The following is a 72,089-nucleotide window of genomic DNA, read 5'->3' as shown; positions in this document are numbered from 1 at the left end:
AAAAGATTAGTACTTCTACTAGATTTCTGGGAATGATCTGAGCACCCAAGCACAGGAAGTACACAGAACTACTAATACATATTATCAGAAAAATCTTCCACCACAACACATTATTGCCAAACTTTCCAAAGTAAAACATAAAGCAAAGCTCCTAAAATGTACCTGAGAGAAATGCCAGCTTAGCTTAAAAAGATCTCCAATTAAATTATCAGCTGATATCTCATCAGAAACCCTACAAACTAGGAGACAATGCAGAGAAATGGTTCAAGTCCAAAAATAAAAATGAAAATCCCTTCAACCCAAAATATCATTCTCAGAAAAGCTCTCATTTGTAACTGAAGATGAAGACTTTCCAAACAAACAAATGGAAAGAATTTGTCACCACTCATCCACATTGACAAATTATATACCTAAGGATGTACTAAAGCACAGAATCAGAAAAAGATACTTAGCATCACAGAACCATATGAAGGCAGAAATCTAGTAGAAGTACTAATCTTTCAAAGGTTTGTTATTTTATTTGAAAGGCAGAATTACAGAGAGATGAGGGGAGAGAGAGAGAGATAGGGAGAGACAAATCTTCCATCTGCTAGTTTACTCTCCAATAGACCACAATGGCCAGGGCTGGACTAGACGAAAGCCAGAAGCCACGGACCTCTTCTATGTCTCCCACATGGGTGCAGGGGCCCAAGGGCTTGGGCCACTGTACACTGCTTTCCCAGGTGCACGAGCTGGGTTTGAATTAAAGCAGTTGGGACTTGAGCTGGTGCCCACATGGTATGCCAGCTCTTCAGTTGGTGGTTTAACCCACCACACCACAACATCAGCCCCAAAGGTACAATCTTAACTGACATAATAAGAACTAGGCCAAATGGTTACCTCTCATTTTTTGTCTTTGCCATATTTAAAACTAGTACACATGACTGCCCCTTGAAAATTCTTATCTGTTTGTTTCTCTCTTGACCTTATATTGATTTCTTGTATTTCTCCTGGAATTGTGTTTTTCTACTAGTAACACACATTCAATATTCCGTGTGGTCTCTGATTTATCCCATTATGCAATTCTCCTTGACATATCTGGTAGGCTGTGATCTGTTGCTCCTGTTTCCTTACAGCTTAAGCCTTAAATATAACTTTAGACCATATTTTCTACTCTACTGAGCGATTCTTTGTGACTTTGCAAATGGCATCTCAAGCCCAGCAAATCTGAAATGAAAACCATAGCATTCATTCTTCTTTTATGCTTGCATAAGGAATTACCACCAGCTAGCCTTGACCCACATTACCAAAATATGATTTTTTCCTTGGACTCCTTCCTCTTTCATGTAATGATTTCATCTGGTGTAAAATCCTGTTACTTCTATTTCCTCACTTTTAAATCTTTATTCTAAATTTTATTTACATGCAGAGTATAAAATGAGGAGGAGTGGCTGCTCATTAAGATTAATTTTTATATTAACAATGTCACTCTTTTAAAAAATTTGGAATAACGAAGTAACCCATTGATGAGTTGTGTTTCCTCCTGAGATGTGCTGGTACATAGCAGTCAGTAGGAAAAAGCATTCTGGAGTTAGAGCAATACATGTGAACCATTATGAAGAGAAAAGTCCGTAACAACACTGGGAACACATTTTTAATGCTTCTTACCTGTGTTAAGGGTTTGGTAAATAGCTCAGCTATATCTTCAGGTATTGGCCTTCAGCACAAAAACTTAACTTGCCACTTGGGATGTCAACATCCCATATCAAAGTACCTGATTTTGGTGCTTGATAATCTCCATATCACCCACCTTTTTGCTAATGTTCATCTTGGAAGGCAGCATATAATGAAATTGCTTTAGTCCCTGCCACCCACTTAGGAAACAAAATCAAGTTTGACTCCTGGATTTCTCCTGGATGAAGTGAACATTTGGCTAGTGAATCATAAAATGGAAGATCTTTTCTTCTCTCTCTGCCTTTCAATTAAAAATTAAATCAATAGTAAATTTGAGCTATTCTTCTTGCCTCATGTGAATCCATTTGGAGTGGGCTTCCAATCCCAGCTTACTGCTAATGAAAACACTAGGAGTTGGCAGGTGTTTCCTCAAGTGCTTGAGTTCCTGTCAACCATGTTAGAGACCTAGATTGAATTATAGACACCTGGCTTCATCCTGGGCCAGGACTGGTATTGCTGGTTGTGTGGAGAGTAAATAATCTGATAGTCCATCTGTCTCTGTCTCTGTCTCTGTTACTCCTGTCTCTTGTGCCTTTCAAATAAAATAAATAAGTAGACAGTTTTAAAACAATGGAGCCTGTATGGATGACAGTACTGGAGGGCTGCTTCTGGTGATGCAATTGTCATTGGCAAAGTCCAGAGGGAAGCACAGGGCTTCACATGGCAAGAGAAAGAGAGCATGAAAGTGTCTCTTTGATGTCTTTGAAAGTCACCAGTATTCAGCCAATCCTGAGAGATTCACCATGATGACCTCATCCAATCTTATTTTACCTCTTAACTCCCCCTAACCACAAGTCAAATTAACTTTCCAATTTCTTAATATCTCAAATTTGTAACTGTCCCCAATAAATGATATTCAAATCACAGACACACACAATGGAATATTACTGTGATCTAAAAAGAAAATTTTGATAATTTGATAAAATTTTGATAAACACTACAACATGGATGAATGTTGAAGACATAATGTTCCATGAAATAAGTAAGTAGGAAGAAGACAAATGTTTTGTATACATTCACACCAGCAGCAAATGATATGCTTCTCCAGCCTTGTCAACACATTTTTTCCATAATAGGCACTGTAATTGATGTAATGTGGTGCTTCATTGTGATTGTCATTTTCAGTTACTCCATAATGGAATTAATTCAGAAAAGTCTTCATGCTCATGTTCCAATTCATTACTATAAAATAATCCACTAAAATGCTCTCAGGAAGTAGATTCATAAGGTAAGGTCCATAATCCATCCAGCATGTACTGCCAGCTTTTCTCTTATTGTAGTCCGCTATTCATTACCTATTTCTCCCAATCACAAAATGTGACAATACCCACTAAACATGAAGAATCTCACCTGATCTTGTATGTAAAGTCTTTTTTCAAGTTTGGTCACATAGGCATGGTTGAGCAAGATTATCTTTGACCTTAGTCTCCAGCATATTCACAAATTGAGTTGATACCACATGATCCAAAATCTGACACTATAAATCCTGTTGCAAGGCTAGACTGTCCATGTGATCCAAAATCTAAGGCTAAATTAAGATATTCATGAGAAAAAGACCCATGATCTGGATAAATTCCAACTTTGGTTTGTGAAGTATTAATTCTTTCTTATACAGGTTATGATTTGCACCCCAAATTTTTTAATCAAGTTTGAAAGGTATGCTGTGCTTTCTTTGTCATTTATTTCAAGAATTTTTTTTTTTTTGATTTCTTCTGTGATCCACTCACCATTCAGGAATATGTTCTTTATTCTCTATTTGTGGTATATTTCCTAGAATTTCTTTGGTTGTTCAACTCCACCTTGATTCAATTATGGTCAGAAAAATTACACAATATGGTTCCACTTTTTAAAAAATTTGTTGAAACTTGCTTTAAGACCACAGTTCATTTTAGGGGATGCTCAGTTCATTGATGAAATGAATTTCTATGTTGCAGCTGTGGGATTGAATGTTGAATTTGGTTTATATTGTAGATGAGCTTTGTTTTGTACTTTGTATATTTTTATCTTGTTTACCTGTCCTTTAATGAAAATGATGTGTGGAAGTACCCCATAATTACTATGTTGAAGCCTAAGTCTCCTTCTACAACCATTAACATTTGTTTTGTAAAATTGAATGCCCTAGCATCGGTTGCAAATATACGTACCATCATCAAATCTTTAATTAAATTGATCCCTTGGTTTCCAGCAAGATGGCAGAATAGGAAGGGAGCACACTGATAGTCTGGGGAGAGATAGTTTAATAAAAGTGGAGATACTGCAGGTTCAAGGAAGATTAGGGGAGGAAACAGCAGAAGAAACTCTTCCGGAATGCGTGACTCACAGCGGACCTGCGTGGAGAGCGTGGGAGCCCACAGTTCGGGACACCCGCGGCAGACTCAACACACCAGCACTGGAACGCAAGGTGAGCCGAACCACAATAGCCCGAGACACCAGCAGGCAAGTGGAGAGAGGAGACTAGAGGGAACGACCACCAGGGGGGGAAGTTCACAAAGCTAACTGGAAGAGAGAGAGAGAGAGAAAAAAAAGGGTGACTAGTACGGACACGGGTTTCTCTCTCTCCGCTCACCTCTCAAGGGTGAGCAAGACAAAGAGCAGGCGCCATCTTGGACATACGTCATAAACAGAGCGACCTCAGGTCTGCACCGGCCCTGAGCCTAGCAGAAAAACCTGACTCTGGGCGGGGCGAATTAACAGGAGATTAGGACCTAGTAAATTTGTGGTGCTACTGAACTGAGACTGTGAAAAAAGAGACAGTGGGGGAGAGAACTCATGGAATTCACGTGAGCACTCTCCAGAGACGCTACAATTCCATAACTTTGGCAACCCAGTGGGAGACTGAAGGAGAATTTGAGCCCACTCTGAGGGCCAAACAGATTCCCTGTGGGGTTCTTGGGAAAGAGCTTCCTATCTCTGGCTCCTGTGGGTATATCATTTGCCTGCTAACTACCTCCAACTTCGTTCAGCTGTGCGGAATTACTTCCCTTTTGAATCAAAAAAAAAAAAAAAAGAGAGAGAGAGAGATTTACCATGCCTAACCTGGGAGTGTCACCTTTGGCACACCAAACAGAGCTCTCAGGCCACACCCATCTCAAGCCCTAAGGCTTCATCAAAAACAGATAGTCCACTTAATCTAGAGTCATAGTATAAGAAGAAAAAGCACCACAGTGAAGAAACCAAATATCTCCAATATGCCAAATAACAAACACAAAAACCAAGGTAATAAAAACAAGGAAGTCACCATGACGCCCTCAAATGAAAAAGACACCCCAATTCAAGATTATGAAGATGATGAGTTAGAAGAAATGCAAGAAGCAGATCTCAAAAAATTGATAAGAACATTAAGAAGTTCTCAAAAACAAATTCTTGAACTACAGAAATCCTTAATGGACAAGATAGAAAATCTCTCTCGTGAAAATGAAATATTAAGGAGGAATCAAAATGAAACGAAACAACTAGTACAACAGGAAACTGTGATAGTGACTGAAGTGAAGAATTCAATAGATCAAATGAAAAACACAATAGAGAGCCTTACAAACAGAATGGGTGAAGCAGAAGAGAGAATATCGGACTTAGAAGACAGAGAACAGGAAAGGATACAGTCAGACCAAAGAAAAGAAGAGGAAATTAGAAATCTAAAACATATTGTCAGGAATCTTCAGGATACTATTAAAAAACCCAACATTCGGGTTCTAGGAGTTCCTGAAGGCATGGAGAGGGAGAAAGGATTAGAAGGCCTTTTTAGTGAGATATTAGCAGAAAATTTCCCAGGTTTGGAGCAGGACAGAGACATCCTAGTACAGGAAGCTCACAGAACCCCTAATAAACACGACCAAAAGAGATCCTCACCATGACACGTTGTAATTAAACTCTCCACAGTGAAACATACAGAAAAGATCCTAAAATGTGCAAGAGAGAAACGTCAGATTACTCTCAGAGGATCTCCAATCAGACTCACAGCTGACTTCTCATCAGAAACTCTAAAAGCTAGGAGGGAATGGCGAGATATAGCCCAGGTACTAAGAGAGAACAACTGCCAGCCCAGAATATTATATCCTGCAAAGCTATCATTTGTGAATGAAGGTGAAATAAAGACTTTTCATTGCAAACAGAAATTGGAAGAATTTGTTGCCACTCGTCCAGCCCTGCAAAAGATGCTTAAAGATGTGTTACACAGAGAAACACAGAAACATGGTCATCAATATGAAAGAAGGTAAAGGAAGGAAACCAAGGAAGGAAAGCTCACAGCAAAAGATCACAGGGAATTCAAAGCATATATTAGAACTTATCTTTGGCAAATGGCAGGGCAAAGTTACCACTTATCATTAGTCACTTTGAACGTGAATGGCCTGAACTGTCCAGTTAAAAGACACAGATTGGCTGATTGGGTTAAGGAACAAAACCCATCTATTTGCTGCTTACAAGAAACACATCTTTCCAACAAAGATCCATACAGACTGAAAGTGAAAGGCTGGAAAAAGATATACCATGCCAACAGAAATGAAAAAAGAGTGGGCATAGCCATCTTAATATCGGACAACATAAACTTTACCACAAAAACTGTTAAGAGAGACAAAGAGGGACACTATATCATGATTAAGGGATCAATTCAACAGGAAGATATAACAATTATCAATGTATATGCACCTAACTACAGGGCACCAGTTTATCTAAAAGATTTGTTAAGGGACTTAAAGGGAGACTTAGACCCCAATACAGTAGTACTGGGGGACTTCAATACTCCACTCTCAGAAATAGACAGATCATCCGGTCAGAAGATCAACAAGGATACAGTAGATTTAAACGACACTATAGCCCAAATGGATCTAACAGATATCTACAGAACTTTCAATCCTACAGCTAAAGATTTTACATTCTTCTCAGCAGTACATGGAACCTTCTCTAGGATTGACCACATACTAAGCCATAAAGCAAGTCTCAGCAAATTCAAAAGAATTAGAATCATACCATGCAGCTTCTCAGACCATAAAGGAATGAAGTTGGAAATTAGCAACTCAGGAATCCCTAGAGCATACGCAAACACATGGAGATTGAACAACATGCTCGTGAATGAACAATGGGTCATAGAAGAAATCAAAAGAGAAATCAAAAACTTTCTGGAAGTAAATGAGGATAACAGCACAACATACCAAAACTTATGGGATGCAGCAAAAGCAGTGTTAAGAGGAAAGTTTATATCAATAGGTGCCTACATCAAGAAATTGGAAAGACACCAAATAGAAGAGTTTTCAATTCACCTCAAGGATCTAGAAAACCTACAGCAAACCAGACCCAAATCTAGTAGGAGAAGAGAAATAATTAAAATCAGAGAAGAAATCAACAGGATTGAATCAAGAAAAACATTACAAAAAATCAGCCAAACGAAGAGCTGGTTTTTTGAAAAAATAAACAAAATTGACACCCCATTGGCCCAACTAACTAAAAAAAGAAGAGAAAAGACCCAAATCAATAAAATCAGAGATGAAAAAGGAAATGTAGCAACAGACACCACAGAAATAAAAAGAATCATCAGAAATTACTACAAGGACTTGTATGCCAGCAAACAGGGAAACCTATCAGAAATGGATACATTCCTGGACACATGCAACCTGCCTAAATTGAACCAGGAAGACATCAAAAACCTAAACAGACCCATAACTGAGACAGAAATTGAAACAGTAATAAAGGCCCTCCCAACAAAAAAAGCCCAGGACCAGATGGATTCACTGCTGAATTCTACCAGACGTTTAAAGAAGAACTAACTCCAATTCTTCTCAAACTATTCAGAACAATCGAAGAAGAGGGAGTCCTCCCAAATTCTTTCTATGAAGCCAGCATCACCTTAATTCCTAAGCCAGAGAAAGATGCAGCACTGAAAGAGAATTACAGACCAATATCCCTGATGAACATAGATGCAAAAATCCTCAATAAAATTCTGGCCAATAGAATGCAACAACACATCAGAAAGATCATCCACCCAGAGCAAGTGGGATTTATCCCTGGTATGCAGGGATGGTTTAATGTGCGCAAGACAATTAATGTGATACACCACATTAACAGACTGCAGAAGAAAAACCATATGATTATCTCAATAGATGCCAAGAAAGCATTTGATAAAATACAACACCCGTTCATGAGGAAAACTCTAAGCAAACTGGGTTTGGAAGGAACATTCCTCAATACAATCAAAGCAATCTATGAAAACCCACAGCCAACATCCTATTGAATGGGGAAAAGTTGGAAGCATTTCCACTGAGATCTGGTACTAGACAGGGATGCCCACTCTCACCACTGCTATTCAATATAGTTCTGGAGGTTCTAGCCAGAGCTATTAGCCAAGAAAAAGAAATTAAAGGGATACAAATTGGGAAGGAAGAACTCACACTATCCCTCTTTGCAGATGACATGATTCTGTATTTAGAGGACCCAAAGAACTCTACTAAGAGACTATTGGAACTCATAGAAGAGTTTGGCAAAGTAGCAGGGTATAAAATCAATGCACAAAAATCAACAGCCTTTGTATACACAGACAATGCCATGGCTGAGGAAGAACTTCTAAGATCAATCCCATTCACAATAGCTACAAAAACAATCAAATACCTTGGAATAAACTTAACCAAAGACGTTAAAGATCTCTACGATGAAAATTACAAAACCTTAAAGAAAGAAATAGAAGAGGATACCAAGGCATGGAAAAATCTTCCATGCTCATGGTTTGGAAGAATCAATATCATCAAAATGTGCATTCTCCCAAAGCAATTTACAGATTCAATGCAATACCAATCAAGATACTGAAGACCTCCTTCTCAGATCTGGAAAAAATGGTGCTGAAATTTATATGGAGGAACAAGAGACCTCGAATAGCTAAAGCAATCTTGTACAACAAAAGCAAAGGCGGAGGCATCACAGTACCAGATTTCAGGATATACTACAGGGCAGTTGTAATCAAAACAGCATGGTACTGGTACAGAAACAGATGCATAGACCAATGGAACAGAATTGAAACACCAGAAATCAACCCAAACATCTACAGCCAACTTATACTTGATCAAGGATCTAAAACTAATTCCTGGAGCAAGGACAGTCTATTCAATAAATGGTGCTGGGAAAACTGGATTTCCACGTGCAGAATCATGAAGCAAGACCCCTACCTTACACCTTACACAAAAATCCACTCAACATGGATTAAAGACCTAAATCTATGACCTGACACCATCAAGTTACTAGAGAACATTGGAGAAACCCTTCAAGATATTGGCACAGGCAAAGAATTTCTGGAAAAGACCCGGGAGGCACAGGCAGTCAAAGCCAAAATCAACTATTGGGATTGCATCAAATTGAGAAGTTTCTGTACTGCAAAAGAAACAGTCAGGAGAGTGAAGAGACAACCGACAGAATGGGAAAAAATATTTGCAAACTATGCAACAGATAAAGGGTTAATAACCAGAATCTACAAAGAGATCAAGAAACTCCACAAAAACAAAACCAATAACCCACTTAAGAGATGGGCCAAGGACCTCAATAGACATTTTTCCAAAGAGGAAATCCAAATGGCCAACAGGCACATGAAAAAATGTTCAAGGTCATTAGCAATCAGGGAAATGCAAATCAAAACCACAATGAGGTTTCACCTCACCCTGGTTAGAATGGCTCACATGCAGAAATCTACCAACAACAGATGCTGGTGAGGATGTGGGGAAAAAGGGACACTAACCCACTGTTGGTGGGAATGCAAACTGGTAAAGCCACTATGGAAGTCAGTCTGGAGAGTCCTCAGAAACCTGAAGATAACCCTACCGTTCGACCCAGCCATCCCACTCCTTGGAATTTACCCAAAGGAATTTAAATTGGCAAACAAAAAAGCGGTCTGCAGCCTAATGTTTATTGCAGCTCAATTCACAATAGCTAAGACCTGGAACCAACCTAAATGCCCATCAACGATAGACTGGATAAAGAAATTATGGGATATGTACTCTTTAGAATACTATACCGCAGTAAGAAACAACGAAATCCAGTCATTTGCAACAAAATGGAGGAATCTAGAACACATCATGCTGAGTGAAATAAGCCAGTCCCAAAGGGACAAATACCATATGTTCTCCCTGATCGGTGACGACTGACTGAACACAAAGAGGGAAACCTGTTGGAGTGAGGTGGACACTATGGGAAACGGTGGCTTGATCAGCATAGCCCTGACTGTTAATGAACAACTTAATACATTATCCCTCTTAGTAGTTTTTTTATCTGTTCTACTTAATATGACTGGTTTAGTTCTGTAATTGATGCACAGTTATTCTTAAGTGTTGAAAATTAACTGAAATGTGATCCCTGTTGAACATGGGAGTGGGAATGGGAGAGGGAAGAGATGTATAATTTGGGACATGCTCAGGCTGACTTGCCCCAAGTGGTGGAGTTGGAAGCATACCAGGGGATTCCAATTCAATCCCATCGAGGTGGCATGTACCAATGCCATCTCACTGTTCCAGGTGATCAATTTCAGTTCACAGTTGGTCATGGTGGAGGGACTGGGAGTCAAAGGGAGCACATAGACAAGTCTAGTACCTGCTAATGCTAACCGATGGAGTAAATAAAGGGGAGAGTGATGCAACATGGGAAGTGAGATACTCAGCAGACTCATAGAATGGCAGATGTCCTAAATTGCACTCTGGCCTCAGAATCAGCCCTAAAGGCATTCGGAGCTGGCTGAAGAGCTCATGAGAGTATTTCAGGCATGGAAAGCCAAGACACTCTGGCAAAAGATCTGTGCGAGTGAGATCCCAGTTGAAAGAACAGGTCATCAAAGAAGGAGTTACCTTTCTCTGAAGGGAGGAGAGAACCTCCACTTTGACTATAACCTTGTCTAAACAAGATAAGAGTCGGAGAACTCAGAGGGCTTCCATAGCCTTGGAAACTCATGACTGGAGCATAGGGAGGTTACTGATGCCATAGACAGGAGTGTCAATTGGTAAAGTCAACAACAGGAGTCACTGTGCACTTACTCCTCATGTAGGATCTCTGTCCTTAATGTGCTGTACATTGAGATTTAATGCTATAACGAGTACTCAAACAATATATTTCACTTTGTGTTTCTATGGGGGTGCAAACTGTTGAAATCCTTACTTAATGCATACTAAACTGATCCTCTGTAAAAAAAAAAAAATAGAAATTATCAATTCCCAACTTGACTCTCACTGGGATTAAACATGACAATAGGTCTGCTCTGATTTCATCATCGTTTTAAAAAAATCATCTATTATTTTTCACTTTATGTTTCTGTGTGGGAGCAAACTGTTGAAATCCATACTTAATGTATACTAAGCTGATCTTCTGTATATTAAGATAATTGAAAATGGATCTTGATGTGAATGGAAGGGGAGAGGGAGTGGGAAAGGGGAGGGTTGTGGGTGGGAAGGACGGTATGGGGGGAAGCCATTGTAATCCATAAGTCGTACTTTGGAAATTTATATTCATTAAATAAAAGTTAAAAAAAAGAAAAAAAAATGATCCCTTAATCATTATATGATTTCTTCATCTCCTTTAACAATTTGTTTTCTTAAAGTCTATTCTGTCTGATAGAAATACAGCTAGTCCTGCTCACTTTTGATTTCCATTTGCATGATATGTATTTTCAACCTTTCATTTTCAGTTTGTGTGTATGTTCATTGATAAAGTGTGTTTTGTATAGCTTGGTCTTGTTTTTTTTATCCATTCAACCAATCTGTACCTTTTATTTGTGGAATTTAGTTCTTTTATGTCAAATAATTATTAATATGTGATGATTTTGTTCAGCCATTTTCCCATAAATATCACTATTGTTTGTTTTGAATCACAATTGTTCTATTTTAAAGACTTCATTTGTTTGAAATGCAGAGATACAGAGAGAAGGACAGAGAAGGAGGGAGAGATAGAGAGAGATTTACCATCCACAGGTTCACTCCCTGAATGGGTGGGCCATGCTGTAACCAGGAATCAGAAGCTTATTCCAGGTTTTCCACATGATGGCAGGGGCCTGAGGACTTGAACCCTCTTTTGTTGCCTTCCCAGGAACATGAGCAAGGAGCTGAGTCAGAAGTTGAGCACTCAGGGCATGAATTGATGACCATATGGTAAGGCAGCACTGAAGACCATGGCTTCACCTGCTATGCCACCATGCTGGACCCACCACTATTCTTTTGCTAGGGGGTTTTCCGTCTTCACCTTCTTTCATGATGCTGATTTCTGTTCTCTCTGTATGTAATACATCCTTAAGTATTATTTGTAAGGCTGGTCTGATGTTGAAAAATCAGAATTGGAGTATCCAGGACTCATAATGGTGCCTACATGGGATGCTGCACTTCAGATAATGGGTTTGCCAGCTACATCACAGTGCTGGCCCTGTTTGTTTATTTCTTATGAGAACCATTCTAACAGTGGTCAGGTAAAATCTATTGTGGTTTTGATTTGAATTTCTAATAGCTACAGAATCTAAGTATTTTTTTCATGTGCTGTTGGCCATTTGAATTTCCTCTCTTGAAAAATGCTTGTTCAAGTCTTTTGCTCATTTCTAAACTGTATTGTCTGCTTTGATGTTGAGATCCTGAGCTCTTTATAGTTTCTGGATATCAATCCTTTATTAGTTTCACAGCTTGAAAATATTTTTTCCCATTCTGTAGGTTGCCTCTTCATTTTGGTGACTCCTTTTTTAAAAAAATTATTGCAGTACAGAAGCTTCTCAGTTTGATGCAATCCCCTTTGTCAATTTTGGCTCTGATTGCCTGTGTTTCTTTTTTTCCCCAATATGTCTTTGCTTATGCCAATGTCTTGCAGAGTTCCACCAAACTCTCTAGTAGTTTGATGGTCTCAGGTCACAACTTTAGGTATTTGACAAATTTTGAGTGGATTTTTTTGTAAAGTCTAAGGAAGGAGTCTTGCTTCAAACTTCAGAATGCAGAGACCCAGTTTTCCCAGTACTGTTTGCTAAATTGATTGTCCTTGCTCCAGAGATTGATTTTAGCTACCTTGTCAAAGATAAGTTGGTTGTATATGCATCAATTGATTTCTGGAATTTCTATTCTGTTCCAATGGTCTACACATCTATTTTTTGGCAGGTCTTTATTTCACCTTGATTTATGGATGAGATCTTCCATGGGTGTTCTGGTTTGGCTGTGAACCCAAATGCAAGAAATTGCTTTCATTTTTTAAAGATTTATTCATGATGTGGTTCACTAGTTTTGTTCCTCCCTCATTCATCATGCCTCAGCTATCCCCTGCCTTGAGTTACCTCCTGACTTTAAGAAAAACTAATGTAAATCAGCTTGTGTTCTCCATGTTGGGGATTTACATAATGCTAGTTTCTTAATTCTGGCTACTAACTCTCCCTCCATAATATATTTAGATTTTGGCACAAGCTACTATGGAACCAACTTCCATTGAGGAAAAACATGTTGGCAGATTCAGATTCCCATCAGGAAAATCTCTAAATTATTTGGCATAGGCCATAATGCTAGTGTCCTATGATCTGTGCTTAGCAGGAAAGATCACACAATAAACAGTAAAGAAGTATGGGAGGAAGTTATTGTTCCCATATGATTTACTATTTACTACTAAAATAGTATCTGAAACCCTGTCCAATATTAATCACTATGGGCAGTTGTATCCTGCAATGTTAGTGTTTGTGTAGCATTCATTAACTAAAGTTGTACCTAATACAATGTTACTAATTAAATGTGTTGCATGAATAAATGCTGCTTCTTTGTAATAGTAAGAGTGAAATAATTTAACCCTTTGATACTGAGATGCCTTATAGGAAAGGGTACACAAAAATCTCCATTAATTGAAAGTATGTCATAAACTCTTGCATACCAAGCCATCAACAATCATGGAGAGCCATGAGTGTTTGGTGCAGTAGTTAAGATGCTGCCTCTTGGGATGCCTGTATCCCACATTGGAATGCCTGGTGTCGCTCCCCCTCTTCGTGGAGGAACAACACAGGACCCTGCGTTGTTCTTTTTGTCTGCTCGGCCCTCCCCGGGTTTGCTGCTGGTTCTTCCCTGGTTGGCTACCATCCCTCCCACCTCCATGGAAGGGCGGTTCCCCCTGGCCACTTTCCCCACTTCCGCAGGGGAGCGGCACACCGCCAGCCAGCTCTCTTGGGGGCTGCACAGGTGTTCCTTCAGATAGATGTTCCCCTTAGATGTTCCTGGTGCATGTTGTCTCTCTCCTCCTTTATAGTCCTCTTCCACCAATCCCAACTCTGCTACCCACACGCCAAGTACGCTGCTCTCCTCCAATCAGTAGTAAGTCCTACAGTTTATTGGTTGAACTGGAGGCAGCTGTGTAGAAGCTGTTTCTCACTTCTCAGCGCCATATTGTGGGAGAGCAGATGCATAGAATAAGTCTTAATTCTAGTAACTTAGTCTAGTCCGAGTTGCTCCCCACACCTGGTTCACGTGTTGGCTCTGGTTCTGATTCCAGCCTCCTGCTAACATGTGCCCTGGAAGACAAAAGGTGTTGATTACAGTGCTTTGATACCTACCACTCATGTGGGAGATCCAGGTAGAGCTCTAGGCTTCTGGTTTCAGCCTAACCCAGCCTTTGCTGTTATGGCCATTTGGGGAGTGAACCAGTAAATGGGAGACCTCTATTTCCACCTTCCAAACACATTTTTTAAAATCAAGAATCAGACAGAAGTAAAAGTTAAGAGACTGATGATAAGCCAGCTAGTAAAGTCTTCCAAACATGAGGGGGTAGTAAGTGATGAAATGTGATTCCATCAACTCCAATAATTTCAAATATCTTTATTGTTTCATTCAATGAATTTAATAGTGTTCGTCATTGAAGAGAAAATTTTAAGATATTTATTTTTTTTAAAGGCAGAGTGACAGGGAGGAAAATACAGAAATATAACAGAGTCTTCTATCCACTGTTTCCTTCCCCAAAGGGCCACAATGGTCAGGGATGAGACAAGCCAAACCCAGTAGCCTGGAATTCCATCTGGGTCACCCATGAGGGAAGTAGAGGCCTAGGCACTTGTACCACCCTCTGCTACTTTCCAGGTTGCATCCTCAGTGAGCTGGATCAGAAACCAGAAACAGTGCAGCTAGGACTTGAACTGGCAGTCCCATATGGGAGACCAGCATTGCAGGTGGCAGCTCAATCTGCTGCACCACAGCTCTATCTCCTGGAAAAAAACTTTTTATTTTCACAATTTTTTGACTCAACAATTGTGACTCTTAAGGGAGGAACATCGATAATGGTGAAAACTGCATGCATTGGAATTTGTGGCATTACTGTAACTCCAGGAGCTGTATCAAAGTGCATTAAATGGTCTCTAGCACTTAGTAGAATCACATAGATAATAAATGCTTGTTGAAAATAGATCTTTGTAAATGATAGAATGGGGATGGGAGAGGGAAGAGGAAGAAGGGTGGCAGTATGTGCGGGAGGAGGGCAGGGTGGGAAGAATGACTATATTCCTAAATTAGTATATATGGAATGCATGAAGTCTTTATTCCTTACATAAAAATTTGATAAATAAATGTATGAATGAATAAATACATAAATAATTGCTTGTGTAATGACTGTCTAATAAAAAAAGCAAACACAACTTAAGAAGCCCATAATTAAGCAATTACAGTAAATCTATTTAATGGACTATCACACAGTCATCAAAATTAAGCTTTTTTTAAAAAAAATTATTTATTTATTTGAAAGACAGAGTTACACAGTGAGAAAGAGAGGCAGAGAGAGAGAGAGGTCTTCCATCTGCTGGTTCACTCTCCAGTTGGCCACAGTGTCCAGAGCTGTGCGGATCCGAAGCCAGAAGACAGAGCTTCTTCCTGGTCTCCTACATGGGTGCAGGTGTCCAAGGACTTGGGACATCTTCTACTGCTTTTCCAGGCCATAGCAGAGAGCTGGATCAGAAGTGGAGCAGCCGGGACTTGAACTGGCACCTATATGGGCTTCCGGTAATGCAGGCGGTGGTTTTACCCACTATGCCACAGTGCCAGACTCAAAATTAAGCTTTTGAAAACTATCACTATATGACATGGAGTGGTGTTTGGTGTAGTGGGTATAATGCCTGCATCTTGTATCATCTCATACCAGAATGCCTCAGTTCAATGCTCACCTCCAACTTCCTGCTAGTGAAGATCCTGGGAAGCAATAGGTAATAACTCAAATAATTAGATCCCTGGCACCCATATGAGACCTGAATTGAGATTTTGGTTCCTGGATTTTGCTGAACCTGGTCATTGTAGGCATTTGGGTAAGTGTACCAGTGAGTGAGAGTGCCCTTCAAATAACTAAACTTAAAAAAAAAAAAAACTAGAAACATATTGTAGGTGCATTATGATTATTCTCATGTAAAAATATCTGGATAAGTAAAGTGGCAAACTATAATAATTATGCTTTTATCAAGCTAGTAGAACCTTGGGTGATTTTTTAAAATTTACTCTTTTTAAAAAGGTATTTATTTTGGATAAAAGGGAAATACTAAAAACCCCCACCATAGTGAAGTAGGTTCTGCTTTGTTTCTGGTATTTCCAACTCTTAGTCTATTTTTTGGGTAACTTTTGTCAGTCACATAGTGTTCATATACCATAATTATTTGCCTACAGGAATATTTGACATGATGGCTTGTTTGTAACATTTCATTGGAAAAAAAGAAATGGTGGAGCCATATCATTATCCAAATTCCCTTTCATATGTTGAGGCTAAAATTTAAAAAATAAAAAAGGGAATCCCTGTGGGTATCAGTATTGTTGCATTCATTTTGTCACAATTTTTATACCTTTGTCAAAACAATGTTTTAAAATATCATAATACATATATAAAGATCTTTTGTTGATCTGTGATTATTTAAAATTACTGTAAATGGATGAAATGATCATCTTTCTATTTTATTATTATTTATAGCCCTTGCCTATATCATCACTTTACTAGGGTTTTTTTCTTTAACTTGTTTATCTATTGAGTGGGACATTTACCTCATTGATGGTAATGTTACTTAAAATTGTTATCTCAAATACTGAAAAGGAGAAGGAAGGAAGGAAGAAGGAAGGAAGGAAGGAAGGAAGGAAGGAAGGAAGGGGAGAGTTAAGGGAAGGGAGAGTGAAGGGGGAGGTTGCTAGGGAGGAAGGGAAGCATCATATTTTTAGAATTACATCTATAAGCTGCATTTAACCTGCCTTCTTTGTGTTAACATTACATTGCACAAAAGAACAAAATATTTCAGAAGAAAATAATATATTTCATGGAATACATATAGTCATCTATAATTGTTTTTGAGAGCTATCAATAGATCAGGTGGATTGAAATTTGGCCTAGTAATCAGCATGTGTCCATCTCACATCAGAGCGCCTGTGTTGAATACTTACCTTCAGCTTCCTGGGAATGCAGACCCTGAGATGTGGCAGGTGATGGGTCTCTGCCTCTCACGTGGGAGACCTAGAGTGAGTTCCTGGCTCTGACTTCCACCCAGCCTAGCCCTTTCATTTCAGGCATTTGGGAAGTGAACCAGTGGGTAAAAGTGATCTCTCTCCTTGGTATTTCTGCTCTATTCTATCTCTCAAATAAACAATTTATTAAAATACAAGATAAAACGTGTAAAAATATTTGGGTAGGAAAAGAGCTGAAAGTCATAATACTTGTGATTTTATCAAATTAGTGAATGATAATTTTTTTACTTTATTCTAAAAAAATTCACTTTGAAAAAAAGAAATACTGAAAAGGATCAATAATAAAAAACAAATCTGAATTCCAGCATCCAGGAAGGGCACTGCCAATAAGGAAGTAAGTTCTGCTTTGTTTCTGTCCTTTCCCCATTTAACCTATTCTTTTGATGACTTTCTTCTTTTTTATTTAATGAGCATAAATTTCCAAAGTACAGCTTATGGACCACAATAGCCTCCTCCCCACCCCCGTATCTTCCCTCCCATCCACAACGCTCCCCTCTCCCACTCCCTTTCCCCTTCCCCTTCACATCACGATTAATTTTCAATTATCTTTATATACAGAAGATCAATTTAGCGTATATTAAGTAAAGATTTCCACATTTTGCTCCCACACAGAAACACAAAGTGTAAAATACTATTTGAGTACTAGTTATAGCATTGATTAAACACCTAAGAGTAATTGTGTATTAATTACAGAGTTCAACCAATTGTTTTAAGTAGAATATAAAATGCATCTTTTGTATTGTTGTGGCTTCCCCCCGACCTCCCTCCCTCCCGTGGCCCTCCCCTCACCCACTTCCTCTCCCATCCCGCCCTTCATCATGTTTCATTTTCAATTACCTTCGTATACTGAAGATCAACTTAGTATATACTAAGCAGGGATTTCAACAGGTTGCACTCACACAACCGAACCAGGTATAGGGTATTGTTCGACTAGTAGTGTTGTTTTTTTGAGTTTCATAGATAAACATATTGATGACTTTCAACAATCACATGGTGTTGGCACACCATAATCTGCTTGAATAATGTTTGATATTATAGGCTGTTTGCAATATTTAATTTAAAAATTACAAATTCACGTCATTACTCAGCGAGGCGACCAGAGTTGAAAGTAAAACATCTGGAAAGTGGGTAAGGGTAGGTGCACAATCTGGGCAGACTGCAGGGAACAGGAGCATATGGGCTCCTCAGGGGCTCAAAGATGTGAAATCTCCATGTGTGGTACTTAAAACATGGCAAAATCTGGACCAGAAGGGTCAGAGATAGGTGGCAGAGTCCCTGACCTCTGCACTCCAGTCCTGCATAAATGAAGTTTGTCAAAGGCTTTGATTTGCAAAGGTGTCTGTGCCCTGAGCTGGAGAGGTTATGAGACCTAGCAGGGTGCCCTCCCTATTGTAATTCTCGCAATCTGAGCTCTGATTTGGGCAGTGGAGGATAAGGATGAAACCTGGAATGGATACGCTGGGATGCAGAAGAGGGAACCTGAGGGGTCCAGTGATAGTCAGGGGCGTTCCTAGTCCAGGGAGCCTTCCCACAGCTGACCATGGAAAGTAATGGGGTGGAGAGACTGAGACTTGAGATGATATTTAGACGGGCATGGGTAGGTCCTGGATGGCTGTAGATCGCAAAAAAAATAAAATAAAATAAAATAAAATAAAATAAAATAAAATAAAATAAAATAAATAAAAATAAAAAATGACCAAAGGCCGGGAAGGCCAGGGGCAGGCTGATGAGAGTGCCCTGAAATGGAGGAGCCGCAGACTGGTGAGTGGGGACGGCGGATGCTCCGAGTGACCCTGAGGTACAAATGAGACGTGTGATGCGGTGCGGGTCAGTAAAGGGGGAATGGGCCACGGGAGAATATCAGGGTCACACACATCTGACAGTCAAGTCTCGATTTGCTCCGGTTTCTACCTTTCGTGGGAGAAAGCCAGGGTCACTGGCGTCGGAGATAAGAGGCCTGGGGCGGAGTGGGAGAGGGAATATGTGCGCCTAGCGTCACGTTGAAGTGCAAAAGAGGCGGGTGAGACCGGGGTGGAGGGCAGTCTAGTGGGCACAAAGCTCCCCTGGCTGGGCACCAAGGCCCTCCAGGAGTCGCCGCCGCCGGGGTTCTCAACCACGGGGCTGGCCAGGGAGCCGCCTGGAGGCACTTGCCCCTGTGGCCAGCTAGGGGCGGCCATCCGCGGAGCCGGTCAGATCCCGCCTCCCTCGGCCCCCTGGGGGCGCGCCTCAAGCTGGGCTCCTGTCGCCAAGAGCATCCTAGGCTCTCCGCTGTCTGAGAGCCCACCTGGGAGATGGGAACTGGACGCCATAGGCAGTCCTGAAGGGCAGTCGGGGAGGGGGTCTCAGAGGTGGAGAGGGGAGAATGCCCGCCGCAGGAAAATGGAATCCCACGCTCCTTCTGGCCCCCGCGACCCCTCCATGAGGGAGACCGGTTCTCAGCGCTGCCGTCATCCCACCATCCCTACTGGGATCCCAGCTCCGGCCATTCCCGGGATCCCGCCTCCATACATGCTGCCCATTATTCGCGTTCTTCCCGCAGCCCCCTCTCTGGTTTCCTGTTTCCAGTTCCTCCCAGGTTCAACCCTCCCCTGCCCTAGCCCTCCCCGTGCCCTCACCGCCTTTTCTCATCCCACTGCCAGCCTCCTTCTTTGGCTCCCATCGCTTCAAACCCGCATCCATGCTGCTGTTTCTGCTCTGGCCAGCTTCTTGCCAGCATCCTCCTACATGGGTCCTCAGCGCCACCTGTCTGTCCCACGGCGGCTGTGGCTGCGTACTTCTCCTGGCTGTCCCTTTGAAATAGGATGTGTGGTTGTGGCCCTGCCTCAGAGCTGAGTCCACCCACTTCCTGGAACCCTGAATGCTCTCCCAAGTCCCACATCCTACGCAGCCATAGAGTGACTCAGTCTCCCCCATCCCTCATCATGTGACTGCTGTGTGCTCCACATCCCCTGGAGTAAGTACCCCTAAACCATTCACTCTCCATTCCCCAGCCCTGCTCACCCAGGACCAGGCTGAGCCCCAGGACAGAGGCTCCAGGGCCTGATACACTGCCCTTCACAGCCTATCAGTCCTATAGGCCCAGGACAGCCAACTGGCCAGCCTGATCCCCACCCACCACCACCATTCCCCTTCGCATTCCTGCCTTTTGCTTCTTCTGCCATCCTCCCAAGCCTGATGCAGAGGGCTGACACCTTGCCTCTTAAGCTGCTTGGGCAGAGAGACCTGAAGCTTGACAGGAGTCTGGGGATCAGGAAGGAGGGAGGCATGGGTTAGGCTGGGAGAGGCTGGGGAGGGAGTGCTGCTGGGAAGCCCTTATGATGAAGGGGTTCTGTCAAGGGTCTCTCCACAGCTGACTTGCATGGGAGGGGCTGGGCAGATCCTGTGGCAGCAGAGAAGCTCTGCACAGGAGGAAGGGAGCTGACAGGGCAGGTTGCTCACTTAGCTGGCGATATTGGAGACTGTCAGGGTACTTCAAAAACCTTGTGGGAAATAGAGCTATAAGAGAAATTCATTTCGTGCAAACGTTTTTGAAATCCATGCACAAAATGTTCAGAGTATACATTTTCCAAGAACATTCTGAAGTCATCCTCATACATCTTTGGAAGGTTTTAATGAGTTGAGTCAGTTGTCTGCCCTGGAATTGGGGCAGGAGGATAGTCCCGATGACCTTTCATGGGTCTCAGAAGTGGTACTGAAAGGCATTACAAGTATCACCTTTTTCTTCATCATAAGCCCTCCAGATATATCACCAATTTACAGATAAGAAAATGGAGGGTCAGAACAGTCAGAATAAGAACCAGGACTTTGGGGCTGACACTGTGGTGCAGCAGGTTAAATCCCTGGCCTGAAATGCTGGCATCCCATGTGGGTGCCGGTTCTAGTCCCAGCTGCTCCTCTTGCTCATCTTGCTAATGAGTAAGTAGCAGACATGAATCAAGCATCACTCTGTTTCTACCATCCATTTGGGGACAAAGATGAGAGTATATAAAATCTACTTCCCAGTTGCAAAAAGTTATTTTATTATCTAATGTGTCAAATAATTGATTTGCACAGAAATCTTATATGTGTTCTTATGTCCTATCTAAAACATTACTGCTTAAAGGAGCATATTCTTGTGGTACATGAAAATTAAATGGATCTGTGTAAAATGTGTTAGCATACTCTTAGCAATCAGTTTCAATTATATATAACTTTTCAATGTGTTGGATTCATTTACAAATGAAATGACAATTGAATGTTTTTTTCTTATCTTAAGTAACTGAAGAAATTTTACTATGGGATATTTGTGCTACATCTTAAATGAACTCTCTAGCAGCTCTTTAGTTTCACCCTTAAGGCAATCTAAAGAATCGCAGAGGTAATGATTTGGAATACTTGTAGCTCAGAAAGTAATTAAAGAAGCATCATTATTCACAGACAGTAGATAAAATAATTCAGCAACTAGGCAAAAATAATCACTGACTCCTTAGAATGATTGTGAATGATTTTAACAAATACATCCTCAAAAGCAGACATCTGATAGGTAACGTGCAAAAGAAGAAAGATCATATGCACCAACATTTTCTTGTAAAGAAATGTTAATTTTAGCTCCAAGCCTCATTATACTAAGATTGATCTACTTTCTCTTCATTGAGTTTATACATTTCTTGCATTGAGGTTTTCTAGTTTTTTTTCATTGCATGACTATTTAGTGTGTGATGACACACAGATGAACCATATAATGAACATTAGGCTTCTCAGTCTTCTGAGTAGGCAATGATGTTCTTTCCTGTTATTATGAAACAATTTAGACTACATTTTGCCAAGAGTATTGCTCCAGCATGGATATACATGAGGCACCATGCTACAGTAAGAGCAGCCACAGTGCCATTCAAAATTGCCACGCTGTCGCCCATGTGGAAGGAGTGTCCAGTCAGTTTCTTGACTGGCAGGTGAAAGAGGAGTAGGAGGAAACATTCCTGGTTCAAAAGAATCAAATAAGTCACTGTCCAAGAAAAGCTGCAACAGGAGAATCCAGCAGTTAGGGATATTATAAGCAGCATCCAGAACCCTAACAGCCCAGCGTCTACACCATCTTCATTTTTCAAATTCTCAGCATGCAACTCTTTAACGGCCAGGTAGACGATGGCGAGCAGAAAGGCGAGGAGGATGGCGAACAGCAGTGAACACAGAATAGAAAGGACCTGAACCGGCCACTGCTGAGATGGGGTTCGGCTTCCCGCAGCAGCCGGGAAGATGCATTGAGCTTCTCTGGCAGCACCGGCGACCCATATCCATCTGGTGGGAACAGAGAACCTCTCTTGCACTCCAAAGATAGTCCAGCTGAGAACTCTCTCAAGTCGCGGGCCACTTGGTTGCATCCCTCCTGGTCGTCGACTTCGCCTTCACCCCAACTGTCCCCCTGAGAGAAGGCAGGGTATGTGGAGCCGTGAAGGGCGCCGGGGTGCCAAGGCGACTGTGGTGCAGTGCCGAACGCTTCCCACTCTCCACAAAAGACATGGTGGGAAAGAAGGTGTGTTTTCAAAATTGTGAGTTCTGATTGTTATATCTCCTCATGTAATAAATTTGTAACTGAGCATCCATTGATTTCTGTAGTTGTCAATCCTTTCCTTCATTATAAGACAGCACTAATTTAATTTTTGTTCCACTCATTTCTTTACCATTATATTTTTTCCTTGCCATTCTATTTATGATGCACCCCTTAACTTTGTGATCAAGTTAAATAACTAGTTCTTTAGCACACTATAACATTAAAAAAGCTAAATAAGATCTCTTCTTAACTATATAAAATTTTCAAACTTATTCACACAAAACTCAATACTTTGCCAGCGCCATGGCTCACTTGGCTAATCCTCCACCTGTGGCGTTGGCACCATGGGTTCTAGTCCCGGTTGTGGCACTGGTTCTGTCCCAGTTGCTCCTCTTCCAGTCCAGCTCTCTGCTGTGGCCCTGGAGTGCAGTGGAGGATGGCCCAAGTGCTTGGGCCCTGTATCTGCATGGGAGACCAGGAGGAAGTGTCTGGCTCCTGGCTTCGGATTGGCCATCTGGAGGGTGAACCAACAGAAGGAAGACATTTCTCTCTGTCTCTGTCTCTCTGTCTCTCTCTCTCTCACTAACTCTGTCAGTCAAAAAAAAAAATAGCCAGCGCCACAACTCAATAGGCTAATCCTCTGCCTTCGGTGTCAGCACCCTGGGTTCTAGTCCCATTGATTATTTTTCCTGTCTAATTCCTTTGACAGAATCTTCCAAAATGATGAGAGTGGGCACCCTTGTCTGATTCTATGATTTTTTAAATATTTATTTCTTTGAAAGGTAGAGTTACAGGGAAAGGGGGGGGGGGAGATGGAGATGCCTTCCATCTGCTGGTTCACTCCCCAAATGGCCACAATGGATGGAGTTTGACCAATCTGAACCAGGAGACTGGAGCTTCTCATGGGTCTCCCATGTGGGTAAGGGGGGCAAAGGACTTGGGTCATCTACTGTTCTCCCAGGCCATAGCAGAGAGCTTGATTGGAAGTGGAGCAGCAGGTACTTAAGCAAGTGCCCATATGGGATGCTGGCACTGCAGGTAGTGGCTTTACCTACTATGCCACAGTGCTGGACCCTACTTCTGGATCTTAGAGGAAATGCTTTCAATTGTTTTGAATAGGTTGAGAAGCCTTGGGATTATACTTTAAAAGTTATTGGAATTCATTAGTGAAGCCATTTGATCTTGGATTTTTTTGGCTTTGTCTTTGTTACTGATTTTAGCTCTGGCTTAATCACTGTTTTATTTAGGTTATCTGTGTCTTCATGACTCAATTTGGTAAAGTGTTATATGTCCAGAAATTCATCCATTACTTCAAGATGTTCCAATTTGTTGCTATAGTAATTCCTAGTGACTTTATTTCTGTGGTATCCATTGTAATACCTCATTTATCATCTGTGATTTTATTAATTTTGGTCTTCTCAATTTTATGGTTGAGTGGAACAAAAGGATGTACATTTTGGTTATTTTTTTCAAAAATGTTATTCATTACACAAATCTTTCGTATCTTTGTTTCAATTTTGTTTCTTCTAATGTTTATTATTGTCTCCTACTCATTTTTGGTTTGTTCTTGTTTTTCTGGACTATTGAGATGATCATAGATCATTTGTTTGATGGATTTCAAATTTATTTCAGTAGGTAGTAAAGTTTTAACACAGCTTTTACCATATCTCAAATTTTGATATATTGTAATCTTCATTTGTTTTTAGAAATTGATTTCTCTTTTGATTACTTCTATGATCCACTGTTCATTCAGTGGTATAATGTTTAGTTCTCTATAGGTTTACATTTTTTCTAAAGTTTCTGAAGTTTTAATTCAGTTTTATTCCATTGGGATCAGAAAGTATACATGGTACAATTTCATTTCTTTAAATTTCTTATGGCCTAGCATCTCATCTATCCTATATAAAGTTCCATGCATCAATGAAAAGAACATGTACTCTGAAGTTGTGGGGTGAAATGTTCTGTAGATATCAGTTAGGTCCATTTGGTCAAAAGTGTAGATTATCTCTGTTGTTTATTTGTTACATTTCATCTACTTGATTTGTCCATTGATGAATGTGGGTGTGGAAGTCCCCCATTACTACTGAGTTGAATCTGTCTCCCTGAAGATCCTTTCTGATGTGTTTTAAATGGCCAGATTCCCTATCATTGGGTACACAGACATTTACTAATCACATGTTCCTGTTTGTTGAGTAGATACATTAATCATTAGTAGTAGTGCCCTTCTTTGTTTGTTTCTTTTTTTTTTTTTTTGACAGGCAGAGTGGACAATGAGAGAGAGAGACAGAGAGAAAGGTTTTCCTTTTGCCATTGGTTCACCCTCCAATGGCTGCCACGGCCGGCGTGCTGCATCCAGCACACCGCACTGATCTGATGGCAGGAGCCAGGTGCTTCTCCTGGTCTCCCATGGGGTGCAGGGCCCAACTACTTGGGCCATCCTCCACTGCACTTCCTGGCCACAGCAGAGAGCTGGCATGGAAGAGGGGCAACCAGGACAGAATCTGGTGCCCCAACCGGGACTAGAACCCAGTGTGCCGGTGCCGCAAGGTGGAGGATTAGCCTAGTGAGCCGTGGCACCGGCCTCTTTGTTTCTTTTAACAGTTTCTGTGTTAGAGTATTTAATGTCTGATATTAGTGTAACTATGTTAACTTTTATTTCTATTAGCATGGGATATCATTTACCATATTTTCACATTTAGTCTGCATGGTAGTCTATGAGGTGTGTTTCTTGTAAGTAGAAAATAGATGGATTTTTTTTAAAAAACTGTTCAGCCATTCTATGTCATCCAATTGGAGGATTTATGCCTTCTACATTTATGTTTATTAGTAATAAGCAATGACTTGGCCCTGTTTTTTTTTCATGAATATTCCAATTATTAATTTTGGATTTCCTTAGTAATTTTACTAGGAAATTTTCTGTTTTCACATACTTTCATGATGTATCTTTCTCTGTTTCTGTGTGTAGTGTGTTCAGAAATATTATTTGTAAGGCTGGATTGTGGTGACAAATTATTTCCATTTCTATTGGTTTTGGAAGTTATTTAACCATCAATTATACATCAGAGCTTTTCTTGGGTATTGTATTATGGTTAGGCTTTTTTTTTTCTTTTAGGACTTGACCTGCATCTCTGCACCCTCTCTCAACTTATAGCATCTCTGATGAGAAATCAGCTTGTCAATCTACCTTGATATCCTTTGATGGTAATCTGGCATTTTTCTCATGAACATTTTGGGATCTTCTCTTTATGTGTTACTTTAGAAAATTTGGCTATAATGAGTCATGATGAGGATCATATCTGGCCCAGTGTTTTTGGTGTTCTATCTGCTATTTATACTTCAATTTAAATATTTAAATCAATAAATTTTCTGTTATTTCATTGAATAGGCCTTTTAACCCATTTTTTCTTTCTATACCCTCAGTAATTCTTAAGACACATATGATTGATATCATTTATTGGTATTCCATAAATCTCAAACACTATTTTTGGTTTTTCTTTTTTTTTCCTTTCTTTTCTGAGAAGCATTTCAAAGATTTGTCTTCTAGCTAAGAAATATTTTATTCTGTGTCACCAAGTCTGTTGTTAAGGCTTTACATTTCTATTGAATACTTCATTTCTAATATTTCAGATTGATTTCTCAACAATATCTATTACATGGTAAAATTTTTCATCCAGGTCATGTATGCATTTCTTTAATTGGGTCAATTGCTTCTCCTGTTTGTGAGTAATCCTCTGATCAACAATTTGACTTCTGAACATTTCGAGATGTGGAATATGGAAAGTGCAGTCTGCTCTGGGCTAGGGGAAAACAGTATTTTAAAAAGTAGATAAACTGCATTCTCAGGGGAGAGTTGGAGGTAAAACCACAGTGGAGAGTCTGTGTGGAAAGTGCAGATGTACAGCTATGAGTGCAGAGCCAGAGAAAACACCAGCTTTGCAAAGCAAGGTGCAGTCAGCCTGCAGTGACCCATGCCACTGGCTATTTAACCAGAGAGAGGGCTTAGTGGCCTTCACTGTCTTTTGTTATGGTCTGGAGCCCAAAGCAGAACAGGGTGCCTGATAACCACAGTGGAAAAAAGGGGCAAGTCTTCTTCTCCTGATCCTCTCACAACAGTGCCCAGCAAGTGGCTGAGAGAGGTTGGGCACCATTTTAACAAGAAGAGAATGAGTGTACACCCAGAAACTGGTGCAGATAAAATACAATCTTGTCAGCAGAGGCATGCAGCAGTACTGGTGAACACAGCAGGCAATGGGCAGGGTGAAAGAGTCATTCTGACCTCTGTAATGGCTGCAGAGATTCTTGTATGTTCCTGCATGGCAGTCTGTGGGGAGAAAGCATGATTGTGAAATGGGAAGGGCTGTGGCTGGTGGCCATTGTGCAAGCATGTGATACAGAAATTTAACCAAAGTAAAATTTCATGTTCCCCACTGACTTTGTGTAGGGCTGGGAGAATTCAGGTGTCTGGGTACCCTGATAGGAGGTGCCCTAGTCTCTCAACATATCATAGGTTCTGAAGTTCAGACTGAAGCTGGCTCTGAGCATCTCAGTTTCTCTGTGGAAGTGACAGACTAATGGAGTGCTTGTATCCTCTGCACACCATGAATGTGGGAGCCCTGTGTGCTGAGATGGTGGGAAATCTGTGACTGCATAAGAGGTCACAGAATGTACCTGGGTTTCTGGGCAATTACTGTGTGCAGCTTCACATGCCCAGAGGTCCCTGATTGCCTGGGATGGTCATTGAAGTGAGGTTTGTGCTTACAGTGAGGACTGAACAATTCCTTTGTGCAGTTCATGCAGAGTGCAAGTGAGTATGTCACTGACTGAGGACTAACATCTGGGCATTGATCACCTTGTAAGAGAAAAAGTATATGTGTGATTATACCAACAGATGACCATACCTCCATTTTCTGTTAACAAGAGGAGATCTGTATTGCCCAGTATATTCCTACCACCCTGGGGCACTGACCAGAATTCTGGCCACACTTAGCACATACCACTGGATATATCACTGAAACACCCAACACTCCACTAACACACAGAGGCAGAGTTAAAAAAAAGAGATCAGAGGGAAAAACCAACATGGAACTCTGAAAATGCCCAAAAATAAATGCAGAAATTCAAGAAACAAGAATAAGGAAGATAAGAGGACTCCCTCCCCCCACATAACACAACACTTGATATCAGAATGTAAAGATGAAGAGATGGATGAAAAGACTGAAATTGAATTCAAAAGATTAATCATAGGATTACTCAGAAGCAATGAGGAGCAAATTCACAAATTCAAGTAGTCCATGCATGACATGATCGAAAAAATCTACCATTAAACTTGAGATTTTGTAGAGAAATCTAAATGAAACATTAGAAATGAAGAATTCAATATGTCAAATAAAAACTTGGTGGAAACAACAGACTGAGTGAGGCAGAAGAAAGAATAGCCAATCTAGAAGACAAAACTTTAGAAATTTTTCAGTAAGACCAAAAAAAGAAGAAATTAGAAAAAATAAAAATAGTGTTGGAAATTTAAGTGATGTTGTCAAGTGACCCAAAATATGAGTCTTAGGAGTTCCTGAAGTTGTGGAAAGAGAAAGGATTAGAAGTTCTATTTAGTAATATAATTACAGAAAACATCCCTAGTTTGAGAAAGAAAAGGATATCCCAGTACAGCAAGCACATAGAACTCTTCCTAGACATGGCCAGAAAAGATCCTCACCACAACACATTGTATTTAAACTATCAACAGTAAAATATAAAGAAAAAATCCTAAAATGTGCAGAAGAGAAGTGACAGATTACTGTCAGTGGATCTCTAATTAGACTCACAGCTGATTTTTCATCAGAAACTCTACGGGCTAGGCAAGAATGAAGAGACTTAGTCTATGTACTAAGAGAAAAATAAAAAAAAAAAAAAACTGTGGACCCGGAATACTGTAGTCTGCAAAGCTCTCATTCATGAACAAAGATGAAAGAAAGACCTTCTATAACAAACAGAAATCCAATTTGTCACTACTCTTCCAGTCTTGCAGATGCTTGTGGAAGTGCTACACACAGAAACACAGAAAGATAGATATCATTATGAAGAAACGTGAAAGCAGAAAATCTATTTGCTGATTACAAGAAACATAACTCACCAACAGAAATGCACACGGAGCAAAAGTGAAAGATTAGAAGATATTACATCCTAGCAGAAACCAAAAAACAACAGATGTAACCATCCTAATATCAGACAAAATAGACTTTAACACAAAAACTGTAAAAAGAGATAAAGAAGGGCACTATATAATGATTAAGGAATTAATCCAACAGGACACAGTGACTATAGTAAATGTATATGCACTCAACACCAGGGAGCCTGGACACTTAAAATAAATGTTAATGGATCTAAAGGGAGACATAGACTTCAATACAATTGTAATGCTGAACTTTGACAAAACATTTTCATCAATAATCAGGTAAACTAGACATAAAATCAAAAAAACAAGCAACAGAACTAATCAACACTATCAGCTAAATGGACATGATATTTACAAAACTTGTCATTCCACATTTCATTCTAATTTCATTCCTTATCATGATTGACTGCTAAAAGTAGTAGGCTTGAGTAACTTTCCAAAAGTGGAACCACAAAATGGAAACAAAGGACAGTTCCTGTAGAAAATATATGCTCTACCTAAGCTAAAGATATAGGAAGATGTACATCTTAGGATATCTCTGGGAACAGAGTAATCAGGAAGTACCTTCTTAAAAAGGAGGAAAAAGATTTTTATTTGTTGTGGAGGAAGAGCAAATAGAGAGGAAAGGAGAGGGTATATGGTGAAGGAATGAGAAAGGGGGAACTCTGTGTGTGTGTGTGTGTGTGTGTGTACACCAGTCTTCCTGCAGATTCAGGTGACTGAGAGTAAAGGGAAAGTTTAAATGATGCACATGCTTTTCTGTGCAGTTTAGGTCCTGTGCTACACACAGATTCACTCTGGATTGCTAAGTCACAGACAAAATGATGGTTTAGTATAGACAAAGCAATTTCTGAAAGCAGTGGAGAAGTAGAAGATGTAAAATTTTCACTATTAGTTTCTCATTTCAGTGAAGAATAAAGAGTGATTCCTAGAGATCAGAAACAGAAAAATTCAAACATTTTAAGGGTATTTGCCATGAGCTAACATTGTAGCACAATGGAATAAGCTGCCACTTGGGAAGCCATAATGCCATATCAGGGTGCTGGCTGAGTCTCTACAGCTCTGATTCCTTTCCAGTTTCCTGCTAACACACCTCATAAAGATGGCTCAATTGCTTAGGTCCTTATTGTCCACAAGGAAGACCATGATGGAGTTACAGGCACCTGGCTTATGTCTATCCCAGCTCTAGCCATTGCAGTATTTTGAAGGGTGAACCAATAGGTAGATTTTCTGTCTCTGAATATTCCTCCCTCTCTGTTGTAGATAGGTAAACAAGCAAATAAACAAACAGCCAAGGAGGAGCACCCAGAGGCTCTGGGATTATTAGTTGTCTGTGAGTCACAAAGAAAGCCTGTCCCAACACATCAAATTGAATAGCAATGAACCCTGTACGTAAGTATTAGAATCCTAGAAAATCAAAAGAAATCATAAAGCTCATGTCAAAGTCAAATTCAATGGCAAAACCTTGAAGATAATTTATTTCCCAAATGCTCTTATTCTCCCTCCATAAGTCATATTAACTCTTTCTAATGAAATAACATATTCATTTATTTCTGAAATTGAAAAGATCTAAGACACTTGGTCCAATTAAACTTTTAAATTTTAAATTATTGTCTCAAGAAAATAACCTTTGAATTCCAAACTACCTGTTATTTTGTTTGATATAAGGTATGTTTCTATGAATAATCTAATCATTTAAAGAAACATCTCTGTGATGTACAGCATGTGTCATTTAGAAACAGTTTTCTTTTGTAGTTAAAGGCAGGCTCTGGATTTAAACTGGGTTTTAGTTATATCTAAATACTGAGTAGCTGTGTGATCATAGGCAAATATTTAACCATTCCATGCATCCATTTTCTCATTCAGATATGATAATAATGGTAACTGCCTCATAGAGTTGATAGAATTAAGAATTGAAGCTAGAGAAATGAAATACAATGTATGCCATCAGTACATAACAGACTTATTTATTTCACTTGAAAATGTAATATTCTGGAAGGTGCAATCTCAGGCAAGAGTTAGGGAAAAAACACAGTGGAAATTCCACAGAAGGAAGAGGGATGCTATGCTCTTACATGGATTGTGTGGATGCACAGAATGAGTATAGGAACAACACAGGACCCCAGTAGCCAAGAGTCTAAATGCCAGTTTTGGACACTGAGGTGATATCAGACTGCAGTAGTCCAAACAACTGGTGATATAGCTTCAGGGAGAGCCCCACAGGGCTCCAGGATATCTGCCAAACTGGAAGGAAGATAGAGGCTCATTTGTCTCCCCCGTGCCAACAATGATGTCCTACAATTAGCTGAGAGAGAGAGGGCAGAATTTTGGACACACAAACAGCTGCACCACCTTGTGTCCACAAGCCTAACAACCAACTGCAAGGAGATGCCTGAGTCTGGCTGGGAGGACTGACAGGGGACTGAGTACCCATGTAGGACTATGAGGTGCCCAACATATTAAAAACTCTTGGGCTCACCTGCCTAGGAGGAGCACCCATAGGTAGCTGGCTCTGAGAGTGTCTCTGCCTCTCTGTGGATGGGATGGACTGGTGGGGTAGAGTGGATCCTTGGTGCTGCAGGACTGTAGGATCCTTGCATGTTGGGACTGTGGAAACACTATGGTTGCATCTAAGTCACAGGTGTTGCTGGGTCTCTGGGAAATCACTGTGGATTGCTCTACATAATCACAACTCCTTGACTGTCTGGGGCGGGTCATTCTGGTGGGATTCATGCTCACACTGATGATTGCATGGATCCTTTGTGTGGTTCTTCTGGCAGCATGGATGAATATTTTACCCAGTGGGGTTAGCACCCAGGCATTAATCACCATGGAAGAAAGGAGGTGAAAATGAAACTACTACACCAACACAGCTGATTAAACTCTCTCTTCTGTTAAAAAAAAAAAAAAAGATCTAGCATGCCCAACTTGGGTGTCACCCTTGATACTCCCCCAACCCTGGCACACTAAATAGAGCTCCCAGACACAGCCAGCACACATCTCTGGGTATTCACTGAAAGGACAGACACTCCACTAAGCCGCAGAGTAATGACCCAAAGATAAAAGTAATCAGAGGGGAAAAAATACAAGTATCTCCAAAAATGCCTAAAAACAAACACAGACATTCAAGAATCAAGAATAAGGAATACAAAGTGATGCACTACAGGAACACAACAGTTCAATACTAAAATGTGAAGAGGAATAGATTGTTAAGGGCTGGAAATAGAATTCAAAAGATTAATCATAGGGTTATTCGGAAGCAATCAAAGTTAAAGTGATGATTTAAAGAAATTAAATCACATGAATGAAATTTTTGCATAAAATTCAGATTTTAAAGAGAAACAAAATGAATTCTTACAAATGAAGAATTCATTAGATTAAATAAAAATGATGCAGAAAGCCTTAACAACTGAAATGATGAGGCAGAGGAATGAATATTTGAGTTAGAAAACAAATCTCTGGAATTTTTACAATCATATAAAAAAAAAAACAGAAGAAATTAGAAAAACTAAAAACAGTGTTGCAGATTTATGTGATAATATCAAATAGCCAAACATACATGTATTAATAATTCCTGAAGATGTGGAAAGAGAGAATGGATGAGAAGTTCTATTTAGTGAAATAATCACAGAAAAATTACCCAGTTCAGAGAAAGAAAGAGACATTCAGGTACAGGAAGCAAATAGAACTAACAGACATGAACAGAAAAATTCTTCCCCACACATATTGTAGTTAAAATTCAACAATAAAACAAAGAAAATAGTCTAAAGCATGAGAGAAATGCCAGATTAATTTTAGAGGATGTCTAATAAGTATTACAGCTGAATTCTCATCAGAAACTCAAAGGGTAGGAGAGAATGGTGAGGTATACTCCACGTCTTCTCCTCCCCTCTTCAGAAACCTTTTATTTAAGGAAAAGGAGCTTCATACATTTCATAATTACAACTTCAGAAACATGGCTATTCTTCCCACTGTACTGCCCTCTAACCCACTCTCCCACCCCTTTTCCTCCTCCCTCCCCTATTCTCACCTTTATGTTTTTACTAAGATCTATTTTCTGTTAACTTTGTATGCATATGATTAGCTCTATGTTAAGTAAGGAGTTCAACAGATAGTATGAATGACAAAAAAAGAACTTTTCTTCAACAGTTAAGACAAGAACTGTTAAAAATACAGTCCACGTTTTAAGAGAAAGAAACTATCAACATAAAATACTGTATCTTGCAAAGCTCTCATTTATTAATGTAGGTGAAACAAAGATCTTCCATAACCATGAGAAACTGAAAGAATTTCTCACCATTCATCCAGCCTACAAAAGATGCTACAAACAGAAACCCAAAATGATAGGACTATGAAAGAATGTGAAAGTAGAAAACCACCCAGTAAGAGTACAAAGAAATTTCAAAGTAAACAATATGAATATTTAGATTAGAAAAATGGGAGGGTCAATCCTTATTTATCAACAGAAACTTTGAATGTAAATAAAATAGATCAAAACAGAAATCAACAAAAACCTCTGGGAATGAATGAAGACAACAATACAACATACCAAAACTTATGGGATACAGCAAAATTAGTGTTAACATAGAAATTTAGAGCAATTGGTGCCTACAGCAAGAAATTGGAAAGGCAACAAATAATGACCTATCAATGCATCACAAGGACCTAGAATGACAACAATAAACCAAACCCAAACTTAGCAGGAGAAAAGAAATAATTAAAATTATTAAAGAAGAAATAAACAAAATTGAAGCCAAATAAATACAACATACATAAAAATACAACATCCAATCAAGATGAAAACCTTAAGCAAATTGGGTATAGAAGGAATATTCCTCAACGTATTCAAGACAATTTGTAACAAACCCACAGGAAGCATCTTATTGAATGGAGAATAATTGGAATCATTTCAGTAAGACTTGGAACCAGACAAGGATGCCCACTCACACCATTGCTCTTTAATATAGTCTTGAAATTTTTAGCCAGAGCCATTAGGCAAGAAAATGAAATCAAATGTATACAAATTGGAAAGGATGAAGTGAAACTATCCCTATATGCAGATGATTTTATATATAGGGGATACAATAGATTCCAATGAGAGACTACTAGAACTCATAAAAGCATTGGATAGGGGAGGTGCTGTGGGAGAATGGTTAAAGCCTCCTCCTGCAGTGCTGCCATCCCATATGGGCACTGGTTTGAGTCCTAGCTGCTCCACTTCTGATCCAGCTCTCTGCTATGTCCCAGAAAAGCAGTAGAAAATGGCCCAAGTCCTTGGGCCCCGGCACCAGTGTGGGAGATTTGGAAGAGGCTCCTGGCCCTGACTTCAGATCAGCATAGCTCTAGCCATGCAGCCATCTGGGGAATAAACTAATGGATGAAAGACCTTTCTCTTCCTCTCTACCTCTACCTCTTTGTAACTCTGACTTTCAAATAAATGAATAAATCTTTTTTTTACAAAAGAGTTTGGAATGCTGGTACCATTGGCTAATCCTCTGCCTGTGGTGCTGGCGTTCACTATGGATGCCAGTTCTAGTCTCAGTTGTTCCTTTTCCACCCTAGCTCTTTGCTGTGGCCCTGGAGGACAGTGGAGGATGGCCCAAGTGCTTGAGCTCCTACACCCTCTTGGGAGACCGGAAAGAAGCACCTGGCTCCTGGCTTTGGATTGGTACAGCTCTGGCTGTAGTAGCCATTTGGAGAGTGAATCAATGGAAAGAAGATCTTTCTCTCTGTCTCTCTCTCACTGTCTATAACTCTACCTGTCAAATAAAGAGTTTGGTAAAGTGGCAAGATATAAGATCAACATAGAAATGTCAACATCTTTTAAATACACAGACAATGCCATGGCTGAGAAAGAACTTTTGAGAACAATCCCATTCACAAAAGCTACAAAAGGAATTCAATACCTTGGAATAAATTTAACCAATGATGTAAAGATCTCTTTGATGAAAATTACAAAATATTAAAGTAACAGAAGAAGACATTTCAAAATGGAAAATTCTTCCATTTTCATGAATTAGAAGAAGAAATATCATCAAAATGTCCATACTACCAGAAGCAATTTATAGTCTCAATGTGATTCCAATCAAAACACCAAGGACATTCTTCACAGATGTAGAAAAAACGATGCTGAAAATCATATGGAAATATAGGAGATTCCAAATAGCTAAAGCAATCATATGCAACAAAAACAAAGTGAGAGGCATTAGTTTTCTTTTTTTTCAGATTTTATATTTTATTTAATTTTTAAAAGATTTTATTTATTTGAAAGGCAGAGTTACAGAGAGACAGAGAGAGAGAGCAATTCCATCCTCTGGTTCACTCCCCAATTGACTGCAATGACCGGAACTGTGCTGATCTGAAGCCAGGAGCTCCATATGGGTCTCCCATGCAGGTGCAGGGGCCCAAGTTGGGCCATCGTCCACTCCCCGCAGACATCACCCCATCTCCTGTGTTTATCTGGCGGCTTGGCCATGGACCCAATGGCTGACAGTGACGCAGCTCTGACACACTTGTCCCTGCTCTTGACAGACAAGACCCCAGAGACAGCGGGTGCTCAGCTTAGCGGTTAAGACACTTGCTTTTCTTTCTCCTCCTGAAGATTTGTGTATTTATTTGAAAGGCACAGCTATGCAGAGAGAGGGAAAGAGGTCTTCCATCTGCTGGTTCATTCCTCAAGTGGCGGCAATGGCCAGGGCTGGGCCAAGCCAAAGCCAGGAGCTGGGAGCTCTGTTCGGGTCTCCCATGTGGCTGGTAGAGCCCAGCACTTAGGCTGTCCTCCATTGCCCTCCCAGGCACATTAGAAGGGGGCAGGAATGGAAATGGAGCAGCCAGGATGTGAACTGGTGGTGTGACAGGTGGCAGCTTAACCTCCTCTACCGCCGTGCTGGCCCTAACACCTGCTAGGACATCTGCATTCTAGGTCCCAGTCCTGGGTCCCCCCGACTCAGCTCCCAGCTGACGCCTACCTTGGGTCCCCCTGACTCAGCTCCCGACTGACGCCCACCCTGGGTCCTCCCCTACTCAGCTCCCAACTGACGCCACCTTGGGTCCCCCTGACTCAGCTTTCTGGGTCCCTCTGACTCAGCTCCCAGCTGACACCCACCCTGGATCCCCAGACTCAGCTCCCAGTCAATGCCCACCCTGGCTCCCTGCCACCTGTGGGGGAGCCCACGCAGAACTCTGAGCTTCGGCTCCTTCAGCCTTCCCAGGCACCCGGGGGTGACCCAGTGGATTCGAGCTCTGCCTCTCACACTGAGCATGAGCTAAAGAGAACACAAATCTCCAAGAACCAAGGCTGCAGGCCCAGCGCAGAGGATTCCACTTAGATTCCCAAGGGCCTGAGCAGCCTGGCTTTGTCTGGGCCAAAGCTCCCAAGGTTGGGCGCATTTGCGACTCCCAGCCTGTGCACGGGCTCCCTGTGCTCTGCCCCAAGCAGAGAGGCGCTAGGGCCCAATGCTAAGTGCGCTCTGTTCTTGTTTTGTCTGAACCCCCTCTGCCGGACCCTGCCTGGCCACACCACCCTCCTCTGGCTGGACGTTCCGGCGGCACTGCCCGGCCCCAGCTGAGGGTGCAGGCTGCTCCGCGAAGACACAGAGACGGAGTCACTCCGCAGCGGGGCAGCGGACATGGCATGGCTCTGCCGGGACTGGGCCAGCAGATCCCAGAGGCCCTGAAGGGAAGGGGGCTGCCCAGCTCTGGGGCCTGCGGGGGAGGGTCTGCGGGGACGTGGCTGCGCATGCTTGAGCCAGTTACTCAGCCTGTCTGTGCCTCCGCCCGTTCCTCAGCTGCGAATCACAGGAAGTGAGCTTGTAAGGGTCAAAGAGGTGACACGGGGCTGGCACTCAGCCCAAAGGCCGCTCCCCAGCCCACAGGCCATGCCCCTGACCCATAGGCCACGACCCCAGCCAAGGCCATGCCCCCACCCCACAGGCTGCTCCCCTGTCCCACAGTGGAGCCCTTGGGTCCAGTGCCCGGCTCTCACTGCTGTTGCCAGCTCCCTGCCAGTCCACACCCTGCGAGGCAGCGGTGACAGTTCAAGTGCCGGTGCCCCTGCCACCCGCACAGGAGACCCGGATGGAGCTCCAAGCTCCTGGCCTTGGCCTGGCCCAGCCCTGGCTACAGGCACTGGAGTGAACCAGTGTGTGAAAGACCCCTCTGTCACTCTGCCTTGCAGAAAGATAAGGTAGGTAAGTGAATGAATACAACTTTAAGGATGTTTAAATCCGTGGACTTAGAACATGCCTGGGCTTCCTTTAATCAGCCGAGGGCCCAGGAGAGAAAGGCCCGAACCCCCGGGGCAGGGCTTGCAGGTGGCCTCTCCCTGGGCCTCCACACCCACGCGCACCCCCACAACAGTGCCCCCCCCGCAGGGTGAGGACAGTGCATGCTGGGAAAGTGTGTGGGCTGCAGGCCGTTTTGCACCCAAATAATCTTTAAGACATTTTCAAGACTTTATTAGACTTGAGCAGCCAAGACAGGGAACCCCCACTGCTGGTTCAGTCCCCAGATGGCCACGGCGATGCCCACAGGGGAGCCCTCCCTGCTGCCCTCCAGGACTCGCCCCAGCCTCATGATGTGGGGTGTGGCTGCCGCAAAGAGGGGGCCCATGGCAGCCCCTGCCCTGGGCAGGTGTGCAGGCACCATCTGCCCGCAGTCACTCAGCATCAAGTTCAGGCCCCCAAATCCCATCGGAATCAGGGGCGCAAGACTCGGGTTGGATTATCCTGGGCTAGAATTCCTCTCCAGCCAGGGACCACGAAACCGGAGTTACTGCTCCTGGGCAGGCAGCTCCATGCAGAGGGAAGCAACACTCCCCCACACACACACCCATAACTCCAAAGCCTGGGGGGGGCAGATGCGTTGGGTTTTACTTTTCAGGGCGGGTCCCTTTTGTGTGAGGCTTGGGGGTGACCTTCTGGCTCCAATCTGTCCTCACTGCCATATGGCCACTCTGAGGGGTCAGTGCCTCCCAGGCAGGGATGAGCCCTCAGTGTCAGGGTCACTGCTGGGCCCTCCCTTGGCCCCTACAAGGAGAGGAGTGATGCTGGCGTGACACACACACAGCCCCCCAAGCCCAGCCCGCTTCCCACTGAGCCCCATCTGAGAGGGGTCTCTGCCTCCTGCCTGTCTCAGCCAGCCAATGTCTGGGACTCAGGTGCCCTCCGGGCAGGACGGTAACCTCCCTACCAGGCCACTCCTGAGTCCACAGTGCTGAGCACATGCACAGAATGATGACCTGACCATTTTCTGCCAGGACACACCTCTTACATTTTTCTATGTATTTATTTAAATGGGAGACAGGCAAAGTCAGAGACCGAGACCCCTGCCTGCTAGGTCACTCCCCAGACACCAGACGGCCAGGGCTGGGCCAGGCTGAAGCCGGGAGCCAGGAGCTCCATGGAGTCACAGGGCTGGTGCAGGGGCCCAGGATGCGCAAGCACGGGGGCTGGCTGGAGCTGGCTGGATGCAGAGCCGGGACCCGCGGCGCCTTCACTGCTGCAGCCAGTGCCCACCCACTGCCCCGCAGGTGCCAGGGGATGGCCACAGCTGCCCCACCCCAGCCCTGCCACTCCGCCTCCTCTGCCAGGCAGGGCAGTGGGGTGGGGGGAACGCGAGGGGCCACAGGTCCTGTTGGCCTCTCCCCAGCCCCTCCCGGTGCACTGAACTTCAACCGACCCTACCAGAGAAATGCAAGACCCTGGTGGCCCCGGAGATCAGCATCTCGCTGGACCAAAGCGAGGGCTCCCCGCTGTCCAACGACTTCCTGGACACGCCGACAACCTGGACATGAACGTGGACAACATTGAGACCCCCGACGAGATGGACTCGCTCGAGTTCCTGGGCAACGGCAATGAGCTGGAGTGGGAAGGTAAGGGCCACGGGGCTGTCCCAGTCTTGGCCACGGGCGCGGGGTGCGGGGTCCGCGGGGGCCACGGAATGGCGCGGGGTTCATGCGCACCTGCACCTGTCGCCACCGCGCGGGTCTTCCCCAAGATCCTCGAAGGGGACCACGGCCTGCGGCCTGCCCGGCTTTTCGAGCGCTTGCTCTGGGCGCTGGGGACGCGGGGCGACACAGCGGGGACGTGGCGGGAGGTGACACGGTTCTGCCCACAGGCGTGGGCAGCCATGACACCGAGGGCAGGGCGGAGTGTGGGTGTGGCTGGCACGGAGCAGGGGGCAGGGACGCTGCTCCAATCCTAGGGAGCCCAGGACGACCCGGCCCCTTGTCCATACTGCCGGGGAGGAGGAAGCTCTGGCCAGGGTAACCGAGTGGGGTCCTTGGAAAGGATGCCCGGCACAGGCCTGGGGGGTGGTGAGGGGTGGAGTGGCCGAGCAGGAGCTAGGGGAGAGGGAGGCAGGCGCAGGTCTCACAACCCCAATGGCCACAGTGAGGGCTCTGGCGGGACACGCGGAGCAGGATCGGCCAGGTCTGATGTCCACGCGTGTGGGACAATCTCACGGTCACGGCCAGCGAGGAGCGGCAGGTGAGGGCGGGTGGGGGCCCAGGGAGGAAGCAGGAGGGACTTCCCTCCAGGATTTCGGAGAGCAGTAAACAGATCCTCTCTGACAATCACACTCTTCCTAGGTTTTCATTTGCTTTTCTGATTTATTTGAAACGCAAAGTCAGAGAGAGAGAGAGAGCGAGCAAGCACGCTCCCATCCGCTGGGTCACTCCCCACATGGCCACAACGGTCGGCGCTGGGCCAGGCTGGAGCCAGGAGCAGGAGCTCCATCTGGGTCTCCCACGCGGGTGCAGGGCCCCCGGCACTTGAGCCCTCACTGCTGCCCCCAGGGAGCGCATGAGCAGGGAGCTGGATCCGAATCCAGTCTGACCCAGGATGCCCCTGTCTCAATCTCCTCACCAAACATGGGTCCTGAGGTCCCCACTGGACGCGGCCCCCAGCAGAGCGAGGACAGCGCCCGGCGCTCAGTGGCCGAGCAGAGTCCAAGAGCCCGAGAGCCTGAAAGCCCGAGGCAGGAGCGCTGTGTGCGGGACTCCAGGGCAGGGCAGGCCAGGAGGGCTCCCGCTTCCCCCATCAGGTCCTGGGTCCCTCCCCAGCTCTGCTCTGGACTCAGCCTGCATGGGTGGCCCGGGTGCTCCCGGCCAGCACTGGAAGACCCTGATGGCGCTTGCGCGCCCCAGCACGGCAGATTCAGGGGGCCCAGATGGCGCTCCCGCCCTAGCATGGCAGGTCTGGGGAGTGACCGGAAGCGAGCTGGGTCTGACTCCCATGGCACAGCTGTGGACCCCAGTTCTCCCACTGCTGTCAGCAAGGTGGCTCTGCCCAGGGGTGGGGGATACGGAGTAGCACACCATGAACCCCCAGGCCCTCTGGCTGCTCGCGTCAGTTAAGGAGCAAGAGACCCAGGAAGTGTTAGGAGTCAAATGTCCGGGATGCGCAATCTCGGAAGGCTTTCTGGAGGAGTTGGCACTTGAGCCAGGTCCTGTCAGGGCACAGGCGGCCAGGTCGGGAGAAGGAAGGCAGCCGCGAGAGGCCAGCGCATCCAGCCCAGGGGTGCTGCTTCCAGATGACACCCCGGTGGCCCCCGGCAAGAACATGCCTGGGGACAGCGCGGACCTGTTTGGGGACGGCGTGGCAGAGGACAGCGGTGTGGCCAATGGGCGCCTGTGGCTCACAGTCATCATCGGGGAGCAGGAGCACCGCATCGACCTGCACATGATCCAGCTGCACATGAAGGTGGTCACGCACGGAGGTGAGGCCCCCGGGTACCTGTGCTCACCCACAGAGGTTGACCCCTGTGCCCGTAGTCACCTCGGAGGTCGGACCCCCCATACCTGTGGTCACCCCAAAGGTCGACCCACCCCCGTACCCGTGGTCACCCCGGAGGTCGGACCCCTGTACCCATAGTCACCCTGGAGGTCGGACCCCTGTACCCATGGTCATCCCGGAGGTCACTCCTCCTGTACCTGTGGTCACCCTGGAGGTCGGACCCCCCCTGTACCCGTGGTCACCCCAGAGGTTGGAGGTTGGCCACCCTGCCGGTCTGGCAGCCCCTCCGTGCCCCACCACAGCGGAGGGTGGAGCCTGCATGGCTCCGAGCTCTGAGACGGCCGCCCTCGGCCCCCTCTCCCCAGGCAACCACAGCGAGGGCCTCAACGCCATCATCGTCTTCACCTCCTGCTTCCTCCCCAACAGCAGCTGCGCTGACTACCACTGTGTCATGGAGAACCTGTCCTGTGAGCAGGCGGCGGGGCAGGGCAGGTGTGGGGCGTGGCTGCTCACCCAGGCTCTCTGCTCTGCTGGCCCCACTCACCAAGCCTGGGCCTTCCCCTGGACCCCTGTCTCAGCAGCTGCTGCCTCCACCACACATGTCCATCACCAACACTACCATCACCTTCATCATTACCACCAACACTACCGTGAGCACCAACACTACCACCCTGATCCCCATCACATGTCTGTCACCACCACCACCACCACCACCACCACCACCACCACACGCCGGTCACACCCGTCACCGCCTCCCACGCCACAGCCACAGGCCGGGCACCCACCACATCCACACCCGCAGCAGCCCGGACAGGCTCAGTCCCCGGCCCCAGGTCACAGTCTCACGGGGAGGATGAGTGACAGTTGTCCATCATTGCCACTCTCACTCCTGGCCCCCCAGAGTTCCACCCAGCACAGGCGGCCAGCGGGGTGGGGACCCCCAGGTACCCGGTGTGCTGAGCTGGGTGGTCATGTCCACCCCCAAGGCCCGCCCAGAGGGGGCCCAAGGGGCTGGAACATGACCCCTGCCCCAGATCCCCTGACCCTTCCCAGAGCCCCCTGACCCTCCCCAGAGCCTGAGGCACCCTCCACAGAGTCCGTGGGCCCCCTCCACCAGAGCCCCCGACCCTTCCCAGAGACCCCCGCCCCTCCCCAGAGCCCGCGGCCCTCTCCTTCAAGCCCCACGCCTCGTCCGAGGGGGGACCCCGATCCCTGAGGCCCACGGGGGAGGCCCGGGCTGGGCGCGGCCACCCTGAACCCGACCCGCTGCCCCACGCAGCTAAGTCAATAGCAGCCTGGAGCTCCTGGTGGCCGAGGACTACATGATACTTTTCTGAATGGCGCCACACCTGGCGCAGGATGCTGGGCCTCAGCTGGTGAGGGCGTGGGTGTGGGCGCACTGCCTGGGGTGCTCCACACTCTGATCCACCCAGGCCCTCAGCTGCCCTTGGCTTGTAGGAAGCTTTTGTTTTCAAGACATACTACAGTGCAGTTATAATCAAAAGTCTGGTACTGACAAAAATGAAAAAGAAAAAAAGAGGTAAAACATTAGACCAATGGAACAGAATAGAAACACCTAAAATAAATCCATGGGCCTCCAACCAACTTAAATTTGACAAAGGAGCTAAAATCAATCCCTGCAGCAAGGTCAGTCTCTACAGCAAATGTTTTGGGACTACTGGGTCTCTACATGCAGAAGTAAGAAATAAGACCCCTACCCTACATCTACACAAAATCCTTCAAAATGGATCAATGTCCTAAACCTGGAGGACTATCAAATTACTAAGGAACATTGGAGAAACTCTGCAAGACATTGGCATAGGGAAACACTTCTTGGAAAAGGCCCTAGAAGCACACACAATCAAAGCCCAAACTGACAAATGGGATTACATCAAGTTGAGAAGCTGTGCACTGCAAAGGAAACACTAAACAAAGTAAAGAGGCCATTGACAGAATGGGAGAAATTATTTGCAAACTAGGAAAATTATAAAGGATTAACATCCAGAATCTATAAAGAGCTCAATAAACTCAACTACAACAAAACAATCCAGTTAAGAAATGTGCAAATGACTTAAACAGGCATTTTTAAAAGAGGAAATTAAAATGGCCAATAGACACATGAAAAAATTCTCAGGATCACAAGCCATCAGGGAAATGCAAATCAAAACCACAATAAATTTTTACCACAACCCAGTTAGAATGAATCTCATACAGAAATCAACAAAAAACAAATGCTGGCAAGCATGTGAGGAAAAGGTACCCTAATCCACTGTTAGTGGGAATGTAATCTGGTACAGCCACTTTGGAATACAGTATGGAGATACTTCAGAAATCTGAACAAAGACCTACCATATGACCCAGTCATCTTGCTCCTAGGAATTTACCCAAAGAAAATGAAATCAGCATATGAAAATGTTTTCTGTAACTGCATGTTCATTACAGCTCAGTTCACAATTGATAAGATCTCCCTGATCTGTGGTAACTAATAGAGCACCTAACAGGTAATCTACAGAAGTGAAATGACACTGTGATAGGCTATGATTTTGAACAGCCCTTATCTCAACTGTTGAACACGTTTCTTTTATATTGTTTATTGAGCTGTTTTGTTTCTTTTGCTCTTGTTGAGTTTCTTGAACTCATGCAGAATTAATCTTATGTGTATAAAGTTAACTGAACAGATCTTTGTAAAAAATAAGAATGGGAATAGGAGAGGGAGGAGGAAGAAGGGTGGGAGTGCAGTTGGGAGGGAGAGTAGGGTGGGAAAGACCACAATGTTCCTAAATTTGTACTTATGAAATGTGTGAAATTTTATGCATTAAAAAAGGTTTCTAGGTAGAATATGTTACATTCTTTTTCATTTAAAAATATTTGTTTAACCGGGAGACAAAGAAAGAAACGGAGAACTCCCATCTCCTGGTTCACCTCCTACATGGCTTCAGTAGCCAAGTGAGAGGTTAAAACCAGGAGCTAGAAACTGAATCCAGGTCTGTTCTGTAGGTGGTAAGAATCCAGTTACTTGAGTGATGATGGATTAATCCCATGGTCTACATTAGCAAGAAATTGCAGTCAGGAGTTAGAGAAGACTCAAACTGAAGCATTCTGATATGGGGCATAACCTCTTAACCAGTGTCTTAACTACTAAGCCAAATGTCTGCTCCAATAGAAGGTTTATAACAGAGAAATCACCTATATCCTGGCTGCACTTTAACATTTATTTATATATATTCATATATATACAGTTATTCATATATATATGTGTATATATATCCATATCCATTTCCAGATAAGCTGCTTTATTTTGTGGTAATCACTGGAGATCTCAACAATAAATTCCAACGGTTCCTTTTGGTACTGTTTTCAAAAAGGTGTACAGAATAAGAAGTGTAAGCATTTTGTTTCATCCAACATATTATTATAACAACTTAATTCAACTTTATTTTTAAAGTGTTTTATTAAGATTATAAGTAGTTCACAGATATAATTCTTAGATCCTTTCTGCTCTCAACTTTATAACTTCTTCAATGACATTTTAAATTTACTTTATAATCATAGGCTTAATGTTCCACTGAATAAAGGGATGAACAAATTAAAAGTAGAAAGAACAATGTTCAAAAGGCATACAGAAAATTCTTGTAAATAATAAAATGCCAAGACATAAATTTCCAACATATATATTTTAGCTTTCTACTATATATATTAGCTACCACAAATCAGAAAAAATGTGCTATTAATCTTTTTGAGTCTGGCTTACTTCACTGAGCATTATGGTGTCAAATGACATCCACTTTGTGGCAAAAGATAGGATTTCAGTCTTTTTATGGATGAGTAGCCATCCTTCTTGTATACGAACATTTTCTTTATCCAGTCATCTGTTGATGGACACTGGGGTAGATTCCATATCTTATGTATTGTAAATTGAGCTGCTATAAACATGATAGGTACACATACCTCTTCTATATGCTTCATTTCCTTTGAGTATATTCCCTGGAGTGAGATGGCTTGGTCATATGATAGATTTATTTTTAGATTTCTGAGGAATCTCCATAAAGTCTTCCTTATAGGTTGTACCAGTTTACACTGCCACCAGTGTTTGTTAGTGTATCTTTTTCTCCACATCCTCAGCAGCATTTATTATTTTTGGGTGATAGCCATTGTGACTGGGGTGAAGTGACAACTCATTGTTTCTCTTTGCATTTCCTTGATGGCTAGTGATCCTGAGAACTTTTTATCTCTGTTGGCCATTTGTTTTTAGCCTTTAAAAATGCCTATTCATGCCTTTGGCCATTTAACTTATTGCTCGTTTTGTTGTTTTCTTGAGCTCCTTATGTATTTTGTATATTTACCTTTATTAGATGCATAGTTTGCGATATTTTCTTCGATTCTGTCTGTTATTTATTCACTATGTTGATTGCTTCCTTGGCTGTGCAGAAGCTTCTAAGCTTGATGTAATCCCATTGGTCCCTTTTTTTGTTTTTATTGCCTGTGCTTCTTGGGTCTTATCATGAAGTCTTTGTCAATACCAATGTCTTGCAGTGTATATATATATATATATATATATATATATATATATATATATATTTAAATGATTTAATTATTTATTTGAAAGTAAGAGTTACAGAGAGGGAGGAAGGGTTAGAGGAGGAAAGAGGAGAGAGAATGAGAGAGTGAGAGAGAGTATCTTCCATCTACTGATTCACTCTTCAGTGGTAGCAAAGGTCAGGGCTGAACCAATTACAAGCTAGGATCCAGGATCTACATCTGAGTCTCCCACATGGGTGGGAGGAGCCCAAACACTTTTGCCACCTTCTACTAGTTTTTGTAGGCCATTAGCAGCAAGCTGGATCAGAAGTGGAGCAGCCAAGACATGAACCAATGCATATATAGGATACTGGGATTGCAGGCAGTGTTTTTATCTGTTACACCATGATACCGGTCCTTATGTTATATTTTTAACATCGCTCTTACAGGAGGAGAGCAGAAATATTTTCAAAGAAGGCTCATTTGACAACACAGACTGTAAGAAATTGAGAAACGGCACTTTTTAAAAATTTTATTTAATAAATATAATTTTTGAAAGTATAACTTTTGGATTATAGTGGGTTTTTCCCCCATAACCACCCTCCCACTTGCAAACCATCCCATCTCCTACTCCCTCTCCCATCCAATTCCTCATCAAGATTCATTTTCAATTATCTTTATATACAGAAGATCAACTTGTATACTTGCTTCGCATGTAGGACCTCTGTCCTTAATTTGTTGTACTGTGCGAATTAACGGTAAAATTACTACTGAAACAGTACTTTATATTTGTGTGTCTGTGTGGCTGCAGTCTGTTGAAATCTTTACTTAGTATATACCAAGTTGATCTTCTGTATATAAAGATAATTGAAAATGAATCTTTTTTTTTTTTTTACAGGCAGAGTGGACAGTGAGAGAGATAGAGAGAAAGGTCTTCCTTTTCCATTGTTTCACCCTCCACTGGCTGCTGCAGCCAGCACTCTGCGGCTGGCGCACCATGCCAATCCGAAGCCAGGAGCCACGTGCTTCTCCTGGTCTCCCATGTGGGTGCAGGGCCCAAGCACTTGGGCCATCCTCCACTGCACTCCTGGACCATAGCAGAGAGCTGGACAGGAAGAGGAGTGACTGGGACAGATTCCGGCTCCCCGACCAGGACTAGAAACTGGGGTGCCAGCATTGCAGGTGGAGGATAGCCTATTGAGCCATGGTGCCGGCTGAAAATGAATCTTGATGAAGAATTGGATGGGAGAGGGAACAGGAAATGGGATGATTTGTGAGTGGGAGGGAGGTTATGGGGGGCAAAACTGCTATAATCCAAAAGTTGTACTTTCAAAATTTATATTTATTAAATAAAAGTTTAAAGAAAGTCTCTCATTATCAGGAGTGAGACTGTTCAGGTATCAATTTATTCTCAAGTTGAATTAACTATAAACCACTACTGATTAGATAAAGAAAAGCAAATGCCAGTGACATGTAGCCTTTTTGACATGTCTAGATATTTTTAGAAATATCTTAAAGACATTTTAGGCTTAAAGATTTCTGGTATGACCTACAGGCCTAAGGACAGATTATTTAATTATTTAAAATAGTCATAGAGAGAAAGGGAGACACAGATCTTCCATCTGCTGATTCACTCCCCAGATGATTGCTTCATCTGTGTCTCTCACAAGGGTTGTAGGGGCCCAAACACTTGGGCCATCTTCTGCTTTTCCCAGGCCATTGGTAAGGAATGGATCAGGAGTGATGCATCCAGGATATAAACCAGTACCTACATGGGATGCCCACATCACAGGCAACGACTTTATCCTTTGTGCCACAATGTCAGCTCCCCAGCAACATCTCTTGATACCATGTTGAGTACAGCAGAAAATATATTCAACCTATTGTTCCTTACAGGTAGGTCATTTCACATCCAAAAATTCTATAAGGATTTATTTGTTTATGTGAAAGTCAGAGTTACACAGAGAGAAGGAGAGACAGAAAGAGATTTTTGATACATTGGTTCACTCTCTAGATGGCCACAATAGCCAGAGCTGGGCTAAGCTGAAGCCAGACATCTGGAGTTTCTTCTGGGTATCCCATAAGTGTGACACAGGCCCATACACTTGGGTCATCTTTTGCTGCTTTTCCCAAGCTATTATCACAGAGTTGGATCAAAAGTGGGGCATCTTGAACTTGAACTGACACCCATACATGATGCTGGTATCACAGGCAGTGACTTAACCTGGCAGCCCCAGAGACAGCAATTCTAAGTGATGTTATTATGTTTAGTGGTTCTATAAAGGTACTCCCATCACCTTATTTTTATGTAAATTGCCTTTACTGACATATCTCTTTTTTAAAAAAGATTTATTTATTGGAAAAGCAGAGTTACAGAGAGGCAGAGGCAGAGTGGGAGAGAATATCTCCCATCTGCTGGTTCACTTCCCAAATGGCCGAAGTGGCTGGAGCTGGGCTGATCCATAGCCCAGAGCCAAGAGCTTCTTCCAGGCTTCCCATGTGGATGCAGGGGCTCAAGGAACTGAGCCATCTTTCACTGTTTTCCTAGGCACATCATCAGAGAGTTGGGTCAGAAGTGGAGCAGCCAGGACTCAAACCAGTGCTCATACTGGATGCTGGCACTGTAGGAAGTGGTTTTACCAACTGTGTGACAGTGGCAGGCCCTGAGCCATCACTTTTAAAATATATCTGTTGGAAGATGAATGTAAGCCTTTGCTTTTCTCTTCTACTCTAATATGCAACATTATTTCTTAGCTCCCATGCATGGTAAGGTTAAAATGTGGCAAACCTCTTTACATAGATTTGTCAAGCAAGTGTGGAAGGTAATTTGGGTAATAAGTAGAAATTATTACAACCAATTTTTATCAATAACTTTTTCTTTTTTACTGGCATCAAACTCAAAAGCTACTGTCTGGTTTCTGATCTGTGAACTTCTCTAAAGTAGTTTCATCCCAGTGTAAGGGAAATTATGATCAGCCCACACATCAAAAATGGTAGTATACCCATTAGCCTCTTCAGTACTAGCATATACAGCTTCATGATAGCATGTAGTGAAATGTTCAGCAGTACCAACTGCCAAACCAGTGTCAGTGGATAGCACAGTCAGTCTTAAAAAGAGACAGCACCCCCATTAAAAGAAAGTTGCAAAAATTTTGCTCAGTTCTTGCCAAGTGAACCCCCTCTATCAAATTATAATTGAATTATATTTAAACTTGTATCAGACAAATGAATTCCTAATATCAAAAAATAATATTTGATGTTTGCCTCCACTTGGAGACTTAATTTTGGTGCTGAGTTATCACGCTAAAATTGAAAATTTTAGTCTACTTAGCAATTTTTACATACCCAATTAGAGATGTAAGGTATACGCTGATATTCAATATAAACCAGTGGAACAATATGGTAATCATTCGACTTTTTAGTCCAAAACCAAGTAATTCCCAACTCCATCAACTTTTTTTTTTATTTTTTGACAGGCAGAGTAGACAATGAGAGAGAGAGAGACAGAGAGAAAGGTCTTCCTTTGCCGTTGGTTCACCCTCCAATAGCCGCCGCGGCCGGCGCACCACGCTGATCTGATGGCAGGAGCCAGGTTCTTATCCTGGTCTCCCATGGGGTGCAGGGCCCAAGTACTTGGGCCATCCTCCACTGCACTCCCTGGCCACAGCAGAGAGCTGTCCTGGAAAAGGAGCAACCGGGACAGAATCTGGCACCCCAACTGGGACTAGAACCCGGTGTGCTGGCGCCGCAAGGTGGAGGATTAGCCTAATGAGCCATGGCACTGGCCCTCCATCAACTTTTGTCATCCCCTTGGGGCCATTCCTCAAAGGTTTTCCAAGTAGATTCAACTTCTTAGTGCAATGAAAGAAGGGACGTCTAAAGTCAACCACTCTGTCACTCACCTGGAAAAAGTATCCAAATTATAAAACCCTGAAATAATTTATTACCAAATTTAGAATTTAAATGAAAACAAAAGTTTGCTTGTAAAAGCCTGAAAGAAAAAGACAACATGCATTCAAAAGCTAAGATGAAGACACACATTTTTATCTACACAGGCACTGGCAGACACAACTTAATTAACTTTACTCGTAAGACATACCCCATTCTACACTTTCTCATTCACTAATCAATGAGGTACCAATATTCAAGACTGGGAAATTTAATATTGAAAAATAATAATAAAACCTAAAATTGAAGCTGTTCTCTCACCCCCTTCAGAAAATTATGGTAGGTATTGTGTGAAATGTTAATATATTTAGAGACTTTACCATCTATGGTGGTTATTTATTTATTTATTTATTTGACAGGCAGAGTGGACAGTGAGAGAGAGAGACAGAAAGGTCTTCCTTTTCCATTGGTTCACCCCCCAATGGCCGCTGTGGCTGGCGCACTGCACTGATCTGAAGCCAGGAGCCAGGTGCTTCTCCTGGTTTCCCATGCGGGTGCAGGGCCCAAGCACTTGGGCCATCCTCCACTGCACTTCCGGGTCACAGCAGAGAGATGGACTGGAAGAGGAGCAACTGGGACAGAATCCAGTGCCCAACTGGGACTAGAACCCAGGGTGCCAGCGCCACAGGCAGAGGTTTAGCCTATTGAGCCATGGCACCAGCCTATGGTGGCTTTTTTAAGAACAAAAACCGTGTTCCACCTACTGGTTCTGTGATAAAATTATCACTATGTAAATATCATTGTCAGCAGACTTTGCAAATTAACAAAGAAATCTTGGCTATCAACTGACACATCTTCTTCATACCAAAAGACTCCTGAAGTTTAAAACAATCTCTTTTATTTCAGAACAAATGCTCCAGGCCAAAGTACAAATATTGTGTGACACTCAACGCAACACCGACAGAGAAGAGCTCCATGGAAATTATGAAATCCACCAGCAAAGCAATTCTGTACAAAGTGCATTGCATGCAAAGGTCGACTCTGCATGATTAGCCCTTCCTCCTTGATGTCAGTTTCTCAATGCAGCCACAGTTTAAGTTGTAGTGCATTGACTCCATTTAAATAATATCTGAATAGCCTCTTATCTGGAACAAAACCAAGATTTTCATAAAGTTTCAAAGCAGACTTATTTGTTATTTCTGTTTCCAAAGCAACTTCATCACAGTCTCCTTCAACCATGGCATAAATAGCTTTCTTAAGCAAGTTAGTACCCATGCCATTACTCCTGGGTTTGGAATCCACAGCTAACATGGCTATATAACCTCTGCAGAACATCTTTTTGTGCATATCCAACTTGCAAACGATGACACCTACACACTCCTCCCCTACGATGGCCAAGAAGCACAGCTGTGGCCAGCTGTGGATAAAATCTCTATAAGTATAAATGGAGTAGGGTTCAGACAGATCTTTGGTGCTCAGTCTCATCACATCAGGCATCTGGAGCTAAGATTCCTATTGGAACTACCCTATCCTATCATTGGATCCTCCCCTGGCTCAACCTCCCTGCCTGAGGGGCTTCTTAAACTGCAGCCTGAGGTCAGGGACAAAGATAGCAGCCGCACCTCCTCCTGCTCCTCCTCGCCCTTGGCCAGTCCAGTCCATTGTGGGCCACCATGGGATTGCTCGATGCCATTTCTGCTGGGCTTGGGGGTGCAGTTCTTGCATCCCTGGAGCAGGAGCGAGGGGGCCTCTTGCCCGAGGGTACCCAGCTCCTTTTGTTGCAGTCACTTTGGAGCTCCTGCCAGGGTGGCCATGCACACCCTGGACCTTGCTGTTGAGGGTGGTGGCCGCCCTGAGGGGTTGCAGTTCGGGGCTGATCAATCCATGGAGCTGCGGCTGCTGTGGCAGTGGCTGAGGGCAGCGGAGGCAGAGATGCCCCTTGGCAGCCTGCTGGGTTCCTGCAACCGCTTTCAGGCTTGCAGCAGGCGAGTGTAGTTGGGAAGGGGCAGCAAGGCTGGGCTGCAGCCAGGGCTGGAGGTGCTGGAGGTGGGAGGAGGCCGCTAGGCCCAGGCAGGACCTCTGCCCTCCCCTCACTGGTCCCTCCTGCCGCCACCTCCCTCACCACCAAAGCTCTCACTCATGAACCCATTTTCAATTGAAAATGCTGTTAGTCGGGGCAGCGCCTTGGCTCACTTGGTTAATCCTCTGCCTGCAGTGCTGGCATCCCATGTGGGTGCAGGTTCTTGTCCTGGCTGCCCTTCTTCCAGTCTAGCTCTCTGCTATGGCCTGGGAAAGCAGTAGAAGATGGCCCAGCTTCTTGGGCCCCTGCACTTGCATGGGAGACCAGGAAGAAGCTCCTGGCTCCTGGCTTCAGATTGGCGATGGGAGCTGATCTGATACACTGCCATCTATCAGGGAAGGTGTGTATGTGTGTTATATTGCCATGTATCAGTGAAGGAAGGGTGTGTGTGTGTGTGTGTGTTACATTGTCATCTATCAGTGAAGGAAGGGTGTGTGTGTGTTACACTGCCATCTATCAGTGAAGAAAGGGTGTGTGTGTGTTACACTGCCATCTATCAGTGAAGAAAGGGTGTGTGTGTGTTACACTGCCATGTGTCAGTGAAGTAAGGGTGTGTGTGTGTGTGTGTTACACTGTCATCTATCAGTGAAGGAAGGGTGTGTGTGTGTTACACTGCCATCTATCAGTGAAGAAAGGGTGTGTGTGTGTTACACTGCCATGTGTCAGTGAAGTAAGGGTGTGTGTGTGTGTGTGTTACACTGTCATCTATCAGTGAAGTAAGGGTATGTGTGTGTGTGTGTTACACTGTCATCTATCAGTGAAGGAAGAGTGTGTGTGTGTGTTACACTGCCATCTATCAGTGTAGGAAGGGTGTGTGTATATGTTACACTGTTATGTATCAGTGAAGGAAGGTTTGTGTGTGTGTGTGTGTGTGTGTGTGTGTGTGTGTGGTTGGGTGAGTGAGAGAGAGAGAGATACCAGTGAAGGAACAGAGAGGCTAGGTGGTTCCTGACTCAGCCTATAACCTCCTGGACATGAATATGCATGGGAAACCAACCTCAGCGCCCAGTTGGAATCAGAAGGCAGAGGAAGATGTGCCACTACAAGACAATACTTATGTGTCAGACACCATTAGCAGTTCTGAGAGTTTGGAAGAAGAGGAAACAGAAGCCCAAATCAACAAAGCCATTCCAGGATCAGGGTCTAACTTTGGGAGTGGATTTGCCATCAAGCAGTGAAGAACAGGCTGACAAAGACTAAGAACGCTGGCAAGGCTGTGAATGCTGTGCCATGCCATGTCTCTGAGAAGTGAACAGCTCCACTCCTCTCTGGGATATAAGCCAAGAAGTCAGAAGTTATCAACTTCCTATTCTACTAGTAATTCCTAACCACTTTATCTAACTTTACTCCTCTTTATGTTTTACCTTATTCAGGCAAATCAAAACCACCTTCCAGCCCAATATAAAAACCTAGGAGTCATATTTAAGTATGACTACTCTGTAACATAAAATCACTCACTAATCTTATGATTGAGGTTTTTTTTAATATATTGTGAATACAGTGAGGATCTCAGTTTCTCCACTGTTCCTCCCTGGTTCAAGATACCATCAGCTCTCCCTGGAAAAACTTCTACTATCTCTTAACTGGTATTACCATTTACACTTACCCTCTGCTGTCTAGTCTCAACAATCTATGTGATCTTTTAAAAATCTGACATAAAAATCTCCATGCTTAAAACCTACCAATAGCCCTAATTATATTTCTTAAATTTGTTTTATTTAATTGAAAAAATAAAGTTTAATTAAAATATAATCTGCATTTACACACTTTTATGTGTATCATGTATACATACACTTCTATTAAATTTTGTGGAGAATGAAATTCAAAGGTATATTTATTTTTAGAGTTACTATTTAAGAATAAATGATACATGGATTGGCAGAAAGTATGATCTTATTAACCTTGTATTTCAAGTGTAACCTTACATAATGATTAAAGAGATGTGTAAATTAATAAATTTTATTCCCCACATCACTACTCTTTACTTCCTTTGCTCCCAAAAAGCAAATGAAAAGTCCTTCATTATTCAAAAGCAAGAAGACAGGGCTTAATAACAATTTAGCTAGAAAAGAAATGCCGGTGGGTGTCACAGTGGAGCTGAGAGTTTGTATGAAAGCACTTTTGAGAGCATCTACAACAGCTTCAAAAGTGTGGTTTTATTGTTTTACTAACATTATCTAAAACAATGTCTACCAGTGGTGGGGAAAGGGAAAAGTTACCATTGGTTTGACTTACAGAGACCTTTCTTTGAAGACTTCCAAGGAGAAGTCACAAATATTTTATCCTCATGCTCCCCTCAGACAACATGGTGATTGGCCCAGCAAGAAGCAGCGGGGCAAGGAGCCAGCAAGTGCTGGAAGAGGGACTACAGAACAGCCTACGAGGATAGAAAAAGCAAGAGTAGAAAGTGGAGAAGCCAGAGAGGAACCTGGCCCAGCTACAACCATTTCCATAGAGATAAAAAATGTCAGTGCTGACAGGGGCGGGAAAAGGTGGCAACTGGTAGGCGGGATGTGGCCATTACCTCCAGCAGAGCTCGTCAGGGTGTGCCCTCCTGCTTGGCCCAGCCGTGGGCATGGAGGTGAGTGGCCCGGCCCTCTAAAGGAGGATGGCCGGGTTCCGGCTCTGCACTGGATCCTCGGGGCGGTCAGGGTCCCTCCTCCTGCTTGGCCAGGCCGTGGGCAGGGAGGAGAGTGGCCTCTATGCACTGAGAGTGCTGCCACTGCCTCTTAGCAAAAGAAGGTGCCGGGTTCAGCCTTCGCAGCCGCTTCCCTGTCTGCTCCAGGCCCGCTACACCCTCTTATACATTACCTCCGAATTTGGCGCCAATGCGGCCTTCAAACAGGGTCCGTGTCTGCCATGGGCAGCATGCAGGAGTCTGGGCTCTTGCAGTGAGCGGGAGAAGGGATGGCCTGTGTTGGATGCGGAGTACACCTGGGGTCACGGGGAAGGAAGCTGGTTTTGTCCGCGAAAGGTCGATTCATGGCCTCAGTGCCAGGTGCAGTCAGGGCCTCCACACTGGGAGAAGCCTACATGGTGCTCTTCCCAGACCCTGGGGCTGGGCGGCTGAGCATGCGATTGGCTGAAGCGCCTGCGTTGGTTCATGTGGGAGTTTAGGGTGAACTACAAACGCTCAAACTAGACAGGGTCAACAAATGCAACAGTCAAATTTTCCTCTGGTAGGACTGTTTTCCCTATTTTATATGTGAGGTGCCTAAGGTAACACAATATCTGTATGACAAATCCTTATACTCTCCTTTGTGGTTGTGTACTCTGAAAAAATTGCTTTTAATATTAAATATTTCTTCCAGGTGTAGTGTTAAAATTATATATGAATGGGGATTTTTTTGAGACATTACACTTGTGCTAGCTTTTATAATAATAATGCCTTTGTGAGGCTTAGTTTTCTGATTTTTTATGTAATAGTAGCTATAGCAATGCAGCACTATTACTTTCATTTTACTGAGGTTCTGCAACTGGCCCAGATGTGAAATCTGTCACATGTTATAGGTGCAATAAATGAAAACATGGCTATGAGCTAACCTTGGACAATCATCCATTCAGAGAACCAGCTGTGTCAGTTTACCACATTTGTAACCGTATTCAGTGGACTTTACTTTAGAGGTTAGTTTAATATTGAAAATATTGTTAGGGATTCATAACCTTGATTGGCTTGCCCCACTTTTGTTCCCCTGAAAAGGATGCACACATACAGATTATGTTCAGTATCAGCACCTAAAGGCCTCTGCCAGCTGAGGTCAGCAATGCTGTGGACCATTTGCTGTTGCTCTCCTGTTTTGACTGGAAATCTTTTTAATGAGAACTTTAAATGGGTCTGTGACACATGATGAGTTTTATGGTAAGAAATACAAGTTGAATGGACATATGTGTACTCCTATTAATAAGCATGCACATTTCTGTTAGCAGCCTTTAAAATGAAAGAGCTCTTGACTAGGAAGATGCCTCAGAACTGCCAGGCTCCTAGAGGATTCTGAAGCACTAAACTTTGAGTGAGGCCTGGCTTGGGCACTTCCAAGCATTACAGGTAATTCTGGTGCACAATGATCCCATTCTGAACATACATGACAAAACATAAGACTTGGTTTAGACACTTTTTAAATCTTTGAACTTGCCAGGAAATTAAAGGGCTAGGGATAGTGAACTCACTGGAAGTGATGATTTGTCCAGCGATCCTCAGCCTTTTCACCCCCTAACCACATTGGAGCCCTGTGGGATGTGCTTTGTCTCTCTGAGCCCTTAACAGTGCCTTGTGCAGAGTGAGTGTGAATGGACATGAATTCTCCCAAGAACAGTAAATGATGAACTATATATCATTGTCCCTGTGTATACAGATGAACTCAGTTGAAAAATGTTTGGTGACTTCTTTGAATTGGTTTATAACCAGGGAGTCCTCATACAATATTCTGTGGTGAGATCTCTTTGTTTTCTCTTCTGTCTCAGTAGTTCCCTGGGAGGATAGTTTTGACAACACTTACCAGGCTGATGTGTGGTCAGTCTGACTGATTTGTCTGTAAACTTGTGAGACAGAAGTGTATTGTAAGATTTTATTTTGTACCTAGCATAGAATAAACATTTACCTTCAGAAAGTTATTTTAAATGTGCATTTAAATAACAAGGTTGAGTCAATGATAATCAAATTTTGATTGAACAGTAGTTCTCAAATTACTGTTTTCAATCCTAGATTTTTACATGTAAAGGTTCTGTTTTGTGACCATAATTTTTTTCTTTTTATAATGTAAGTTAATTACTGATAACTTTTGTAATATTACAGATGGGAGAATTATTACCTTCATATGTATCTGTCTACAACTTTATATCAATTGTTCTGTAACAGTTTATGTTTGATTACTATATATAATAATCTCATCAGACTTATGCAATTTGTGAAATTGCATCTGGCTGTAAAATAACTTTAAACCTCAAATATAGGTGATGGTAATTCCATGGTATGCTTTCTTAACTTAGGTAGATTTCATCCTGCTTGAAGTTGTAAGGTCAAGACTATTGAATATATGCACATAATGTGGCTTGCATTAGAATATGTTATTTTCAAATAAAAATTCTTATGATGTTAAAAACTTAAAAATATTTTTGTAAGGCTAATGTTGTGGCATAGTGGGTAAAGCTGCTGCTGCCTGTGACACCAACATCCCATATGAGAATGATTCATGACCCATCTACTACACTTCCCATCCAGCTTTCAGCTACTGTCCTGAGAAAAGCAGTAGAAAATGTCCCAAGTGTTTGGGTCCAGGACACCTATATGGGAGACCTGGATGAAGCGCCTGGGTCCTGGTTTCATCCTGGGCTAGTGCTGGCCATGGTGGCCATTTGGGGAGTTAACCAGGGAGTGGAAAATCTCCCTGTTTGTCTCCCCCTCACTCTCTGTAACTATGACTTTCAAAATAAATCATACACAATCCTCACCCCCAGAAACTTCTTAACATAATCCCAATTGTCTATTTTTATTTTGATTGCCTTTGCTTCTGGAGTGGTTCCTAAGAAGTCTTTGCTTATGCCAATGTCTTGTAGCATTTCCCCAGATATTGTCCTCCATTAATTTGATGGTATCCAACTTTTGCCCATTCAATATGATGCTGACTGTGGGCTTGTCATCTGATGGTGTTGAGGAATGTTCCTTCTATACCCAATTTGCTTAAGGTACAAAATTAATGGGGGGCTTTGACACCCCACTTTCATCAATGGATAGAACAACTAGACAAAAAAATCAACAAACAGAGCTTACTACACTATGGACCAAATGTATCTGATATCTATACAGAACATTTCATCCTAGAGTTGAATAATATGCATTCTTTTCATCAGCACATGTAACTTTCTCTAGATAGACCATATGCTAGGCCATAAAGCAAGTTTCATCAAATTAAAAAAAAAAATTGAAATCATACCATGTATGTTATCTAACCACAATGGAGCAAGACAGGAAATTAACAACTTAAGAATCTCTTGAAAATATTCAAATATATGGAGACTGAACAACATGCTCCTGAATGAAGAGTGGGTCATAATATAAATCAAAAGGAGGAATCAAGGGCCAGTGCCACAGCTCACTAGGCTAATCCTCCACCTTGCGGCGCTGGCACACCGGGTTCTAGTCCCGGTAGGGGTGCTGGATTCTGTCCCGGTTGCCCCTCTTCCAGGACAGCTCTCTGCTGTGGCCCAGGAGTGCAGTGGAGGATGGCCCAAGTACTTGGGCCCTGCACCCCATGGGAGACCAGGATGAGTACCTGGCTCCTACCATCAGATCAGTGTGGTGCGCCGGCCACAGTGCGCCGGCCGCGGCGGCCATTGGAGGGTGAACCAACGGCAAAGGAAGACCTTTCTCTCTGTCTCTCTCTCTCACTGTCCACTCTGCCTGTCAAAAAAAAGGAGGAATCAAAATATTCATAAGAAAAATGAATATGCAATATAAAACTTAAGAGATACATCAAAAGTAGTGTTACCAGGGAACTTAGGTACTTTATGAAGTGGGGTCCTGTGGATGGATACACTTGGAAGGTTGTTTCCATGTGACCTTTTCAGTCTTCATGAGAAGCTTGTTGTAAAAGCCTGATCTGTTCCAATTCTTTTTCTTCCTCACCCTGTGATCTTTCTTCCATATAGGCTTAGCTATTAGCATCAGACTCTTAGCAGAGGGGTCTGTGTTATGTCATTTGGACATTGGGTATCCAAAATTGAGTTAAACCTTTTCTTTTCATAAGGGAGCTGCTTTATGTATTTCATTGTAATGAAAGTGCAGTGGGCAGGCACCATAGCTCTATAGGCTAATACTCCACCTGCAGTGCCAGCACACTGGGTTTTAGTCCCGGTCGGGCACCGGATTCTGTCCCGGTTGCCCCTCTTCCAGGCCAGCTCTCTGCTCTGGCCAGGAAGTGTAGTGGAGGATGGCCCAAGTGCTTGGCCCTGAACCCGCATGGGAGACCAGGAAAAGCACCTGGCTCCTGCTTTTGGATCAGCGCAGTGCACCAGCAGTAGCGCCATGGCCACGGCGGCCATTGGAGGGTGAACCAATGGCAAAGGAAGACCTCTCTGTCTCTCTCTCTCACTGTCCACTCTGCCTGTCAAAAAAATTAAAAAAAAAGTGCAGTGCATTTATACTTCTGAAAAATTGAGACATTCATTTATTTCTTTAGTATTTCTTTTCCTTTTTTTTTTTAGATTTTTATTTTATTGGACAGAATTATAAATAGTGAGAGAGAGACAGGGAGAAAGGTCTTCCTTCCATTGGTTCACTCCCCAAATGGCTGTAATGGACAGAGCTGCACTGATTCAAAGCCAGGAACCAGATGCTTCCTCCTGGTCTCCCATGCAGGTACAGGGGCCCAAGCACCTGGGCCATCCTCCACTGCTTTCCCAGGCCACAGAAGAGAGCTGAACTGGAAGAGGAGCAACCAGGACTAGAACTAGCACCCATATGGGATGTTAGTGCCACAGACAGAGGAATAGATAGTCTAATGCAACACTCCAATGTTTTATTCTCAAGAAAAGTGTGATATAGCAAGTAGCTCTGAGATTCCAGCTTCCCAAATTTTCACCAAGACTGTCAGTGCAAATTTGCTATTTCATGGATGTATTAATTGATCCTTACAAATTAAACATAATATTTTCTTTCAAATAATTTCCTGCTTAATCCACAAAATGTATGTATACTCTTTTCTAACATTTTTTTGCCTAATTTTCTTTTTTTAAACTTTTATTTAATGAATCTAAATTTCCAAAGTACAGCTTATGGATTACAATGGCTTTCCCCCCTTACCTTCCCTCCCACCCACAACCCTCCCCTTTCCCTCTCCCTCTCCCCTTCCATTCACATCAAGATTCATTTTCAATTCTCTTTATATACAGAAGATCAGTTTAGTATATATTAAGAAAATATTTCAACAGTTTGCACCCACATAGAAACACAAAGTGAAAAATACTATTTGACTACTAGTTATAACATTAAATCACAATGTACAGCACATTAAGGACAGAGATCCTACATGAGGAGTAAGTGCACAGTGACTCCTGTTGTTGACTTAACAAATTGACACTCTTGTTTATGCCGTCAGTAATATCCCTAGGCTCTAGTCATGAGTTGCCAAGGCTATGGAGGTCTTTTGAGTTCACCAACTGTGATCATATTTAGACAAGGTCATAGTCAAAGTGGCAGTTCTCTCCTCCCTTCAGAGGAAGGTACCTCCTTCTTTGATGACCTGTTCTTTCCACTGGGATCTCACTCGCAGAGATCTTTCATTTAGGTCATTTTTTTTTTCCAGAGTGTCTTGGCTTTCCATGCCTAAAATACTCTCATGGGCTCTTCAGCCAGATCCAAATGCCTTAAGGGCTGATTCTGAGGCCAGAGTGCTGTTTAGGACATCTACCATTCTATGAGTCTGCTGTGTATCTCGCTTCCCATGTTGGATAGCTCTCCCCTGTTCTTATTCTATCGGTTAGTATTTTCAGACACTAGTCTTGTTTATGTGATCCCTTTGACTCTTAGTCCTATCATTATGATCTATTGTGAACAGAAATTGATCAAATGGACTAGTGAGATGGCATTGGTACATGCCACCTTGATGGGATTGAATTGGAGTCCCCTGGTATGTTTCTAAGTCTACCATTTGGGGCAAGTCAGCTTGAGCATGTCCCAAATTGCACATCTCTTCCCTCTCTTATTCCCACTCTTATATTTAACAGGGATCACTTTTCAGTTAAATTTCAACACTTAAGAATAACTGTGTATTAATTACAGAATTCAACCAATATTATTAAGTAGAACAAACAAAAAATTCTTAATGTGAATATACGGGATGACAACCATTCAAAGTTATCTTTGTCACTGATTTTGTAGATGAGATATCAAACACATATATCTTTTGGTGGCTTAAAGTGTTTCTGAAGTGAAGGTCCCACACAATGTAACAGGAAAGGAATTTGAAAAGGTGTGAGTAAAGAGAAACTAAGGGGTATCCTTATTCATTATCAAGTCAAAAATAAAATCTACTTTTTAAAGTTGTTCAAAGCATTTCTATGTCATACAGAGTTAGAAATTAGGCCTTGATCATATCATTTGCATATTTCATGTCAATGGTACCACTTCTCTGGGCCTTAGTTTCATCATGTAAAAATAAATTATACCTAGAGTTTCTATCTTTATAATTTAATTGTTTATTACTTGCTTGTTGTCCTCTGCTAAGCAAGATGTTGCCACTCTACCTTGGATACAAAAAAAGTTATCTTTAAAACTAATATTTGTTACTATGCACAATATTGTGAAAGGTTATTAAATAATATTTAAGGATGAATAGAGCCAAGTAAAGAGTACTCTGAGAAGTAGAAAACTAAATTGGAAATAGAAAAGTGGAAAGAAGATGTTGAAATCATCTCCTGGTAGAGAAATTTTTGAAAATGTATTAATTATGTGGCAAATATTTTTGTTCACAATAGTGAGTCTGCATATTTGATACATGTGGAACAACTCAACCCAGAAAGCCTTCAAATTCTGCCCTCAAGTATTCCATATAATTTACCACCTTGGTGTATCTTAAGGAAACAGTGAAAGATAATTCTACCAGGTCCATTGAATGTTATGGAATAAATCAAAAGCAGCCATCCTGTGTGTTCATGGAGAATTCATGGATAATTTACCCCATATGACTTTGACCAGGTAACCATACCAAAATTTACCCTTATATAAAATGAAGTAATAGTAGTTCCTGATACTCTGAAAATTCCAGGAGACAACACACAATAAAAGAGAGCCAATACTAGTGTTCTATATTTTGTATATAGTTTACAATATGTGCATTGCAAGCATTGATGAATCCACTAACCAAATTACAAATTTAAATGTTACTATACTTTGGAAACCTTTTCCTACCTCTCTGTTACAATTCTTCCCCAGTGGAAGTCACTCTCTTTGATTTTATGATAATCATTCTTTAAGTGGGTTGTTCTCTCCTGCACAGGGAGGCAGCCTGTCAGGTTTCCTCCACCCAACTATAAACATTCTTTAAGTGATATTGTTTAATATTTTCTGATTTTGCATTTTGTTTATGAAAAAAATCACATGGTGCCAAATCCAACTTGCTTCCGTAATATACTTTTTAGGATTCATCAGAGTAGACATACATCTTGTTGATTCATTTTCACTGTGCAGTCTTTACTACATGAATATGTGCTGATTAGTTTGTTCACTCTAACAATGGTGACATTTTGGGCTATTTCCATGATTTTTTGATATCATAAAAAACACTGTTATGCATATCCTTATCCATGACTTCTCTGTACCTAACCCAGATTATTGCTAGATTTCTAACTAGAAGTGGAATTGCTCTGATTCATGTAAAGCATCTGTTCACTAACTGATCTCCACCTCTTTGATTTTGACCTCAGTCATCCCATTGACTTTAATATCAACTCTGGATATCCCAGAGAACCATCACTAGACTGATCAGTCCTTATTACCATTTCTCATCCCAAACATACACACACACACACACACACACACACACATTGAAATAAAAGGCACAATAATATTAGAGAACATATTTTAAAGCTGATTGTGTGAGGGTGAGGAAATTTCACTGCAATGCCTAGTGCTTCAAAGTAACACACCTCTGTGAAAAATGGTGTCTTCTAACTCTACTTTTGTAGGACCCTAGTGTCCTCTTTACCTGACACATTTCATTTTAAGTTACTGAAGCAAAAATGTTCTCTACACTTTAGGAATTCTTTTTGTCATCTATATCTAGATTGTGGGCCTAAAGTAAAAGACAATAATTTTTTAAATGGCAAAATTTTGGATAAGCTCTTTTCTTTGAGCCTAACAGCATCCATATGCATAGTTCTTGATGATACACACCCTTTTTAGCTCATAAAACCCAACAAACTCTCAGTACCTAAGCCAGCATCAACATTTCCTTTACTAATTTATTGTAAATATTACATGGGTTGTGCCTGAATTCCTGGTTTTTTTGAAAAATTATATTGATAAATGCTCTTGGACTTTTAAATAAATACAGAAATGCACTGGGAAAATTACAGCAATTTTACTCTATACAAAGGTAAACAAATCATATCAAACACTGCTTTCAGCTTTAATTTCTGCACAAAAATATAAAATAGAAGTATTTCTATGGCTATATTGGATATTCTATTATAAAGGTATTTATTTTTGGAAGGATAGGATGTTAGAAACGGAGAAACAGAAAGATACAGAGGGAGAGGTAGAGAGAGAAAGAGAGGGAAGAACAGAGAGAGGAGAGAGGAGGGAGGAGAGAGGAGAGAGGGGAGAGGGGAGAGGGGAGAGGAGAGAGAGAGAGAGAGAGAGAGAGAGAGAGAGAGAGAGAGAGAAGCTTTTCAGTTTCATTCTCCAAATGCCCTGAAGAGCTGCAGCTGGAGCTGGGCCAGGCCAAAGCCAAGAAGAAGCAACTTCATCCAGGTCTCCTATGTAGATGGCAGCAACCCATGTACTTGGGCCAGTATCTGCTTCTCACAATAAATTATCAGGAACCTGGATTGATGTGTGCATTCTAAGTGTTAGCTTAACCTACTGTGCTATAACACTTACCTTAAGATAACAACTATTTTGCAGATAACAATACATAATAAGGAACAAAATGAGCCAGGTATTACTAGCTGGAATTGTGCATGCACAATTAACAGCCAAGTGTTATTATGCCCTCTCACAGTTATTTATTTAAATTATATTATCTTTCCTTATTTTCTCTAGTTTTCAGACTACTATCTCTTAAGCTAAAGGAAATTTGTTTTAGGAAACATCTTGAAAACTACTTTCTCTAGACATGTGTTTATTGCAAAAAAGATTACAAAAGTGAATTCATGAACAAGTGAACATAACTGCTATTTTTATTTAGATTAATTTTAATTAAGTGCCTTTTAATACAACTGATAGAAGGAACAGCAAACATCATTTTAGAAACTTTAAAATAGTATTATTATAGTCTACAAGCTATCTATATTACTTGATAAATCTTTCTCATAGTTATATTCCTGAAGTAATATTAGGATTGTGTTGAAGCTAAAGGGGTACACACACTGGGAAGTCTTTTCCTTAATATCAGAGAGACTTCATGCCTCATTTGTGGGAGACTAAAGTACCATAAGGGACAACCTGGGTAGGAGATGAGGGGCTTGACTGATGACAATTGTGCTTACTAAACAAAATAAAAAGGATATATTGTTTCTCTTCAGTTAAGAATAAACCTACATATATGGAAAATTGATCCAATGGGCTTATCGAAATCATTGGTATTTTTCCTATGTAATAAAGCTCCCTAAATTGCTTGATCTGTGGCTAATATGGTAATCTGAGAGTGTAAAAGTGACATGATCTTGATAATGTCACTTACATTCCCTGTATTCTTAGCTCATGGCTACACATTAGCTGCTGTATGACCAACACACTGTGTTTCAGGAAGGAATAAGGAAAATGATTTTGCAGCATAAGCTTCCTCCATTATAATGAACATTCCAAGGAAATTATCTCAATGACTTCCATTTTCACCTTAGTTTTTCAAGAGAATACATCACAACAGAGATTTTTGTTCAAATACTTTGAACTACAGTAATAGTTAAACAGGATGTGCTAACAGATACCATGCAAGTCATGTTGACACACAGAAACAAATATAACAAAATTATCATAATTAAATCTGTGTGCTGTATTTAAAAATAAAAAATACAAAAATGAGTTAAAAATAAAAGTCAAATATTAACACATTTGAAGGTATTACAATGGAAATTAACATAAAGTCATAGGGCTAAGATCTGATTATAAATGGAAAATAAATGTGTTTGAAAACATACAAACTGAAACAAAGCAAAAAATCAAATAGATAATGAAAATAAAAATCATTATACTATAGTGTGCATAGTTTTAAGCAAAAATAATTTTCCCATATACAGAGGTAGTGAATTTGGGAGGTTGACAAAGGAATGTGGTGTGATGGGGTTAAGATGCATTAACTTTAATATTCTAATGATTGAAACATTTTTATTTATTTTTAAGCTGTTAATATAGTGAAAAATATCTTCCTTACTGTTCAATTATGTAAGTATTCACCCTTAAAGGCAGTGCATGATATAACTTCAGTCTCCACTTTCAGAGATATTCCACCCATTTAACCTATACTTTATTGCCTTTTTTCAGAACCAACAATAGAAGAATAAAGTTACTGGTCTGAATTTTGTTATGGTGTCCAACTGATAAATCTTGAATATAATACTATAAAAGTGCTTTTGTAACTTTGTAAAATCACATGCTGTTACATTTTATATACCATTCTTATTGTTTGAAACATACATTTCCTCTTTTGCTGATTTTATCTTTCTATTTTTCCTTACTACAAGGGAGAGGTCCCTGCCTGGCCCCTTCCCAGATTGGCAGGAAGAAAAATGGCATCATGGCAGTAGGGAGTGTAGTAACTGTGGGTATGGAAGGAAACACAGGTCTAACATTAGCTGTGAGGAAACAGCATGGAACACATTCCATGACAAATGTGTATGTTTCTGTGTCTACCCCATGTGGTCCACGGTGTCCTTCCCTGCTGGCCACCTGTTCCAGATCTTGTTGTGGGATGGAAGAGGGAGATGCAGGGATTCTGAGACAGAGGGGCAGCAAGAGGCAGGGGCTGATGGAGGCCTTCAGACAGCTGGGGTGGGCCATACACTCAAATGTGAGGAAACTGGGAGAGAGTTCCCTTAGGGCTTTGCCCCAATGTTCCCTGAATATTCAACAAGACTGCTCCTCACCACTGAGCCTCTGAGTCTGAGGAGAGAGAGGGTTGCTGGCTGGGTCTCTCAGAGAGTCTGGCATTTGACAGTGTTTCATGTCAAAAATAAATAATTTACTAAAAAGCAGCTTGCCACACCCATGGTGAGCAAAGCCTCGTGGTGGAAAGGGGATGTCCGGCCAGCTGGGATGGTTAATACCTGTTCTATCTCCTCCCAGCCCACCAGGTGCAGCTGTCAGACCCAACAGGCCTGTGACAACAGCTGTCAGATGAACATCAGGTAGCAGAGAGCAGGGTGGAATGTTGATGATGAGGGAATCTCCTGATGTGATTTTATGTAAAGGATGACAGTGGCATGTGCTGAGTTTCAGAACATGGGCAGCAACAGCAATATGGTATAAATAGTTCCAAGTCCCCAAAGCAGAGACATGGATGGATGTCTGGGCTCCTCCAGTTAAACGTGGACAGCTGCTGTGCAGCAGGCAGGTCAGGGCCTTCATCTGGTTTACAGGGCTGTCAGTCTGTTGAGGGCAGAGGCACTTAGCTCCATAGTGCATTGTGTCAGGATGGACAGGAGTAGGCTCTGTAGATGGCAGGACTGCTCATAGTAAATTGGATAGTGATTGCCTAGTGGGTACTGGATCCACCACCACCACTGTTTGAGGAGACTAGGACAATCACTGTGCTCCTTATTCAGCCTGTTTAAGAGGCAGTGTCACTGACAATCCCTGCATTGGAAAAAAGAATCAGGTCCTTGTGGCCTATGAATGGAGCTGCCACCAGTGGCACCAGTCAGGTAGTCGGTAGAGCACATCCCAGCCATGGCGATCCCATTACTGAGGTTGCAGGAGCTGTCCAAGTTCCATATGGTCTCACATGTGATTCATAACGGGAACCAGGTAGTGTTAAGGCCTGTATGCCTGTGTATCAAAAAAATCCAGGAAGTTCAGGGATTTAGAGCCCATCTTGTCCTGACCATAATATTGATGTCTGTAGTTGGGGTCCTGTTGGCAATAAACAGATATGTTGCTGAAAGCATATCTCCAGCCTTGGCAAATTGTGATCACTGTTGCAGGTACCAGAAATGGTAGCAGTGTGTTAAGGGACCTGTCACAGCCATGCAGAGCCACATGGTCATAATGGAGCCAATAAAAGCAACATCAAACAAGAAGGTCAGATCTCTGAATGAAGCATGTGGAGTTGTATGAGTTCTCCCTGTGAGAATCTCTCTTTGTCTTCTTTTTTTTTAAGATTACTTTACTTATTTGAAAGGCAGAGTTGAGGGAGAGAGAAGGAGAGAAAGAGAGAGAGAGAGAGAGAGAGAGAGAATCTTCAACCCATTGCTTCACTCCCCAAATGAACTCAATGCCTGTAGCTGGGCCTATCTGAAGCCGGGAGCCAGGAGCTTTTTCCATGTCTCTCATGTAGGTGCAGGAGTCCAAGCATCTAGACCAATGTCTTCTGCTTTCCTAGGCCATTTGCAGGGAGCTGGATCAGAAGTGGAGCAACCAGGACTCCAGCCAGCACCCATATGGGATGCAGGCACTGCAGATGGTGGCTTTACCCACTATGCAAAGGCACTAGCCCATCTCTTTGGATTTTGAGAGATGCCTCTGCCAGCATCTAACTTCCTGCCACAGCCCCTGAAACACACACCAGCCACTGACTGACATCCCACTGCACATGCCACCACCCCAACTGCCATCTTAAATCCCAGCATAGGCCTCGTGGCCACATGAGTAATGCAGCAGCTTGGATGTTCTGTATTTATTGAATGGTGCCCTAATAAAATTAGGACATTGCAGGTAATCACTTTGATATGGATCTCAGAAACTGCAGTACACTTGGGTTAGACAGATACAAACTACATTTCTTGGGGAGACAGTTGTGTCAGAGAGGGCCTTCATGGTGGACCTCAATAATTTATATTCTCCTCCACAATATCTAAGAGTTTCTGATTCCTGTATCATTTCTAATCTGTCATGCTGTGGTATTTGGTATCCCAGTTTACTTTTTTCTCCTTTTTTCATCCTTCTATTGTTTCTATCATCCAAATATTCTATAGTAAGAAGGTACTGCTTTTATTTTCACGAAACATATATCAATATGTTTATAATGTGAATATAAATTCTGTTTAAGTTTTATTAATATAATGGGAGCAGATCTTACGCATTCCATAGGTACAGTTCCACGAAGACAACCACACTTCCCCTTACTCCTCTGCTCCCCCAACCCTCTCTCATCCTCCCCGAAACTCCTCCCACCCTGCTCCCTCCATCAATTCTTGCAGACATAATTTTAATCCAGTGTATATTCAAAGACATAATTTGCCACTAATTAATTATAACATTCAACAAGTAAATTATTATTATTAATTATAATATCCAACAAGAAATATAAACACTAGCTAAAATGACAATATCAGTTTTCTTTCATGTGTGTTTATTTTCTTGTGGGTAAAATTAGACCTGCTCCCATTAAGATACATTTATATTTATTTGCTTTGATTTGTTGTCTATATTCTTCCTTGACTTTTCTATCTGATCATTCAGTAGTAACTTTCTGTTTAAATGTCTGTGTCTTCAAATTATTGTCTAAATCTAGAAAGAACTGTCACCTTTCATTGTGTTTTATTTTTAGAAATTCTTCATGCTTATTTTACCCATGAACTTTAAAATCACCTTATAGAAAATACACATCACATATGACAATCACCCTCTTCTCATTAGTGATTGAGCATGCAAAAAGCAGAAAAGATTAATTCATTAAATGTCCCTCAGTGTCCTAATCATCTCCATTTTTCTTTAAAATCATCAGAAGCAATTCCAGCGTTACTAGCCAACTCCTTCAGACCAGCTCTGTACCCTTTGCTTTCAATGATTTCCCATCTGGCAGAAGCTGTGGCAGATTTTCACCTTGCAGCCTTACAGTCACACAAACCAGTTCCTTACTGTCAGCATCCTTCTATGCACCACACACACACACATACACACACACACACAGTGGTTCTGTTCCTCTGTTCCTCTCTCCCTTCAAACTTTTCCATTTCCCTTTTTTATTTTGCCTGGCATTAATATTTTACCTTTGCTCCCATAGATTTTCTGCTGCTGCTTTGTTTTATTCTAAGCATTTATATCTTTCTTTCCATCATAGTTTCTCATTATTGTTTCTACTTATGAAGAGTAGTGTTGAAAAATATTTATATTCAACCAGCAAAATTATCTTTTTGTGCTATTTGTTTATATACAGTTCTTTTAGAATTTCAAGTTTATCAGCATACTATCTAAAATTAATGTAGTTTTGTCTCATTTTCACTGTTACATAACTTTCTACTTGTCATATTACCTACTACCTTCATCACAATATAGCCATGTGTTCTCTTGATATTAAATGGATACTTTCCAGGGGCCACTTCCTACAGTGCCAGCATCCCACATGGGTGCCAGTTAGTGAGTCAGCTGTTCCATCTCTGATCCACCTCCCTGCTAGTGGCCTGGGAAAATCAGCAGGATATGGCCTAAGTGACTTGGTCCCTGCTACCCACATGAGAATGGAAAGAAGCTCCTGACTCCTGGTTTTGGCCTTGCACAGCACTGGCTGCTGTGGCCACCTGGGTAGTGACCAGCACATGGGAGATCCTTCTCTCTATGTCTTCCTCTCTCTCCTTCTCTCTCTATAACTGACTTCTAAATAAATAACTCTTTTTAAAATGGCAGTTTCCGTAGAGATTTTATTCACATATTTATTTTTCATTTGAGAAGCGGAATCTTGCATTCACTGGCTCACTGCCAATGATGGGCCACGACAGAGCCAAGAGTCAGGGAATTGATCTGGGTCTCTGAGTTGGCAGGGACATGAGTCATCTGCTGCTTCCCATGTTGTGCATTAGCAGAAAACTGCAGTGAGATGCAGAACCATGACTCAAAGCCACGCACTCTGATGTGGGATGCAGAGTTCCCAAAGCAGTTCCCCACTGCACTCTGAAAGGAATAGTTTCCAATTTTTCATATAACATAAAGTAACAATTTTCATCATGTTTTGCATCATTTTTCTATATTTCCCAAATCATCATTGTCCCGGAAGATTTCATTGATCTATAAGGGGTTTCAAAATATGTCTCAAGAGTGGTTGTTTTGAAGTAGCTGTTTAAGCCTCCACATCAGAGACCAAAATCCCATATCAGAGGACCTGGTGTAAGTCCCAGTGATTGTGGCCTTCTGATCCAGCTTCCCTTTAATGTCCCTAGGAAGCAGAAGGTGTAGCATGTATGTTTAGGTTCCTACCACCTCCCTGGGAAACTGGGATGCAGTTCTTGGCTCCTGGCTTTGTTCTGGCTTAATCCTAACTGTTGTGGGAATTTGGAGTGAGAAATTCATTCTCTCTCTCTCAAATAATTAAAACATTTGGAAATACAATGGATGTAAAATACTTACAGAAATTTGACATAGAAACAAAAGCCATAGGATTTTGACATAGAAAAAATACAAAATAATACATTTATCTGATTTTGTCCCTATACCATATTCTCTCCTTCAGGTGAGTAACTATGTTAATTCAAAAAAAGGCCTTAAAAGTTGTAAAATGTAAGTGCATTGGAGTAAGAGGATGGGTAGAAAGTAGAGACCTGCAAGAACATGGGGCCTTGTATAGCAGGGCCTTGTATAGACAGAGAGCAGTGCATACCTGCTCACATGAAATACCTGTCCCAGATCTTTTCACCTGTGCCTTAGGGAGGCCTCAAGACCCCCACCCCTTGAGATTTTTACTATTCAGTGGGTTGAGGAGGCTGGCCCTCCTGTACATAAAGTGCACCATTGTGACAGAGCTGGTTCTATGATGTCACTGTTGTCCAACACCCCTCCACATTCCACTGCAATTAGAGGCCACTGATTTTTAGATAACTCACTATTGACTTGGAGTTGGGACCTTCTCTCTTCATTTCCTTCTGAGTTGGGGACATTCACTTTGAGGTGGGTGGCCCCGATTTCTCCTGGCTGCTGCAGAAAGTGATGTTGGCTGTGCCCTTAGTGGTGCCCAATAGATGCTGAGTATGTATATAGTTGTTTCTCTCCCTGTAGGGTGGGATCAAATTTCCCCTTGATATGGGTCTGTGGAGGGATATAATGACTATGGTGCAATTATTCAGGTTTCCAAAGCCTGCTGTGTTTCCTTGGTGTAGTGTGAAGGAATCATTACAATATAAGATGGAGGTGTCTTCTAACTTGATGCAAGCTTCCAAAACATCTTTATGTTGGTTTAAAAGGTGGATGTGCAGGTGTCTGACTGTGTTATGTTCCTGTTTGTCTTGAAATCTTAAGGAAGTTCTTGGTAATTTTAAAACCTGCTGCAAGGTGTTCTGTGGGAAGTCAGAAGATGAACTACAATTATTTAGGTGACTGGGAGAGCATTGGAACTTCCTATCTCAGACAAGCTGTGGTTACCCTGAAAATGATCTAGGAAAGTTTGAGGGATGACCATATACCCATGGGAGAAACTGAGCACTAATGTAGCAGTGTCAGGATTTTGTGTCCCAAGTCAGTGTTGTAAAGGGGAAAAGACAGGAATCAGAAGGTCTCCTGGGAAACTTATATACATCAACAGTGGTTAAATACCAGTAATTACGTTGGATGATATTGACAAGTAGTGGTTCAAAAATAGTTAAAAAAAGAAGAAAATCAATAGCTTAACAGCTATTAAGCCATATACCATAATTCATGTGTACATAGCCAAAAATGTTAAGTTTCCCACTAGCCCAACTCAACCTCAGGCTTGTCACATGAGGCAATGAGCTGGTAGACCAAGGGACATCAGGATAAACAGGTAATTCCTTCCCTAACCATCACTATTCAAAACAAGAAGGCATTTGTTCTGCCTAGCTACTTCTTTAGAGGAACATTTCATTTTATGAGCTTGTGCTCTGCATGCTGCCCTTGTAAGTGAGATAGTAAGTATGTTGCATTCAGAAAAGATCCAATAAAGAGGGAGGATTGTTCTAAGTGTCTTGCAGACTGAACCATTTGTTAAAGTGAGACCCCTATTAACAGAAAAAAAGCCTCATATACCACAATAAGATTCTATGGCAGAATCTGGAAATGCAATGTGAAGGTTGTCCTAATCCGACTTGACTTCCATTAATGGAATTATTAAGTAAACTTTTGTTAAAAATGATAAATTCAGAAAATTTTAAGTAGTGCTTGACACCAGATTGGTGTAAAATGGGACTGAACAAAGGCAGCTGAGACATGTGGTCTCACTGACATAGTTGACAGTGAAACCTACAGGGAACCCACATATTTGAACTGAAGAGAAGGAAAGAAGGACAACAAGCTAAATGATCTTTTATTTAATTGAGAAATTGAACTCAAAACCACATATTCATAATTGTTAAATCCATTTATCCAATAAACTGGAAAATCTAGAAGAAATGGATGTATTTCAAGACACACACAGTCTACCATATTGTAGTCATGAAGACAAAAACCTAAACAGACCAATAATCAAGATAGCAATGGAATCAGTAATAAAGATCCTCACAGCAAAGAAAAGCCCAGGACTGGATGGCTTCACTGCTGAACTTCACCAGTCATTTTTTTTTTAATTTTATTTATTTATTTTTTTGACAGGCAGAGTTAGACAGAGATAGAGACAGAGAGAAAGGTCTTCCTTTTTCCATTGGTTCACCCCCCAAGTGGCCCCTATGGCTGGCACATTGTGGCTGGTGCACTGTGCTGATCCAAAGCCAGGATCCAGGTGCTTCCTCCTGGTCTCTCACATGGGTTCAGTGCCCAAGGACATGAGCCATCCTCCACTGCACTCCCGGGCCAAAGCAGAGAGCTGGACTGGAAGAGGAGCAACTGGGACAGGACCAGTGCTTCAAGCAGGACTAGAGCCCGGGGTGCTGGTGCCACAGACAGAGGATTAGCCTAGTGAGCTGTGGCACTGGCCCACCAGTCCTTTAAAAAAGGACAAATTCTAATTATTCTCCAATTATTTAAAATAATTGAAAGGGGTGAATTCTTCCCAAACTCCTTCTATGAGGCCAGCATCACTTTAATTCAATAACCTGAAAAAATATAGAAAGAGAACTACAGACCAATGTCCCTTATGAACATAGACACAAAAACTCTCAACAAAATACTAGCTAATTGAATCCTACAACATGTCAGAAAGATGATTCACCAAGACCATATTGGAGTTATCCCTGGTATGTAAGGATGGTGCAACATAGGCAAATCAGTAAA

General features: G+C 42.4%; 3 pseudogenes; 1 reads left to right on the top strand and 2 right to left on the bottom strand.

The window, feature by feature from the left end:
• Positions 1-21,883: 21,883 nt before the first annotated feature.
• Positions 21,884-22,646, bottom strand: LOC149119501 (ADP-ribosylation factor-like protein 6-interacting protein 6; annotated as a pseudogene).
• Positions 22,647-38,277: 15,631 nt separating this feature from the next.
• Positions 38,278-41,961, top strand: LOC149119500 (caytaxin-like; annotated as a pseudogene).
• A 7,942-nt stretch (positions 41,962-49,903) lies between these two features.
• On the bottom strand, positions 49,904-65,405 carry LOC149119499 (N-alpha-acetyltransferase 30 pseudogene; annotated as a pseudogene).
• Positions 65,406-72,089: the final 6,684 nt, after the last annotated feature.

Source organism: Oryctolagus cuniculus, chromosome Y (genome assembly GCF_051225735.1).
Source record: "Oryctolagus cuniculus isolate XC-2025 breed Fujian yellow rabbit chromosome Y, ASM5122573v1, whole genome shotgun sequence".
Classification (NCBI taxonomy): domain Eukaryota; kingdom Metazoa; phylum Chordata; class Mammalia; order Lagomorpha; family Leporidae; genus Oryctolagus; species Oryctolagus cuniculus.
This window is presented reverse-complemented; position numbering and strand designations above follow the sequence as displayed.